Source organism: Cervus elaphus, chromosome 8 (assembly GCF_910594005.1).
Source record: "Cervus elaphus chromosome 8, mCerEla1.1, whole genome shotgun sequence".
NCBI classification, from domain to species: Eukaryota; Metazoa; Chordata; class Mammalia; order Artiodactyla; family Cervidae; genus Cervus; species Cervus elaphus.
The window spans coordinates 41,403,208-41,475,296 of NC_057822.1; the positions used below are offsets into that span (position 1 = coordinate 41,403,208).

The window sequence follows — 72,089 nt, forward strand, 5'->3', positions numbered from 1 at the left end:
GGCCGGCCTGGGCCCGGCTCTTAAAGGGGCCGCGGCGCTCCCCGGGCCCGCCGTGCACTCGGCGGCGCGGGGCGGGGGCCGTGCGGGGCGGTAACCGGAGCCCGGAGACTGCTCCCCCTCCCTCGGTCTCTCCCTGGCTCTGTCCCTCCCGCACACGCACTGAGCTCTAGGGAATTGTAACGGGACCTCAGAGCTCCCCACCGGGGGATTGAAACCGGATCTCATAAAGCACACTCCGGGGAATAGCTGAGAGACTGCAGAGCTACCACCTTAAAGCCGAGGGATTGGAGCCAGATTCGAGGAGAGCCCGGGAGCAGGTGCTTCTGGCCCCGCCCACCGAAAACACCTCCAGGCGTGGAGGTTCGCAGATAACTGAGCTGCCCGGCTGGCCAAAGGACCTGTCAAGAATTTAGTCCTGAGCACAGCATCGCATCTGCCCTCTAAAGCTCTTTGATGGAAAAAGTGAAGGGATTCTTGGAGAAAACGTAGCAGTGGAATCTTCCTTTTAGGGAAAACACTCAATATGCCCTCAAAAGGCCACATCCCAGACCCAGATATGATGGTGGATGTTCACATTTATCCTTCTGAAATGCGCTTCCAGTTGAACTAATGACTACAGATAAATAATTTTCAACACTTTTAAGCTCATGATTTGGTAGGTTGTGTTTCCATCACCAATTGAAATTGGCATATCTGGGGCGGGGGAAATTGACAGATAACATCTGTACCATTTTTAGCTGACACATAAATGAGCTCCTTTGAACGCAACAGTTACCCTTTAAGGAAAGTATTATTCTTCCCAATTTATCATAAAGAATGGTACCCAGGAAGATTAAGGAAATGAGATGACCACGGAGTTAGTTATGCTGAGAGAAACTCTGTTCTTCCAACGCCCAATCCCTCGTCTCCCCCACACTTTTCTTCACAATCCAGCTCATCCAACAAGTTCCTCAGGACTACATCATATTTTTCCTAAAAAAGAGATTTGTTCCACTGCCTACCAGGTGGCGTTAAGGTAGTGCTATCAGTTTTATTAAGCATGAAAATCTTTTCTAAAGTTGTGGTATAGTTTCTTTTTGTTACTGTTCAGTCATCAAGTCTTGACGGACTCATTGTGACCCTATGGACTGCAGCATGCCAGGCTTCCTTGTTCTTCACTATCTCTCAGCGTTTACTCAAATGCATGTCCATTGAGTCAATGGTGTCATCCAACTATCTCATCCTCTGTCATCCCCTTCTCCTCCTGCCCTCAACCTTTCCCAGCATCAGGGTCATTTCCAATGAGTTGGCTCTTCTCATCAGGTGACCAAAGTATTGAAGGTTCATCTTCAGCATCAGTCCTTCCAATGAATATTCAGGTTTGATTTCCTTCAGGGTTGACTGGTTTGATCTCCTTGCTGTCCAAGGGACTCTCAAGAGTCTTCCCCAGCACAATTCAAACGCATTAATTCTTCACTGCTCAGCCTTCTTTATGGTCCAATTCTCACATCCATACATGACTACTGAAAAACCATAGCTTTGACTGTACAGATCTTTGTGGGCAAAGTGATGTCTCTGCTTTTTAATGCACTATCTAGGTTTGTCATAGATTTTCTTCCAAGAAGCAAGCGTCTTTTAATTTCATGGTTGCAGTTTTAAATTTTTTAATTCATTCATACATGCAATATTTGTGTGTGTGTGCACATGCATGTGTGTGTGCATGCATGGTCTTCTATGTATAGGGCCTTATATAAAGTCAGTGGTGTATATTTGAATGTCATGATCAAAGAGGATCATGAGGACTAAGAAGTTGATTTTAAGAAGATGTATCTGTATGGCTGAGTCCCTTTGCTGTTCACCTGAAGCTATCACAACATTATTAACTGACTATACCCCAATACAAAGTAAAAAGTTTAAAAAGAATTACACATGCATACACATACACACAAACAAAAGAAGATGTATATTAGTATTAATTTGGTTGCAAATCCAATACAAACTAATTTAAATAAACTAAAGAGAGGATCTATTTCCTTATAAAATCAGAAAAGCCAATGAGCATTCCTTTGAGGCAAGACCGAATCCAGAAACTCAGTGTCCTCATGGCCATCTCTCTCCATCTGTTGGCTCTATGTTCCTCTGTACTGTCTCCATTCTCAGACAGTCTGTCCCTCAGGAGGCAAAGACGGCCAGTCCCAGTGTTTCAAGTTTATACAGTCTGAAAGGCAGCCATCCCAGACATCACTGAGCCTTTTGCTGGTGAGGACTTACATATCCAAGCTTAAGTCACATACCTTCCCTCTGGCAAGACGAATGCAGCATTGAATGACCAGGCCTGATTCACCTGCCAGTAAATCATATGGAATAAGAACAGGAGAATGGTGAACCACAATAGATAAGACAAAAATAAAAATTTTAGCCATAACAAAATGTAAGATTGTTTCCCACCCTCAAAGTTCCCATAGATAGTAGAGGCAACAAGATCTACAGATGCGAAGTTAAATAGAAATTACAAAACAATGAATGTCATAATTCTACTGAACATTATTGATTTAAAAACATGCCAGGCACTGTTCTAGGCGTAGATAGATGATTGATATTACATATGTACAGATATATGCATACATGTATATGTATACATCATATTATATATATCTACATTTTATCTCTCTTTGCAATAACCTTAGAAGGGAGATAATTTTTTATCTTCCTTCTAGATATGAGGAAACTGAGGCCAAGGAAGGTGAAGATCACAGTCTTAGAAAGTATTGGAGACCAGCTTAGAACCTAGGGTATCTGAATCCAGAGTCTTCATAGCCACGACTGTGCTGATCTTATATGGGAAATTCCAGATGAGCAGAGTGAACAAATAAATACTAATGCAGGACATTCACGTGTGACACTTTTAGTATTGCACATTGTATGGACACTTAGGATAGTGCAGGGCAAAGGTTTTTAACTGATGAAATAGTCTTGTATGTTACCATTCTTTACACTTCACAGTATTTTTTTTTCTTTAATTCTTCTTCACACTTGCTCCAGGTTCCTCCTCTTCTGCCCAGTGAATAGCTCCTGCTCTTCTTCGCATTACAAAGGTTCAGCTTTAGCCCTTCCTCAATACCTAGAGCCCAGATCCACTGTCCTTAGGGATTTGAGAAACTCCAAGTGGATCACAAAGAACACCCAAGTTCTCCAAATCCCACTTTTAGAAAGAGTGGAATCAGGTCTTGTGAGCGCAGTGGAAGTTGTGAAATGGGAAATGAAGGAGCAGTGGAGGAGAGCACAGATATGAACAAAGCATTGTACAATCCTGCGCACTATGGAGCAAATGTTAATGATCCAAACTAGTGTTATAGAAATATTTTAGTGTTTACATTTCAAGTTTACTAGATAGCCATATTTAATTTGTTATTCAACTTTGTCATACCATACATAGAAGTGATTTATCATATACTGAGAAGTGATAGAAGAGAACGTAGTTGCAACAGACAGAAACTCAGGCCCAGCAAATTCCTAAATCGGTATTTCATGCCCCGTGGGACCTTCTGGGCAGAAGACAATAATTTGCCTTGACTGAGTAACACTAGAGGATTCTAGGTCTGGGCTCCATTTTCTTGTTTTGCCTGTTGGATAGGTAAATATTGCCTGTGGTGTGATATTTTCCTATTTGTTATCCAACAGCTTAGCAAGCCTTGGAGTAGCCTGTGAAAACGTGTTATGCAGAGAACAGTAATACTGACTGATATTATTAAACTGTTCTGTGTTATGGAAAGTATAACTAAAATGTCACGTACCGTTGGGTATATATTGAAGAAAGAATGGTAATTTTTAATATATAGTTGACCAGTCATCCATTCCGTGTGTGGAGAGGTCTGACAGAATGTGGTCCACTGCAGAAGGAAATGGCAAACCACTTCAGTATTCTTGCCTTGAGAATCCCATGAACAGTATGAAAAGGCAAAATGATATGATACAGAAAGAGGAACTCCCCAGGTTGGTAGGTGCCCAATATGCTACTGGAGATCAGTGGAGAAATAACTCCAGAAAGAATGAAGGGATGGAGCCAGCAAAAACAATACCCAGTTGTGATTGTGACTGGTGTAGATGTGACTAGTGATAGAAACAAGGTCCGATGCTGTAAAGAGCAATATTGCATAGGAACCTGGAATGTTAGGTCCATGAATCAAGGCAAATTGGAAGTGGTCAAAGAGGAGATGGCAAGAGTGAACTTTGACATTCTAGGAATCAGCGAACTAAAATGGACTGGAATGGGTGAATTTAACTCAGATGACCGTTAGTTATATCTACTACTGTGGGCAGGGATCCCTTAGAAGAAATGGAGTAGCCATAATGGTCAACAAAAGAATCCGAAATGCAGTACTTGGATGCAATCTCAAAAATGACAGAATGATCTCTATTCGTTTCCAAGGCAAACCATTCAATATCACAGTAATCCAAGCCTATGCCCCCAAACAGTAATGCTGAAGAAGCTGAACTTGAATGGGTCGATGAAGACCTGCAAAACCTTTTACAACTAACAGCCAAAAAAGATGTCCTTTTCATTATAGGGAACTGGAATTCAAAAGTAGGAAGTCAAGAAACACCTGGAGTAAAAGGCAAATTTGGCCCTGGAGTACGGAATTAAGCAGGGCAAAGGCTAATAGAGTTTTGCCAAGAGAACACACTGGTCATAGCAAACACCCTCTTCCAGAAACACAAGAGAAGACTCTACACATGGACATCACCAGATGGTCAACACCGAAATCAGATTCATTATATTCTTTGCAGCAAAAGATGGAGAAGCTCTATACAGTCAGCAAAAACAAGACCGGGAGCTGACTTTGGCTCAGATCATGAACTCCTTATGGCCAAATTCAGACTTAAGTTGAAGAAAGTAGGGAAAATCACCAGACCATTCAGATATGACATAAATCAAATCCCTTAAGATTATACAGTGGAAGTGAGAAATAGCTTTAAGGGACTAGATCTGACAGACAGAGTGCCTGATGAACTGTGGATGGAGGTTCATGACATTGTACAGGAGACAGGGATCAGGAACATCCCCATGGAAAAGAAATGCAAAAAAGCAAAATGGCTATCTGAGGAGGCCTTACAAATAACTGAGAAAAGAAGAGACGTGAAAAGCAAAGGAGAAAAGCGAAGATATTCCCATTTGAATGCAGAGTTCCAAAGAATAGCAAGGAGAGATAAGAAAGCCTTCCTCAGCAATCAATGCAAAGAAATAGAGGAAAACAGTAGAATGGGAAAGACTAGAGATGTCTTCAAAAAAATCAGAGACACCAAGGGAACATTTCATGCAAAGATGGGCTCGATAAAGAACAGAAATGGTATGGTCCTAACAGAAGCAGAAGATATTGAGAAGAGGTGGCAAGAATACACAGAAGAACTATATAAAAAAGATCTTCACAACCCAGATGATCTTGATGGTGTGATCACTCACCTAGAGTCAGATATTCTTGAATGTGAAGTCAAGTGGGCCTTAGAAAGCATCACTATGAACAAAGCTAGTGGAAGTGATGGAATTCCAGTTGAGCTATTTCAAATCCTGAAACATAATGCTGTGAAAGTGCTGCACTCAATATGCCAACAAATTTGGAAAACTCAGCACTGGCCACAGGACTGGAAAAGGTCAGTTTTCATTCCAATCCCAAAGAAAGGCTATCCCAAAGAATGCTCAAACTACCGCACAATTGCACCCATCTCACACGCTAGTAAAGTAATGCTCAAAATTCTCCAAGCCAGGCTTCAGCAATATGTGAACTGTGAACTTCCAGATGTTCAAGCTGGTTTTAGAAAAGGCAGAGGAACCAGAGATCAAATTGCCAACATCTGCTAGATCATCGAAAATGCAAGAGAGTTCCAGAAAAATATCTATTTCTGCTTTATTGACTGTGCCAAAGCCTTTGACTGTGTGGATCACAATAAACTGTGGAAAATTCTGAAAGAGATGGGAATACCAGACCACCTGACCTGCCTCTTGAGAAACCTGTATGCAGGTCAGGAAGCAACAGTTAGAACTGGACATGAAACAGACTGGTTCCAAATAGGGAAAGGAGTACGTCAAGGCTGTATATTGTCACCCTGCTTATTTAACTTATATGCAGAGTACATCAGGAGAAACACTAGGCTGGAAGAAGCACAAGATGGAATCAAGATTGCTGGGAGAAATGTCAATAACCTCAGATATGCAGATGACACCACCCTTATGGCAGAAAGTGAAGAGGAACTAAAAAGCCTCTTGATGAAAGTGAAAGAGGAGAGTGAAAATGTTGGCTTAAAGCTCAACATTCAGAAAACTAAGATCATGGCATCTGGTCCCATCACTTCATGGGAAATAGATGGGGAAACAGTGTCAGACTTCATTTTGGGGGGCTCCAAAATCCTTGCAGATGATGATTGCAGCCATGAAATTAAAAGACACTTGCTCCTTGGAAGGAAAGTTATGACCAACCTAGATGGCATATTTAAAAGCAGAGACATTACTTTGTCAAAAAAGGTTCATCTGGTCAAGGCTATGGTTTTTCCAGTGTTCATGTATGGATGTGAGAGCTAGACTGTGAAGAAAGCTGAGTGCAAAAGAATTGATGCTTTTGAACTGTGGTGTTGGAGAAGTGTCTCCAACCAGTCTATCCTAAAGGAGACCAGTCCTGGGTGTTCATTGGAAGGACTGATGCTGAAGCTGAAACTCCAATACTTTGGCCACCTCATGCGAAGAGTTGACTCATTGGAAAAGACCCTGATGCTGCGAGGGATTGAGGCAGGAGGAGAAGGGGATGACAGAGGATGAGATGGTTGGACGGCATCACTTACTAGATGGACATGAGTTTGGGTGGACTCCGGGAGTTGCTGATGGACAGGGAGGCCTGGTGTGCTGTGATTCATGGGGTCTCAAAGAGTCAGACACGACTGAGTAACTGAACTGAACTGAGTTATCCATTCTGATGTTTTGCACTATTAAAAAATAAAATATTTTTTTCTTTCAAGGAATTATGTATAACAAGGAATATTTATTGCAAGAAATTAATTGAATGGGAGATAAGCTTTTTTTGAAGATCCTTGGAGCAGTTAATATAATAGATTATGTTCTTAGCTTCCTTGTTAAAACAGGTGCCAGAGTGATAGCATAAGAGAAAAATGGGTATGATTTTTCATTCTTTCCTTCCATGTTTAAAATCAAAGGGTTTCGTTTTTTTTCTTTAACTTGGCAAGAATAAGTTTTTCTTGAGATGTTTCTCTCTAAATGCCTTATGGCATTCATCTGTTGACTGTTCCTATAGGTCTCCTTATAACATAAATATTTTACACCCTAAAGAGAGTATTGTGGGCTATCAACTTTTGAAAGGTTCTTATTTAGGCCTCTTCTGTAAGCTAGACTTGTGAGTTTCCACAGCGTTTTACCTAGACCACCCCTCCTTATAGGGAATTCAAATCTATGAATATTAATATCCTACTTTGATTTATGTTTTCTTGGAAATGACCTGAATCATGAAATGAGTGCCTCTTTATAAAAACAAAAAAAATAAACCAACACAAAGTCAGAAAATTGTTCCACTTCTGTTTCATTTAGAGTTGATCAAGAGTTAGATGTTTTCCCTCATTATGTGATCTCCTTCTCTGAAGTGTATTGTAGTTTATTCACTAAGTTGTGTCCAACTTTGTGGCCCCAGCATGGGCTGCAGCCTACCAGGTTCCTCTGTGCATGGGATTTCCCAGGCAAGATACTGGAGTGGGTTGCCATTCTCTTCTCCAGCAGACCTTCCCTACCCAGGAAATGAACACATATCTCCTGCAGGTGATTCCTTACCACTAAGGCACCAGGGACAACCCTGAAGTACATTAAGGTCCATGAATGCTGACCCCTAAGAAGAGATGCTACTTAAAGCATCAAGATTCCTGGGAGAAATATCAATAACCTCAGATATGCAAATGATACCACCCTTATGGCAGAAAGCAAAGAGGAACTGAAGAGACTCTTGATGAAAGTGAAAGAGGAGAGTGAAAAAGTTGGGTTAAAGCTCAACATTCAGAAAACTAATATCATGGCATCCGGTCCCATCACTTCATGGCAAATAGATGGGGAACAATGGAAACAGTGACAGACTTTATTTTCTTGGGCTCCAAAATCACTGCAGATGGTGACTGCAGCCATGAAATTAAAAGACACTTGCTCCTTGGAAGAAAAGCTATGACCAACCTAGACAGCATGTTAAAAAACAGAGACATTACTTTGCTGACAAAGGCCCATCTAGACAAAGCTACGGTTTTTCCAGTAGCCATGTATGGATGTGAGAGTTGGCCTATAAAGAAAGCTGAGCCCTAAAGAACTGATGCTTTTGAACTGTGGTGTTGGAGAGGACTCTTGAGAGTCCCTTGGACAGCAAGGAGATCAAACCAGTCAATCCTAAAGGAAATCAGTCCTGAGTGTTCATTGGAAGGACTGATGCTGAAGCTGAAACTCCAATAGTTTGGCCACCTGATGTGAAGAAGTGACTCACTGGAAAAGACTGAAGGCAGGAGGAGAAGGGGCTGACAGAGGATGAGATGGTTGGATGGCATCACCAACTCTATGGACATGAGTTTGAGCAGGCTCCTGCAGTTGGTGATAGACAGGGAAGCCTGGCATGCTGCAGTCCATGCATTTGCGAAGAGTCTGACAAGACTGAGCGACTGAACTGAACTGAGCTGAACTGAACTGAACGAGGGTATCACACCCATAGCAAAAATAATAATATTTGTGTCATAAATCACAGTTTACATATTATTTAACTTCATCAAAAAATAATCCTGGGACATAATAGTCTCGTTCCTGAGAATCATAGAATTACAGAGCTGAAAGGAGCCTTGGAGATTATTTGTACAATCTCCTCATTTTATAGATAAGGAAACTAAGGACTAGAAAAATCAGGTGACCAACCAAATTCAGGACCCAGGTTCTCTGGTTCATAATCCATTGCTTGTACTGCCCTGCCTGCCTGGTAATGAAAGGTAGTACAGTAAATATGACCAACATTGGCTTAAGGCTTAGAATTTTCTTTGGCCCAGAAGGTGATGGGAAGGAACTCTTTTATTTTTTTTCAATCTGTTCCTAAATTTCCATTTAAAATTAAGATTCTGAACCTTGTTCTTGCCTCAATTGTAAATCTCAAAAAGAGTTGCTGAGTGTCAAGATGACTCTTACAGAAAATAGAAAACCATCAAAGGATTTTAAACAGGGCAGTGACATGGTCAGATTTGTGCCTGGAAGAATATAGGGGTCCTAGGAGACAAACAGAAGCCTTGCTTAGTTCATTCATTCCATCATTCATTTCTTTGTGCAGTAGTATTTACTCAACACCTATAATTTGCTGAGCACAAAGTGATCGCAAAGCTTAGGCTCTAATGAGGAAGACATGATACATGACTAGCCAAATGAACAAAATATTTGCAGATTGTGATAAGGTGTAAAGGAGGGCATATACAACAAGCTCTGTGACGAGGAAAAATGAGGTAAGAGAGAACCTTTTTAGATTGGATAGACAAGAGAAAAAAGGAGTTTGTGAAGAACCTGGAAAAAAGAAACAGCAAATGCAAATATTCCTGAGATAAAACAGGGACTGGTGTGTTACAGGGATTAAGTGAAAGCTAGTTTGCTTAGAGAATTAATGAGCCAAGAGAGAGGCAAGAAAGGAGATTGAAGAGATTGTCTGCAATAGTGACCCAGGTGATAAAGATGATGAGGAAGGGCAGATTTGAGAGATCTTTTAGGTTGTGTGACAGATCAAAGCTGGCAAGATTGTAGGAAGAGTTCAGAAAGAGTCAGGTTTCTAGTTAACAGATGACATTATTTAAAGCTAGAGAATCCTGAAAAGGTTAAGGGAGCACTGGGGATTGTGGGAAAAGAAGGGCAAGTTCAGTTTGGGACATTCTGAGTTTGATGTGCCTGCAAGGGAACCAGTTAGAAGTGTTTAGTTCAGTTCATTTAGTCGCTTAGTCAAGTCCAACTCTTTGCAACCCCATGGGCTGCAGCACATCTGACTTCCCTGTCCATTGCCACCTCCCAGAGCCTGCTCAGACTCATGTCCGTTGAGTCGGTGATGCCATCCAACCATCTCATCCTCTGTCAGCCCCTTCTCCTGCTGCCTTCAGTTTTTCCTTTCAGGGCGTTTTCTAATGAGTCAGTTCTTACCATCAGGTGGCCAAAGTATTGGAGCTTCAACTTCAGCATCAGTCCTTCCAGTGAACACCCAGGACTGATCTCCTTTAGGATTGACCGGTTTGATCTCCTTGCAATCCAAGGGACTCTCAAGAGCCTTCTCCAACACCACAGTTCAAAAGCATCAATTCTTCTGTGCTCAGCTTTCTTTATAGTCCAACTCTCACATCCATACATGACTACTGGAAAAACTGCAGCTTTGCCTAGATGGGCCTTTGTCAGCAAAGTAACGTCTCTGCTTTTTAATATGTTGTCTAGGTTTGCCATAGCTTTTCTTCCAAGGAGCAAGCGTCTTTTAATTTCATGGCTGCAGTCACCATCTGCAGTGATTTTGGAGCCCAAGAAAATAAAGTCTGTCACTGTTTCCATTGTTCCCCATCTATTTGCCATGAAGTTATGGGACCAGTTTGAAACTCAGGAGAGAATCTAGGGACTGTGCTTAGTCACTCTCAGTCGTATCCGACTCTTTGCGACCCCATAGACTGCAGCCCGTCAGGCTCCTCTGTCCATGGGGATTCTCCAGGCAAGAATGCTGGAGTGGGTTGCCATGCCCTCCTCCAGGGGATCTTTCCAACCCAGGGATTGAACCCAGGTCTCTTGCATTGCATGTGGATTCTTTACCGTCTGAGCCACCAGGGAAGCCCATCTAGGGACTAGATAGTCAGATTTAGGGACCATAGTTTTGGAAGTGAATACATCAGGATAGAGATTATCCCAAAAAGGGAAAAATGAGTTTAAAAGGAAAAAACAAGAGGACTTAGACTAGAACCCTGGAGAATGCCAATATTGAAGAGAGTGATGCAGAGAAGTTACACTGTGTATAATGATGCATTATTAATTATAAGTTGCTATTTTACTATCTATATAAAGTATTATCACTGTTAAAGATATGATAAGAAAGGGTGCTGCTGCCCTAGTAAAGACATAATGGTGGAGAACAGGAAATTGAATGTTAAAAATGGAAGGCAAACTAGTTTGACTGGAACAGATAGGCTTCATCGGAGCACAACATAGAATATAAGGTTATAAAGATATGAAAGAAGGAAATGATTGAGGGAAATAATTGAGGGAGAGCTATGAGATATAGACTAGGGAGTCTGGATCTGTTTCATCAAAGAAATATCTTCTTAGTGCTTGAGCAAATGTGTAATATTCATAAAATAGCATTTCATTGTTATTATTCTGACGTCTTCCTGTATAAAGAATTACAGTAGTATGTAACTGAAAGTTGGGGAGAATCCAAAAGAAGCATGCTGGATTAAATTGCATAAAACTATATTGAAGTGAAAGATCATATATGCACACAGTGTGGAATATCCCTACCTGTACATGTGCTTATCCGAAGTAACGGACTTTATGATTACTAATGTTCCGCCCTACTGCTCTGCCGTGCCTGGGAAGCAGAGGGTGCCACATGACTCAGAGTCTCGTCAGGCAAACTAAAAACAGACCTTATCTCAAACAGAGGGAATTGAATACAAGTTAATTGCTCTGTTGATAGAAGGGCTGAAAAACCAAACAGGAAATGCAAGGCAACTTAGAGATTCCCCACAGCAGGAAGCAGCTTCTTTCTCTTGGACTGGCTGGATGCAGAGAGGAGGTAGCAGTCTTTGCAGAATCCAGAAGTTGGGCAGCCTGGCAGGAGCTAAAACCTTAGCAGGGACTACCTGGAAGAATCTGGGAGCTCAGAGAAAGGGACCGTCCCTGGGCAACCAGGAACTATAAGGATTTGCATTGTGAAAACAGGGTCAGAAGACAGACAGATGGATTTGGGAGAAAGAGAGAGAAATACCCATACCCCAGGATCACTTTCTCCTGTCTTTCATGCTTCTACTAGTGTCTCCCACTTGCTGAACAAGCTGGAAGCATTTTAACAAGAAGGGTGGGGAAATATTTGGGAGCAAACATAATGACTGGCCCAGAAGGTCTTTCCTGGCAGGATTCTATAGTAATTCATAAATAGAGGTTTTAAGTCTCACAAATATTTTAGATTTAAGAAATATGCTAATAATAATTTCAGTTCAATTTGGTATATTTATGAAACAGCATTTTCCCTAAACTAGGTTAAAAATCATGGTTTTTTTCAAGAGAAAGTGCTTCTACATTTTAACAGTGAAATGTATAGGTTTTCCCTTGATTGCTGAGTAACTATTAATTTCCATCATTTAGGAAATAAAAAAATTCCTACTCTTGCTCAGTCATCAGACTCAAATTAATAGTTTTGTTTAGTTTTGATTACACAGGACTATAAGCAGCAAATCCAAAAATCCTGTTAATATTGAATACTGAAGATGTCTGACTATACAGTGCTATCTGATAATATTTCATTTATTTTACATGCTTTTTTTAAACACTAATCCATGGATTCATGATGGAAGCTTTGAAGACTATTTGGGTTTAAACTTGTGATTCCTTTGTAAAAAATTATTTGAGATATCCATTAATACTTCACCATGTGTTTACATGAATAATAAGTGAGTTTTATTTCAATACTATCAGGAAAACTTGATTTAATTTTTTTTTCCTTTAAGAATGTGCAGTCTTGTTAGGACATATTAGTACTCTTGTTAGGACATGTTAGTTACAATTTTTTGCAATTATCTTCAAACTCCTTTTTATATAACTGGAATATAAATATAATAAAGAATACAAATAAGTTATACATGGACTTCAATGTATCTCACAAGACACAAAAGGAATACATTTCACAGCAAGTAAAAAGAGCTATCAATTTGCCAAGTGAACTTAAGTGTTAGCTGGTCAGTCGTGTCCAACTCCTTGCGACTCCATGGACTGTAACCACCAGACTCCTCTGTCCATGAAGTTCTCCAGGCAAGGATACTGGAGTGGCTTACCATTTCCTACTCCAAGGAATCTTTCCAACCCAAGGATCGATCTGTGTCTCTTCTGTCTCCTACATTGGCACGAGGGATTTTTACCACTACCACATACCTGGGAAGCTCCATCAATTTGCCAAATTCATAATAAGATTTTGGCACTTGATACCACCAAATGGTGGTATAAATGATGAGTAGCATATGCTGGTCATGATCTTTACCAAACTTAGTGAGCTTTTTCTAGCTGTTCAGTTCAGTTCAGTTCATTTGCTCAGTTGTGTCTGACTCTTTGAGACCCCATAAACCGCAGCACGCCAGGCCTCCCTGTCTATCACCAACTCCCGGAGTTTACTCAAACCCATGTCCATTGAGTCGGTGATGCCATCCAACCATCTCATCCTCTGTCATCCCCTTCTCCTCTTGCCCTCAATCTTTCCCAGTATCAGGGTGTTTTCAAACGAGTCAGCTCTTCGCATCGGGTGGTCAAAGAATTAGAGTTTCAGCGTCAACATCAGTCCTTCCAACGAACACCCAGGACTGATCTTTTAGATGGAGTGCTTGGATCTCCTTGCAGTCCAAGGGACTCTCAAAAGTCTTCTCCAACACCGCATTTCAAAAGCATCAATTCTTCAACGGTCAGCTTTCTTTACAGTCCAACTCTCACATCCATACATGACTACTGGAAAAACCGAAGCTTTGACTAGACGGACCTTTGTTGACAAAGTGATGTCTCTGCTTTTTAATGTGCTGTCTCGGATGGTCATAACTGTCCTTCCATGGAGTAAGCGTCTTTTAATTTCATGGCTGCAATCACCATCTGCAGTGATTTTGGAGCCCCCCAAAATAGTCAGCCACTGTTTCCACTGTTTCCCCATCTATTTGCCATGAAGTGATGGGACCGGATGCCATGATCTTAGTTTTCTGAATGTTGAGTTTTAAGCCAACTTTTTCACTCTCTTCTTTCACTTTCATCAAGAGGCTCTTTAGTTCCTCTTCACTTTCTGCCATAAGGGTGGTGTCATCTGCATATCTGAGGTTATTGATATTTCTCCTGGCAATCTTGATTCCAGCTTGTGCTTCTTCCAGCCCAGCGTTTCTCATGATGTACTCTGCATATAAGTTAAATAAGCAGGGTGACAATATACAGCCTTGACGTACTCCTTTTCCTATTTGGAATCAGTCTGTTGTTCCATGTCCAGTTCTAACTGTTGCTTCCTGACCTGCATACAGGTTTCTCAAGAGGCAGGTCAGGTGGTCTGGTATTCCCATCTCTTTCAGAGTTTTCCACAGTTTATTGTGATCCACACAGTCAAAGGCTTTAGCATAGTCAATAAAGCAGAAATAGATGTTTTTCTGGAACTCTCTTGCTCTTTTGATGATCCAGCTCATGTTGGCAATTTGATCTCTGGTTCCTCTGCCTTTTCTAAAACCAGCTTGAACATCTGGAAGTTCACGGTTCACATATTGCTGAAGCCTGGCTTGGAGAATTTTAAGCATTATTTTACTAGCGTGTGAGATGGGTGCAATTGTGCAGTAGTTTGAGCATTCCTTGGGATTACCTTTCTTTGGGATTGGAATGAAAACTGACCTTTTCCAGTCCTGTGGCCACTGCTGAGTTTTCCAAATTTGTTGGCATATTGAGTGCAGCGCTTTCACAGCATTATCTTTTTTTTTTTTTAATTTTTTAATTTTTTATTAGTTGGAGGCTAATTACTTCACAACATTTCAGTGGGTTTTGTCATACATTGATATGAATCAGCCATAGATTTACACGTATTCCCCATCCAGATCCCCCCTCCCACCTCCCTCTCCACCCGATTCCTCTGGGTCTTCCCAGTGCACCAGGTCCGAGCACTTGTCACATGCATCCCACCTGGGCTGGTGATCTGTTTCACCATAGATAGTATACATGCTGTTCTTTTGAAATATCCCACCCTCACATTCTCCCACAGAGTTCAAAAGTCTGTTTTGTATTTCTGTGTCTCTTTTTCTGTTTTGCATATAGGGTTATCGTTACCATCTTTCTAAATTCCATATATATGTGTTAGTACAGCATTATCTTTTAGGATTTGAAATAGCTCAACTGGAATTCCATCATCTCCACTAGCATTGTTAGTAGTCATGCTTTCTAAGGCCCACTTGACTTCACATTCCAGGATATCTGGCTCTAAGTGAGTGATCATACCATCGTGATTATCTGGATCATGAAGATCTTTTTTGTATAGTTCTTCTGTGTATTCTTGCCACCTCTTCTTAATATCTTCTGCTTCTGTTAGGTCCATACCATTTCTGTCCTTTATTGTGCCCATCTTTGCATGAAATGTTCCCTTGGTATCTCTAATTTTCTTGAAGAGATCTCTAGTCTTTTCCATTCTATTGTTTTCCTCTATTTCTTTGCACTGATCACTGAGGAAGGCTTTCTTATCTCTCCTTGCTATTCTTTGGAACTCTGCATTCAAATGGGTATAACTTTGTTTTTCTCCTTTGCTTTTCTCTTCTCTTCTTTTCTCAGCTATTTGCAAGGACTCCTCAGACAGCCATTTTGCCTTTTTCCATTTCTTTTTCTTGGGATGATCTTGATCCCTGTCTCCTGTACAGTGTTACGAACCTCTATCCATAGTTCATCAGGCAGTCTGTCTATCAGATATAGTCCCTTAAATCTATTTCTCACTTCCACTGTATAATCATAAGAGATTTGATTTAGGTCATACCTGAATGGTGTAGTGGTTTTCCCCACTTTCTTCAATTTAAGTCTCAATGTGGCAATAAGGAGTTCATGATCTGAGCCACAGCCAGTTCCTGGTCTTGTTTTTGCTGACTGTATAGAGCTTCTCCATCTTTGAGTTCCCTTATTGTATCTCCTGTATAAGTCCTTTGAAGGACTAGTATAGCTACTGATTTCACCGATAGTGGCCCTTAATTCAAGGACAACCATCCATAGACTAAATGATGGTCCATGACATAACCTGATAGTAAGAGCTATATCTGGTAAAGTAATTGTAAGTTGGTAAGGATACCAGGGGTAAAGTAATTGGTGATTAGCAAAACTAATGAAACTGGTTCCTTTCTAGTCTGTAGGCTGGAGAATAAAGAGAATTGGCTGCTTATAAGTCAAAGAGCTGAAAGCCCAATTCAATTCTTGAGGCACCAGCGGTCCATGAAAATGACAAGGCACCTTTGGAACTGACTCAGCTTTTCATTGACCTCTGCCCAACTACAGGTATTGTCACAGTGGTTGTTACTGTCCAAATTATTTTTCATTATATTATCCTGAATAAGGCCAGTCTTTAGTCCAAACCAAAGAACTATCTGTAGCAAGGAACACAAATATTAATAAATTAAAGAATAAATAAGTTTATAAACAATAAGTTAGTGAACACTGAGTCATGGACTCAAGGATCTTAAAATTTATGATTGCCAGCATGAAGCCAGGGCATACTAGCAGTGAACTGCTTTATAAATGGGAGTAACATGGCAGTCCATGGATACTTCAATAAATTTTCTTGAAGAAAAAAAATGAACACTGGTTTGCAGGGGTTTGTAAGGATACTCTGGGTGGGAATATCCAACCTAAGAACAGAGTCAAAGTGTGTGGCTTTTCTGTATTCCAGAATAGAGAGATGAGATGAATGTTTCCTTCTGAAGTCTCAAATAAGTAACTGCATCTAAAGGTTGTAAATATGGCCAACGGACCCAGAGACAAGGAAACTGCATTCATGAAAAACACTATGTTAGGAGGAATTTGTCGGAAGAGCATCGAACCTTCGTATAGTAATAGTGTAGGCTGTGATGCATCACACAGATCTCCCTTTAGGACTCCGAGCACTCATTCTCCTGGCGTTGGAACTGTTGACAGCTGAGACTGTCAGCTAAATTTCTGTCCAAAAACTTCCCGTCAGTGGAGTAGAGCCTTCCTGCCCGAGATCACGTCTCATAGTGGTGTAGCCCACATGCCACATTCACTGAGTGATCTATGATGGGGAGAAGGAGTGGGAGTAGCATGTGAAGGTCCAGATCCTCTGCTTTAAAACTAGTCAACTCTGAATGGTCATCCCACTTATAGTGGGTCAACCCACTTTGTTGAAAATGCATCCCTATGCAATTTGTTTCTCTGCACAATCGTATTTCCTTCACTACACAATCCTATTTCCTCCTATTTCCACACAAGAATTTATTTTGAGCATCCTCTCCAGTAAATTTCTACATATGGATCTCCATCTAACAGTGTTTTCTCCAGATAACACAACCTAAGACACAACGTAATAAAAGAGCTCGTTAAGAATTTAGAGACACATGATTTTCATGTAAATGAGGACCCAGGTAATGACTGATATACCAATTTAAAGATTAAAATGAATGGATAAGTAAAGAGAGTATGTATTGTAAAAAATCAAAAAGGCAGACTAGCAGAAGATGGAGCAAAAGAGACTTGTTCAGTTGCTCAGTCATGTCCAACTCTTTGGGACCTCATGGACTGCAGCACACCAGGCTTGCCTGTCCCTCACATCTCCCAGAACTTGCTCAAGATCATGTCCATTGAATCAGTGATTCCATCCAACCATCTCAACCTTAGTTGATAATAATTCAGTAAGGGTGGTTCACAGCTGGACTGAATTGAGGGGTGATTTAGGAAGTGAGGGTGGACTGCTTATAAAATGAATCCCTAAGATCACCCCATCCCTCCTACCATGTGAGAACACAAGAAATGACAATCTATAAACCAGGAAGTAGATTCTCACTAGACACTGAATCTACTGGCACCTTGGTCTTGTACTTCCCAGGCTTCAGAACCACGAGAAATGAAATAAATTTCTGTTGTTTATAAGTCACCTAGTCAATGATATTCTAACACCTGGACAGATCAAGATACAGTGGTAAACAAGAAATATAACAGCTCTCTTCTCCTAGGGGTTACATTTTATGGAAAGAAAACTAAGATCAGCACAATTTGGCCAAGAGGGGAATTAGTACAAATTTTCATAGTTCGTTTTGTGAAAATTTCAATAACTCTTATAACTCTTTCTTCTGTGAGGCTGTGTCACTCCTGACAATGGAATGGCTGATAAGTGTTTTGGATCCTCATCAATTTCATGTGTGCCTTAGAGAAATATTCAAAGGATATTTTAAGAAATGAAAGATGACTGATTGGAGCATTGTTTATTTCATTTCTTAGTCAATCACTTCAGTTCAGTTGCTCAGTTGTGTCCGACCCTTTGTGACCCCATGGACTGCATGCAGCACGCCAGGCCTCCCTGTCCATCATCAACTCCCAGAGTTTACTCAAACTCATGTCCATTGAGTCAGTGATGCCATCCAACCGTCTCATCCTCTTTATCTATACTTGTCATCAAATTTGAGAATTAAGAGTGGTAATCCACAGAATCATTTTGTTTTTTTTACCCAGTTCTCAAACTCTGAGAACTTACACAGTTTTGCTTCTAAGGTAATGATTCTAAGACCCTCTAAAAAAAAAATGTGCTCACCTAACTAAATTTTTGAGCCACTGTTTAGTTTATAGTTAAGTTGAACAATGAATCAATTCTCCTCTTCTAAGATTCCCCCCTAGTCTTGATATTCTGTCTCTCCTTTTCTGGAGAGAAAAATCTACTTATACCATTTCCTAGCTAATCAGGATGCATCTGGATAGATGGTTAACTTTTCAAAATTACTGAATCTTGGTATTTTTAGTTTTAATGTTTGCATCAATCAGGGTTCTATGAAGAATCAGATAGCCCACTTGAACTGGTTAAGTGATGAGACTTAAATAAAAGAAAAACTTGCAGGCATGGGCAGCTTTAGGCAAACCAAAAGTGGAAGGTGCAACAATTCAGAGTTGGTAAAATGGGGAGATGGTACCATCCCTATGCAGAGTAATATGAAAAAGAACATCAAATATGAACAGTAGCCTACATAGAGATGTAATAGGAAGGAGGCTGAAGGTACAGTCTCCTACAGATGCATTTCATTGGTCAAATCTATTGGCAGACAGAAGGCAAGGGTGGCCAGTAAAATTCTTGGAGCCAAGAGTAGGGTAGAAAAGAGTGGAGTGTTTCACTATGAATAACTCATCTTTAGGATGTGCAATGGTATGGACTGTGGACTTACCCTTTTGATATTTTACCCATTCTAGAGTTGGCCCATCCATCAAGTTTGCTTGAGGCACCAAGGCCTCAAAAACTGCTGTGGCTTGATCTCTTAAAACATGACTTTCATTTGATAAGAAAGCCAGTTATTACCACTGAAGCAGATAGGCCTTTTCTAAATAATTTAAAAATTACTGTGGATGTTCAAAATGTTTTATCTGTTCTCTTGATGTCAGTTTTTGCTGTGCAGAATAACCAAACTTTCATGTAAAACATCTATTGGTATCATCACTTGAATAAGAACACTGAACTGAAAGGGACTCTTTTTATACTCCACTTAACATTTGCATTGTTACTTTTCCTAAGCATTGCTATCATATATAGCAATGTGTGTGTGTATTATTATTATACATGATACATATTTAAAAGATTAAAGTCAAGTGCTAGACTCATATCAGATAGAATATATAAACTGTTTCAGACTTATGAACAATGTATGAATGACATAAATGTTGACTAAAAAGATGCACAACTTGAGAGTTGCAAGTTAAGTTTTATTTGGGGCAAAAATGAGGACTGCAGCCCAGAAGACAGCACCTCAGATAGCTCTGAGAGACTGCTCCAAAGAGGTACTGGACGGAGGTCAATATATAAGCTTTTGGTGAAGAAGGAGTTCAGGGCAATCAAGTGCTTACTTTACAGGAGGTTTTCTGCTAGTCACCAGAGAGAAGCTGATATTATCATGAAGGGATGTAGTGCTTTTCTAGGTATGTGGTTCAGTTGCTCAGTCATGTCCAACTCATGTGACCCGGTGGACTATAGCACACCAGGCTTCCCTGTCCTTGGCTATCTCCCAGAGTTTGCTCATACTCATGCCCATTGAGTTGATGCTGTTATCCAACCATCTCATCCTCTGTCACCTCCTTCTCCTCCTGCTCTCAGTCTTTCCCAGCATCAGGGTCTTTTCCAATGAGTGTTCCTCACATCAGGTGGCCAAAGTATTTCTAGGTAGAAAGAGAATCAAAGATTGAGATCATGATCGGTTCCTGAAAATATCTCAGTATCTTCAAGACCTGTTCCACCAGGTTGCCTAGAGCACAGAGTGCCTCACTCCACCTTGAACTCCCTCGGGGGTGTTGAAGGTCAACAGCTACAGCTGCAAATGGTTCAATCTCTGCAGAGGCAGATGGCAAGTGCCCTTGGCAAACACAGATTTGTAGTTGACATAAACTTATGAGCAGATAGCTAGAGATTTGACTTCTCAAGCTTGTGTCCTTGGGTTCAATGTGGTAGTGGGTAATGGTGGAGAAAATATGTGGAAAATCAAGACCTGTTTTCAGATTTCTTTTCCTAAGATCTTTTAAACAGTTGTAACAAACTTATCAATATATTACCCATTTTTAAATGTACCACTTTTCAAGATTGCTCAAGAGGACGAGTCACTGCTTCTTCCTATGTTTTGTTTAGAATGGAAGTGCCCAGAGTTTTAAATATCACCTCATGTTCTCCTTATGACCACCAAGAAAATGTCTTTCATCTCTGTACAGGTGATATCAGGGAGCTTTGAGCAAAACAATCAGCATAAAATAATGCACCAAAGGTCTAGATGCCTCATCTATTTCCAAGTGGGGGACACTTTTGAGAACTGTTCACATAAAACTTTTGGGCTGATATTAGAAATAAGAGTAAGAACATCCAACTTTAGAAAGGAGGGAATTTTGAAGATACATAAGAAAGATCATTAGAGCACCTCAAAACTCAGTTAAACAAAGCAAATCAAAGGATGAGGCCAGAGACAGTAAGTACAAAACCAGAGTCTGGAAGGGCTGGCTAATGGGCTTCCAGATTAAGTTCCAGTCAAAAATTAGAGAATAGCTGTCTTCAGAGCCTGGCGTTTACCATGTTTAAAGTTGTGACAAAGATAATGACATTAACATATCTAAGGGAAGAAAGTGTTCACAGAAAATTCTCATTGGGGGGCAGTATGCGGCAAAAGAGGAGGGACCAAGAACAAGGCCTGTAAATCCCAACCAATGACCAAGAAAGAGGTGCCCTCACCAGATTCTAGTCATCTCCTTGACTGGTGCTCTCCTCACAAGGAGAAGAATATATCTCAAGCACTCTTAGCTGAAGAACCCTTCATTAAGAAAATCTAATTCCCATTTGTCTGTACTTAATATTCACCAAGCAATCCTGACTGTAGGTTGCATTTCCATCTGTTTGCCTCAGGGAGGAAATGTGAGATTCAAACACCACTTCATGAATGTTTAGTGTACGTGGCACCTTGAAGCCTGGGGCTTCAGTTAAAGACACTGTGTACAGGCTGCTGGACCGTACGCCTGGGTCCCAAGCTGGACTCGGCCACCTCCTACCTGTGGGACCTCAGGCAACCTGCTCAACCTTGATATGTCTTGTTTCCTTGTATTAAGGAGAATACATGATCTAACTCATAAGTGGAATCTAATTTTTTTTATAAACATACAAATGATGAACCCGGATTCGGGACGACCGAAGAAAGTTGCACCTTCGCCTCCTCCTAGACGAAAGCCGAAAGCTTTCCGGGTTCATCCGACACCAGCCGCCTCCACCATGCCGCCTAAGTTTGACCCCAACGAGATCAAAGTCGTGTACCTGAGGTGCACGGGTGGGGAAGTCGGTGCCACGTCTGCCCTGGCCCCCAAGATCGGCCCCTTGGGCCTGTCTCCAAAAAAGGTCGGTGATGACATAGCCAAGGCAACTGGTGATTGGAAGGGTCTGAGGATTACAGTGAAACTGACCATTCAGAACAGACAAGCCCAGACTGAGGTGGTACCTTCTGCTTCTGCCCTGATCATCAAAGCCCTCAAGGAACCACCAAGGGACAGAAAGAAGCAGAAAAACATTAAGCACAGTGGAAACATCACTTTTGATGAGATCATCAACATTGCCCGGCAGATGCGGCACCGGTCTCTAGCTAGAGAACTTTCTGGAACCATTAAAGAGATCCTGGGGACCGCCCAGTCTGTGGGCTGCAATGTTGATGGCCGCCACCCTCATGACACCATAGATGATATCAACAGTGGTGCAGTGGAGTGCCCCGCTAGTTAAGAACTGCAAAGGAAAAAGAAAAATAAAGGATCATTTGACAACCAAAAAAAAAAAAAAAAAACATACAAATGAACTTATTTTACAACACAGAAACAGGCTTTCGTAATCTAAAGGGAAATGGGGTGGGGAGGGGTAAATAGGGAACTTGGGATTACACACACACACCCACTACGATATACAAGATAGATAACCAACAAGGACCTACAGTGTAGCCCAGGGAACTCGACTCGACCCAATCTTCTCTGATAACCTATATGAGAAAAAAAAAAATCTAAAAAAGAATGAATATATTTATATGTATAACTGAATCACTTGGCTATACACCTGAAACTAACACAACATTGCAAATCAACTATACATCCAATAAAATTTTAAAAAAATAATTGAATGTATACACCTTTTAGGGCTTCCCAGGTGGTGCAATTAAAAAAAGAACCCACTTGCCAGTGCAGGAGACTTAAGAGACATGGGTTTGACCCCTGAGTCAGGAAGATCCCCTGGAGGAGGGCATGGTAGCCCACTCCAGTATCCTTGCCTGGAGAATCCCATGGACAGAGGAGCCTGGCAGCCTACAGTCCCATAGGGTCGCAAAGAGCCAGGCATGACCAAAGTGTCTTAGCACATGTACCTTTTAGGAGTGCTGTGAGAATTGATATGAGATTTAAAACAAAAAAATTTATAGCAGTGCTTTTTGTCATATTTGTCAATTTTTGTGAATTCAGTTGGCTTGAGTCAATTGCCCAAGACTTCACTATTTGAGGGCACTGAAAAGGCTTTCTATGTAGACACACAGGCTAAGAATCTGTGCCTATCTCATGATGGAATTCTTGGAAATCACCTCTGGACAATACTGCCTTTCTGTTGGGGATGAGGCTGGGGGAAGGGGGATGGTGCAGGATGGGGTGGGAGTTGTTTACCTAAGGCAAATTCCTACAGCTTTTATGACCAAAAGAAAACACTGATCCATAATATTCAGTTTGGGGGAAGTCAGGTCATTTCATCTGGCTCTGTGGCAGCTTTCCAGCCCCTTTCCTGGCCTTTTTCCCCCTTGACCTTCATCCAGGTGGGAAAAATCCAGACTCCAATGGGACAGAGCTGCAAGTCCTGAGATAAAGTACACTGTGCACAGGTAAGGTTTTATTGCTCAGATTTTCTTTGCTCAGGCTCCAGGGCCAAAGTCCAGCTTTTGAGGAAGTCCACTCTCAGAGGCGTGTCTGTCACCTGGTCTAACCTGCCCAGAGGCAGGAAAGAGTCCATAAGGGTTGTCAACCCTGAGGTGGGAGCAGGGAAGCCAAAACCTAGGATAGAATGTCAAATTCTGGTTCAGAAAGTAAAAGTGGAGCTGGCTAGGATTGAGGGTTAGATTTCTGGTCAACACAGCAAGAGGCACCCAATTTGAGCAGGACCAAGAAACAGAGGCTGAGAGTTACTCCTAGTACAAGGTCACCCAGCTCCAGAGTTGTGACAAGATACTCTGCTGTGTTGTGCTCTGAGTCCAAACAAATGCATGCAACAACTTTGAGAAAGATCAAGGCACTGTGTCCACAAATGTACCTCCACATCCACAAGCCTTCTAAACGAGCTCCTCTAAACTGGAGCTGTCAATCTTCTTTCTCCAAACTTTCCACTGGAAGTTGCAGATCTACCAATAAGGATTTTATTTAGGATGTTAAGCATAACTTAAGCATAACTTAGAAGTTAAGCATAACTTCTTCCACAACTCTCTGTTTATCCCCCTGAACCCTGACTTTGGAGAACAGGATCACTTTTCTTGAAAAAGTCTCCAACCAAATCATTTTGTATCCAGACTGAGCTCTCTGTTGCTTTTCCCAGAGAATGATCTTGCCATTGTGCAACTAACTCTTCTGTCTGAACACCAGCCGTCTGCTTCTTCCTCCCTCTCTATATTTCTGCAGCTGTTGTATACTCACCTGAAACACCATAACCAGTCAGGGACCTGGCAGGAGACAGATGGTACAGTCATAGGGTTAACTGAAAACAGTTAATGTAAGGACAGCCAGCAGATGTGGGCAGAGTGAAAAGACCCAACAAGGGATACTGTTAGAGATTAGTAAGCAAGAAGTCTACTGGTACAAGCCCTGAAGCAGCAAGAGGAGGAGGGCACCAGATCCTAGAGAGCCACAGCCATGGCAAACAGCTGTAAGACAGCATCCGTGGCCACAGGAAAAGTAGCCTAGCAACTTCCGAACCTACTAGGTTCTAGAGATGCTCAATGTGCTAGATAGCAGGGAGAATGAATAGCCCATCTTCTGTCTTCTATTCTCTAATCTTTTGTAGAACCTCTTACTAATATTTGTCAAATTCAACTAGGTAGTAGAGAATCTAGAAAGTAAGAGAATAATTCACATAAACATATTCCTTTAATGTTCTTTTAAACTATTTATAGAGTCTTAGGAATCCCTTTCAGTGGGGGGTTGGCTATATAGATATTCTTTTAAAATTTTTATATTTTTTATAGATTACAAATACTGTATGTATTACTAGTTAATCAAAAGGAAAATGAAAGGAAAATATATTTACCTTGATTATAAAAGCAATAAATACTCAAGTAGAAAAATCTAAAAATATAGAATAGTATTTATAGGTAAGAAAATAAGAGTAACCCATAATTCTGTTACCCAAAGCTAACTACTATTAACATATTATTGGTAGAGTTGTGGGTTCTACTTGTTATATTTAACAAGATATCATCAACATTCCCCTATGTCACCAAATAGCATCTGAAAACATTATTTTTTTAGTGGCTGCATAGATTGCTGTCTTATGGATTCACCATGATGTGTTTACCTATTCCATGAATGTTAGCATTTAGATTATGTCTAATTTTTCACTATTATACATAATATTGAAATGACTAACCTCATATGTCAATCTAATTATTTTCATAGGAGAAAACCTTAAGAGTAGAATTGCTGAATATCACATTTCATAAACATTTCAGAACGCTTTATGCATATTGCCAAATTATACTCTACCAGCAGTATATAGGAGTGCCCGTCTCCCTAAGCCCTCAACTCCTGAAAGAGTCAGTCTCACGTTTCACTTTGCTTGTACAGTCAGGTAGAATAATGGTAATGAAATATACAATAGCAGAGATGGCAATAGTATGGCAATTTTGCCATATTATTATTATTATTCAATAATTATATTGAATATCCTTCAATATAATTAATGTTATTATTCAATAATATGGTAGCAAGTCAGAGGAAGAATTGCTGATTTTAGAAGAGAGAGTAGAGAGACGGTTCTGAGCAGGTTTCATTTCTCATCTCTGGGACCAGGCAAATCTTCTAGCACAAAGAAAGTGCTCATTAAGGTTCTTGAATGAAGGAATCCAATATTCCCAGCTTGCACACTGCTTGGTAAGGCTGATCCAAAGGGAGAGAAAAGCAGAAATCCACCCTGGCTTGTCCTGCAAGCAAAACCATCTCTCCTAGAGCTGTGAGCACTGAATGAGCATAAGACAGTCTCGGGCAGCAGTGCCGATTGTAGATATTCGCACAGGACCGTTCTTGAACCGCTGCACCCTGCTTTTATTTCCCTCGCTCTCCAGCCTCTCCTTCTTCAGTTCTTGGTGTCTGCATTTGAACCTCCACCCTGTTACCATCATCAGTTCAGACAGCCCCACTGGGCTTGTGTTGTAATTAAACACTCAGAGTGGCTAGCCAAAACCACTTGAGCTTGGATCCCAGCTCTATCACTAACTAGTGGTGTGACCTTAGGCCAGCTATTTAAATTCCTTGGACTTCAATTTCCTTATTCAGATGAATAAGTCTGAATATGTACATGGGGCTGCTTAGTAGCTCAAAACAACACAAATTTATTTTCTTTCAGTCTGAAGGTCAGAAGTCTGAAATGGTTTTCACATGGCTAAGATCAAGGTATTGGCAGAGCTCCATTCCTTCTGGAGATGCTAGGGGGAAATCCCTTGCCAGCCATTTGCAGCTTCTGGAGGCTTCCCACATTCCTTGGCTCACAACTTCCATATTCACATCCCCTTCTCTGATTCTGAGCGTCCTGCCTCCCTCTCATAAGGACACTATGATTTTATTGGACTTACTCAAATAATCCAGCATAATCTTCCCATTTCAAGATCCTTGACTTAATCCCATCTGCAAAGTCTGTTTTGCCACAGAAGGTAACATATTCACAGGTTCTAGGGATTATGGCATGAGCATCTTTAGGGAGCTCTTATTTTTCCTGTCTCACCCTATCAGATGGTTGTTGTGAAATCACTGAAGACAATCAGTAAATATGTTATCTATGACTACTACTTACCACGGCACCCAACACGTAAGAACTAGGCAAAAAAATGGTGCTGTAATTCTTACTAACCATTTTCCCTTCTCCTTTCCTATTCTTTATGCTGGAGACTTCCTTGGTTTTTTTCATTTTACCTAAATCCTCTTTCCTCTTTTCTTGGGAGAAATTTCACAGAAGTGAAGGCCTGATATGGGGGAATTAACAAGTTCTGTTTTGAATGTGTTCAGTTTGAAGTGTTACAGGGCAAATGGATAGAAATGTTTACTAGGCAACTGAGAAATTGGCTCAGGGGAGGTTTGGGAGATGGAAATAGGTTTTGGAATCACATGTATGGTTGAATTCACAGAATTTGACGTAACTCATGAAAGAAGCTACATCAAAAAGAAGAGAGAGAGACTGAAGATGGATCCTGAAGATAATCAACATTTCAAGAGAAGGAGGAGAGAAATGATTCCCCAAGAAATCTATGAAGAAATGAATGGAGAAGTAAGAAAAGTTCATGAAGAGGGAGGTGCTTCTAAGACTACTGTTGGAGAGGATTCCAATAAGGAGAAGTGTGCTAGCAAGCTCTAACAGAGACCAGAAAGGTGAGGACTGAACTTGGCAAGTAAGTTAGTAGTGGCCTACTTAAGCAGAGTATCAGGTAGGCAGTAGATATATAAATCAGATTTTAGTTGTCATACATGTTTGTTGCACATTTCAATGAATTGCAGAAGTGAATGGTTGGTGAAAAATGGATAAAAGTGTGGCTTCATAAAATATGTCTATTAAAGAAAAAGAGTCACTAGCAACTTAAATGGTCATGGGCAAGGAAATATTTGTTTCAAGAAGACTTACCCTTATTTATAGATCTTGAGGAAGCAGCCAGTAGAAAAACAGATATTCTTGATATAAGCTTGGGGTGCTAATTCATGGAGCAGGTTTTTTAAAAAATATTTATTTATTTATTTGATTCCATTAGGTCTTAGTTGTGGCATGTGCAATCTTTAGTTGTGGCTTGCGAGATTTTCTAGCTGCAGCACTAGAACTCTTAGTTGAGGCATGTGGGATCTAGTTCCCTGACCAGGGATCAAACTTGCCCCCTGCACTGAGAGCATGGAGTGTAGCCACTCAAGCACCAGGAAAATCCCTCATGGAGCAAATTCTTAACGGGAGTTGGGTAATTTTGGATTAAACAAACAGAGGATAGATAGGGACAGATAAATTGATGAATATAAAAGGGGAGGATTTTAGGGCAGCTCCTGCTGGATTGCCTCTACATTTCTTCTCTGAGACTGGAGATAAGGTTGTCTCTTCAGAATGAGGAGGCCAGCAGGAAGGGTGGGTAGCTTGATTTTGAAAATGCTGCTGTTGTGAATAAAAATGTGAGTCAACTAGGATCAACTGAAGATTGCTAAGCACACCTAGGGACTCAGTGAAGTTCAACATTTATAGGGTGGGAGGAATCGGGAGAGGAGCATTGACATATATACTCTATCACATGTAAAATAGCTGGTGGGAAGCTGCTGTAGGCACAGGGAGCTCAGCTTGTGCTCTGAGATGGCCTAGAGAGGTGGGATGGGGGGCGGTGGTTGGAAAGAAGATGTATGTATACATACAGCTGACTCACTTCATTGTACAGCAGAAACTAACACAAGATTGTAAAGCAATTATACTCCAGTAAAAAGAGATAAGCCTATACATTTCCAATTGAGTCCATCAACATGGTTACACGGTTCTCTCCTAATAGCAGTCTGAGGATTAGCAAGGTGAGTGGTAGAAAGAGTTGAAGGGGACCAGATAATCTTAGTAAGGGTATAGTTAAAATGGTTAACAAGAGGATTCAGTTACATCTTGATCAACATTTATTTCTCCCCCTTATACCATTCCTGAATTTCCTGTTGGTAGGCCTCAACTCATTACTTTGCTGACAAAGTTCTATATAGTCAAAGCTATGGTTTTTCCAGTAGTCATGTATGGATATGAGAGTTGAACCATAAAGAAAGTTGAGCACTAAAGAACTGATGCTTTTGAACTGTGGTGCTGGAGAAGACTCTTGAGAGTCCCTTGGACTGCCAGGAGATCAAACCACTCAATCCTAAAATAAATCAGTCCTGAATGCTCATTGGAAGGACTGATGCTGAAACTCTAATATTTTGGCCACCTGATGCAAAGAACTGACTCATTAGAAAAGACCATGATGCTGGGAAAGATTGAAGGTAGGAGGCAAAGTGGATGACAAAGGATGAGATGGTTGGATGGCATCACTGACTGGATGGACATGAGTTTGAGCAAGCTCTGGGAGTTGGTGATGGACAGGGAAGCAAGGCATGATGCAGTCCATGGGGTCACAAAGAGTCGGACACAACTGAGTGACTGAACTGATTTGAACTGAGTCTTCAATTTAACTTGACACCTAATCACTCATCTGCACCCCAGATCTCTATTTCATTTACAGCTATTTCCCCTTGAGGATCTTAGTTTCTAAGATTCTCCTCTAACCATGATTCATTCATTTGCATCCTTCCTACTCTTTTTCTCCATCAAAATATTCACTTTGCTGTCACCTTGATCTTTAATCTCTCAACCTCTCTTCTTTGAATTAATATACTTTCTTGGCCAGCTTATACTCTAATTTTTGCTCATTTCTAGACTCATATTTATGTGACCGCCGAGGAGAAATTGGCATCCTTTTCCTTCCCCACATCTCCCTCATACAGAAAACACACAGTTGAGAGATGAATGTCTGGATTGCCGCTGTTTGGGGAGGTTCATACTATTTGAAAAAAATTCTGATCCTATAAGACTAGTTAAATTCTGAGGCAATTCCCAGAGTTTGAATATGCTTCTGAGTGGGCTCAGCTTGGGCCTTGGGGTGAGCAGGTGGAAATGAAATCCCGGTTCTGATTAAGAGCACACACCCACTCATTCCCAGCCTTAGACTTCCTGAAGGTTGACTTCTGCTTGACTAATTTTTAATTCATGACTCTTCTCCATTGGGAGAACCAAACTGTCTGCCAGCAGCTGAAAAGCAAGGTGTTATTTCACTGGGACTGAGTAGTAAGTCAACTCAAGGGAGTACAATTTATAGTGCATTGCAGAGTATAAGAACACAATGGGTACTAATCTGAAAAGAGAGAACTTGGCAAATTATTGACAGCCGTTTGCAAAACTCATTCAACCTAACCCAACTTATCATTCTCATATACTTAATTTTACATGATAGAAAATGTTAGTCCTATGTTGATAGTTATTTGGATTATTAAGATAAGAAAAGCATGGGCTTTCATAATTTATACGGAGAAGGAGGATGTTACAGAAAGCTGAACAAGTGTGATTATAGATTACACATATTGCTTCTTTGCATGACCATGAACAAGTTACTATGTCTTTCTAGCTCTCTGTTTATTTATCTGTAAAATCATCTGTGAAATGGAAATGCATATACCTACTGCATATGATTCTGGTTATGATTAAATAAGACAGGGTTCTAAAGTGCCTAAAGATGGCGTCTGGTAGTACTTATGGTGGAGTGTCTGGTGCTGGCTTATGGATACAATAAACATTCCCTTCAAAATCCAGGTGGTTCTGGATTATAATGTGTCAACAAAGATCAGACATGGCAGCATCCTCTATGCAGTCCTTTGCAGACCTCTCAGAGATCCTTCACTGTAGTTTGTGATTTTGCTTTGCTGGCTAGGTTCTCATAACTTAAAGACTCTCCTGAGAGCTCTGATTATTCTACCCATGCTAGTACCTCAGGGAAGTAGTTTGTGACTGTTTCTTGAGCAGCTGCAGGCTTCCAGCCCCTCTTTGCCCTGGCTTGGGGTGGCTCTGTTTTCTGGCCAGAAATGGTACAGTACCAAAATATATCTATGGAAGTTGCCCCTAAAATTATACAGCATAGGTTTGGAAATAATCTCACTGAAATATTGACTCTTCACTATCTAAAAGACAAAACAAAACAGAAATTATTTTAATTCTATTTCTCTACAATGATCCAAACTTCCTTACTGATTTTTAAAGGCAGATTTTATATCCTAGCAAAATAAGATTTTTATATAAGTTCTAAAAAAACCTCAAAATCTAATAATTATTTTTAAAAACTGGACTTTATTGTGTTTTATGAACCTCTTCAATTAATCTGATAAACTTAAATTTACTGCTATTACCATTACTAGTCTGTCTTATTATCCCATCTGTTCCTCCCTTTATGATTTACAGGATGGATCACCTGTTGAGGTTAACAATTAGTTTTTCATCTATTTCTCCACAAATTACTCCATTGCATACATATGCCAAAGCTATAATTCAAGAAAGATAGTTAATGACATGGTCACTCAATGTATTTTTTAGATTGATTTTGTTTAAGAGTATAAATTAGTTATTTTTAGGAATGTTTGATCTTGTTCAATCAATCTCTCTATTGGACAATCTAGAAAAATGAGGTCTCAGAAGTTGGGCCAGGGAGGGGTTAGAACTGGGTAGGCAATGTGTTGGACATGACTAAGTGACTGAGCTGAACTGAACTGAGGCATAGGATGAAGGGGACCTGAAGGTTGATTTCTAGGCTGAGGTGAGAAGCAAGTCAGAAAACTAAGGCCTCATGGGTGGAGAGCAAGATGATAAGAGCTGATGTTTATTGACCTCTTATATCTCAGCCCTTGTTCTGTATCTTTACTTATATTATTTACTTTATCTTTAATCCATAACCATAGAAAGTACCCATTATTATTAAATCCCTGTATCAGCAAGTGTCCCAACAGAATATACAAAGCATGAGAAGGTATGATCCTGAAGACAATTTAGTGAAGAGAATATACACAGGTATATGGACATCCCAATAGGGATGGCACGGTACCAGGAGCTAGCAAAGTGTGAGCTGCTTTGACCTGAAGGAGAACAGGGAGGACCAGCACTACCAGAGATGGTGATTGCTAGCACCATGGAGGCAGTACCAAGTCCAAAGCTGATCTCAGAGGCCTGTGGCCACTGTCAGAGTTGTAAATGATGAGAGGTAAGAGAGGATTAAGAAATAACCCAACCTCTCTCTCTTCTGCATAATGATATCCTACTGGCTAGGCCCAGGTGAATTGCACTGATGATATCTATAGGGGTTGGACTCCCAGGGCGGAGAAGAAAGAACTATGGGCTTTGTTGCTGAGTGAGAGCTAAGTGGAAGTAACCAACACTCTCCTCCATTTTATAGATGAGGAAATTGAGGCTCAAAGAGGTGAAGCCGTTTCCCAGTCACATAGCTCAGAAATGGTGAGGCTAGGATTCACCACATTCTCACCCAGTTAATTTGAAACCAGCCTCTGGAAGATTCTTCAGAGAAGTAAGTTATAGGGTAGGCACAAGTCAAAATCCTCTGAATGAATGGCAGAAAGGGGGCAGGACTGAGGTAGGGGAAGCCTGTGGCTGAAGTTATAGCTGAATTCTAAAAGAAGAGCAGTTACCTTCAGATGAACTTATTGAGAAATAATTCTTTTATAGAAAGAATTCTCTTCATTTGCAGGGAAATGCATTTGCACAGAAATTTTATAAAAGTTCTTGTGGTGATGTGGCCTGATGCCAAATATCTAGATGAAAAATAAAATTAACTGGATCTCAATATCCAAATTTTTGACAGAAAACTATTTGAATATTTCAGTGAATTCACCAGCCAATTCTTATAAGAACTAAAATTTGGATCAATCTTTGTAGTTTCAACAAAAATTTCATATACTCATCTAATTCATATAGCAACCTTGCTCACTGAACATTACTATGCCAACTTTATAGATGAAGAAATTGAGTCTCAGAGAAAACAAATGACTTGTCTGACACCCAAGAGCTAGTCTGTAACAGATCCAGGTCTTAAAACTTCCATCTTCTGTCTGTAAGCCCCATGTTCTTTCTAATTCACCAATCAACTTCCTCAGCAAAGAGATACTATAGGTCTTTAACAAACTGAAAACACAGAAAACTGAAACAAAACAGTATTGCTATTGCTCTTTGCCAGGGATTAAAATCAAAACTCTAGTTTGCTTTTAACTTGGTATTTCCACATTTCCCAGCATTCTGAGTGCATGCGCAGTCGTTCAGTCATGTCTGACTCTTTGAGAACTCAGGGACTGTTGTCCACCAGATTCCTCTGTACTTGGAATTTTTCAGGCAAGAATACTGGAGTGTGTTGCCATTTCCTGCTCCAGAGGATCTTTCCCACCCAGGGTCAAATCCACATCTCTTGTGTCTCCTGCATTGGCAAGCAGATTATTTACCACTAAGCCACCTGGAAAGTTCCCAGCATTCAACATCAAGCAAAATAAGACAAGGAGGAACCAGAAACCCCTGTAGAGTACAAAGTACAAGGTGGACCCAGCCCCTATTTCATGCTTGCAGACATCATACTCAGCCCCGTCTGAGCAATAACTCTGGATGGTGTTATACCTGAGCCTGGTCTCTTTTTTACCAGGGAAGTTGCCTAAAGTCAAAGTTAAGTGTAGAGTACAGAAGGAATATATGGATCCTGTCTCTCAGAGCTAACATGAAGACTGGCACACAGTAGGCTTTCAATATATATCATAATAATAAGTGAAAAACTATCTTAGTTACGTATCAACCACCAAACCAACATTTTACCAAGACATCATCATTCACAAAGCAAATCAAGGACTTCACAGTCTGTTTATTTACTCCTGGGGCCAATGAGATATGTATGTAGAAGCCGTTTGGAAGTGAGAAGTATCCTCTGAAAGTAAGATGATGTCACCACTGCCACTGTTACCAACACTGCTACTTCCATTGTATTTGTCCCCTTCATCCTCATCAATATTTTTGATCACCAGTGTCACTGCACAAAACTACATGCTCAAGTCAAATTCATAAAAATAGCTTATTGTAGTAAATATTCTTTGCTTTCCAGAATTATCCTCTATACTTCTGTGCTCTAGGGACAGCATCAATTTTATTGCCCTCTGGCTTCCTGTTGGGTCTGGCCAATGGGAGGGCCAGCAGGAGACTGTGAGGCAAGAGAGAGGGGTCAGGGTAATATTTCTTCAGTTATTTTCTCAGAATCTTTCTCTTGGGGCACTCTAATTTGGCTTGGTCTCCATAACAAAGAGCACAACACAATCTCTACCTGCACCTCTAGCAAACTTGCATCAGGTGGTCCTCTCCTGCCTATATAGATTTTTCCTGCTTGAGTAAATATCCCCACAGCTCTCAATTTAGGCCTAGGCTGGTGCTGGCTTCCCACTCTTTGCCATTTCCAGTATGCTTCACTATTTCTTGCCAACTCCCCTGAATCATGCCTATACCTTTGTAAACAGCATCTTAACCAAACTCTTTTTATCGACCCCTGCTAAGTCCTGTCATCTGTTTTCCTGCTAGAATCTTGACTGATACAGACAACTCAGCTTTTCAGTGTTGAATGATAAACATGTAGTGATCTGAGAAGATGCTTTTTCTCCCTACGCATCAGTGCCCTTCTTTTCCCTTTTCCCAAATATTCTAGCCACTTTTAACCCTAACTGTAAAATGAGACTATGGCTCATCTCCTCCTATGGCACAGACTGCAGCCTCTGTCTCAAGGTCTGGCAGCTGCAGAAGAATCCAGTGATGGGGCACCCAAGTCAGCAGCTTTCCCTGAAATGAGAGAAAACAATACAAGCGAGAAAATTACTTACTCTGTGTCACCACCAAGGAAATAGAAAACACTGGAAGGGGATGAGGGCAGAGAGAGAGAGCCCAGGGGTGGAAAAGAAGGAGGGAAAAAATAAGTAAAAGGAGGAGAAAAAAGTGGAGAAGGCAGCAAGGGCATCCGTAGATATTAAAATACAAGCCATTAAAAAGCAAAGGAAATCTGAAATCTAAAGCTGGATCATTACAGAAAGCACTTGAGATCCGAGTCCTCTGGAGTTGCCTGTATAGACGGTGGTGAACTGACAAGCCAAGAAAAGGAGGATATGGTAGAGCTGGGCCATTATAGGAGCACAGGGTCAAGCAAGAAAATGCATTCTATTCGCTCAAGGCAGACACCAGATGTTTGATTCCTAATAGGTGATTAGACCCACTACTTGATTCATTTATATAAATTTTCCGCTTTCCAAACAGATATTAACATCATGTAGACATAAATGGTAGCTGGATATTTTTGTAAAATGAGCTGAAAATCATTAAGAGGAAATAGCTGGGGGTCTTTGCCTCTCAACTGCTACATCCTGTTCTATTTCTTCTGATGGAATGTAAGGAAGACTTCGATTTGCTTCTGAGACCCCTAGGTGATCTGTATTTAAAAGCACTTTCACCTGGAGCCGCACAGTAGGGAATGCACTTCAGAGGCTGATAGCATGATTTAATTATGCGGCTGTTTCCCTGTATTCCTGTGCTCCCTGAATGGCATGTTAATACCCCGCCAGGTGGATGCGCAGGGTGGAGTGGTTTCCCACAAGCATCCTTGTTGTATTTAGTCAGATCATGCAAAAGGGAAGATAGATGAGAAAGCATTGAACACACCAAAAATTAAATCATGATGATTAAAGATTAAGGAATTAACAAGTAAAAAAGTCTAGAGATCTGCTGTACTCTGGAGACTTCTGTTTATCAGCATTCCAATCTGGTGTTTAGGCCTTCACATACATGTGAGCAAATGAAAAGTTTCAAGTAACATTAAGCATAGCTTGAGAGAAGGGAATCTGAGTATACACATTTCATATTTTCCCCTTTTAGACATTTATCTTTAGGGTGATGTATTTTTATTGCTTATTTCTCAGTTTTCTAATATCTAGCTTATTATGGCACATGTGTCTTATTGGCTCGAACGGTGCCAATTAAAAAAATCCACACTGAAGGATGGATCTCTATTTTTTTCATATAGCTGTTCAGGTTTTTCTTCTTTTTAGAGCCAAAATGAAGTGTAAACATTTTAAGAGCATTTAATTCCAGCACATATATATTCATCATTCGAAATTGGAATGGATTTCCATTTTGTGCTATTAAAATAAATGCACTATTCTCAGACATTTAAGGGTCTATGACTGCTTGATTTCTCTTCTATATCATCTTTAGTTCATCAACCAAACCATAGTTTCTCCTTCGTTTTAGGGTATAATTCATTTTGTTGTGTGTATACTGTTATAAATATGAAATCAGATGCCAGTGACACTCATTTGTCTATCCTTAAGCTTCTCAGTGAGTGTCTGGGGTGAAAGTAAAAGTCTAATGGGAATCTGTTTTTATAATAACCTTTTTGGTGGTTATCTTTAATCCTTTTAATTCAAGATCCTGGAGCTATTTAATTCTTACATGTAATATCATTGTAATAACAGTAACAAATGTATGCAAAATACTACAATACAGTGCAAATAGTACTATAGTAATGATGCAAATACCAGTTAACACTTACTGAAGGCCATGACCTAGACTACTAATTATTCTCAATTTTCTTTCATAAAATCTCCTGGTTTTCAATTGGTAGTTGCCCCCACATAAAGATAATATTTGCCAGAACTCCTCTTGAATCAGTGGGTGACCTTGGGAAAGCCACTCAGGGCAGAACAACACAATGGAAAGTCCCTGAATGCCCCACAGGGTGGAATGCCACTTGACCCGTAGTCTGATACCTGTGCACTTCTTGGACCCGGAAGAAAAACAAACTTTTGTCTTTTAAAATCACCCCTGTGCCATGCTAAGTCACTTCAGTCATATCTGACTCTGCGGACCCTGGGCTGCAGTCTGCCAGGCCTCTCTGTCCATGGGATTCTCCAGGCAAGAATATTGGAATGGGTTGCATGCCTTTCTCCAGGGGATCTTGCCGACCCAGGGATTGAACCGGTGTCTTTTACATCTCCTGCAAAGTCAGGCAGGTTCTTTACCACTAGTGCCACCTGGGAAGTCCAATACTGGTGCTACTTGGGGGTATGTCAATGATTTGCGGCTGAGCCTACTCCTGAATAGTACGTGTGGTCCCCAGCACAGACACTGAGTTATGCTTTAGCTCTTTTAATGTGGTAACATCCCTAAGATACAATTATTTTCCTTATGTAATGGGTGAGGATATCAAGGCTTAGAGGGGCTGAGTGATTCGCCCACCACCACGTTGTTGTGGAGTGAAACCCATTCTATCTGATACTGGAGTCTGTGCTCTTAACTACTCTGGCTCCTCAGGGTCAGAAGGCAAGCAGGGAACTGATGCCTCATTTTTTTTTTCCATTTATTTTTATTAGTTAGAGGCTAATTATTTTACAATATTGTAGTGGTTTTTGCCATACATTGACATGAATCAGCCATGGCTTTACATGTGTTCCCCATCCCGATCCCCCTTCCCGCCTCCCTCTCCATCCCATCCTCTGGGTCTTCCCAGTGCACCAGCCCTGAGCACTGGTCTCATGCATCCAGCCTGGGCTGGTGATCTGTTTCACCCTTAATAGTATACTTGTTTCAATGCTGTTCTCTCTGAACACCCCACCCTTGCCTTCTCCCACAGAGTCCAAAAGTCTGTTCTGTACATCTGTGTCTCTTTTTCTGTTTTGCATATAGAGTTATCGTTACCATCTTTTTAAATTCCATATATATGCGTTAGTATACTGTATTGGTCTTTATCTTTCTGGCTTACTTCACTCTGTATAATGGGCTCCAGTTTCATCCATCTCATTAGAACTGATTCAAATGAAATCTTTTTAATGGCTGAGTAATATTCCATTGTGTATATGTACCATAGCTTCCTTATCCATTCATCTGCTGATGGGTGATGCCTCATTTTTATAGAAAATAAAGTCAAGGCTTAGAGAGTGAGTATCATCCTCGAAGGCCTCTCAGCAAGTTAGTAGCAGAGCTAGGACTGAAAACTAGGTCTTTTGATGTACTGTACTGCACCAGCTTTTGTAGGGCTAATGTAGGCCTAAGAAATGTAAACATAATGATGACCGTTCTCCTGGCATGCTCCGGCTTGTCACTAATTGCACCAGCTGCCTTGCTTCACCTTTGATCAACCTTCACCTTCTGGCCACATTTGTAGTAACTAAGTCCCAGTTTTCCCCTCCACTGTATGCCTGGGGCTTGCCCAGCGGTCCAGCATCTCTCTCAAGGACTTGTGGTTCCCATGGTTGAATCCTGTATTCTCTCTTTTGTTGGGCATCCCTCCCTACTTTTCATGCCTGGTACTGGACCACACTGTTCTCTCATCTCCTTCCTGACTCCAAGACTTCAACTAAGGGCCACGATGTTCTGCTCCTGACATAGACAAGACCATGCTCTGGGGGAAGATAAAAAAGAGAACTAACAGTACCAGCTAGGACAGCATTACTGTTCTTACACAATTTTATTTACTAGCTCTCCAGCACATTAATAGGATAATGATAGGGTGAGCATATTATTTACTGCCTGAATCAGAACACTTCTCCTTTTGAGAGAATACTAGGAAACTAGGATCTTTGCTCACTTGTGGTGATGCTATGACACATAACATTGGTTACATATTTGCCACATGCCAGGCATTATTCTCAGTGCTGTATATGCATTTTTCCATTTAATCCTCACAACAACCTCATGAAGAAGGCACTTTTATTAGTCCCAGAAGGCAAGTGAGGAAACGTAAGTAACCTGAGGAAGCCCCTTGCCTAAGGTCGCCCAGGTAGCTAATGAGAGAGGAAGAGTTTGGGCTCAGGCAGCCCGGACCGAGTCTTTATTCTTAGCCACACCCCTCCACAGGAGCCCTCAGATAATTCTCATAGCGGTTCTAGGGGACAGAGTCTGCTCTTTACATTTCTCCCGCTCTATTTTGAAAAAAAAAAAAAAGTGAGGTTTATGTGAAAGTCATAAAATAATAGTACAGTGAACACTTGTATACCGTTACCTCCATTCACCAACTGTTAAAATTCTGCCACATCTGCTTTCTTTCCCTCCCTCCGTGTACATGCATGTGGGTGTCTAATTTTTCCTTTTGGAAACAAATGAAAGCAAGCTGCAAACATCATTCCACTTTACCCACAAATACTTAAGCATGTATCTCCGAAGAGGAAGGATCATCTCCTAAATAGCCTCAACATGATTATTGTACTCCAGAAACTTAATAGTAGTACAATCATGTTACCTAATAGGCAGACCATGTATACTTAAATTTCCTCAATCATCCTAATAAGGTTCTTTATGGCTGTACTTTTTATCATGGATCTAATCAAAGATCATGCATTGCATGTAGTTGTCATTTAGAAAGTCTCCTCGATAGATCTAATATACAGACAAACAAGAAAGAAAAGACAGGGTGGGCATCAGACACATGATGCCCTGATCCTGACCCCTGGCTCACCTAAAGATGAGATGTCACCTACGGTGGCTGTGGACATTCTCTGTGCAAAGACAGCTTCTTGCTTCATGTGTCCATCATCTCAGGCTCTCTGCCTTGGGGCTTTGTCTCGCCCAGCCTGTGAGTAGAGCATCTTAGAAGAGCTGAGTACTTCATCATCTCCTCGAAGATAACTCTTGATCAATGAGGTTCACCCTATGATCTAGCAATTCTACTTTTGGGTATATTTCCAGAGGAAACAAAAACAGGTTATTGAATAAGGCATGCCCATGTTTATTGCAGCATGACTTACAATAACCAAGACATAGAAACAACTTAAGGTCCATCGATGAGTGAAAGGGTGAAGAAGATGCAGTATATTTATACCATGGAAGATTATTCAGCCACGAAAAAGAAGGAAACCCTGCCATTTGTGACAATATGGATTGATCTTCCAGACCTATGGCAAAGTGAGACAAGTCAAGCAGAGAAAGAGAAATACTGTATGACATCATTTATATGTGGAATCTTAAAAAGCTAAACTCCTAAAAACAGAGAGTAAAATGGTGGTTACCAGAGGTTGGGAGTGGGAGAATAGGAGAGATGTTGTCTATGGACACAGACTTGCAATCAATAGACAAATGGAGAACAAATGCAGTGTACAGTGAATATAAACAACAATATGGTATTATAATCAGTAAACTTGCTAATAATCTGGGTCTAATTTCCATCACAAAATAGAAATGATAATTATGTGCCGACTAGATAGAGTGCTGACTATTCTATAATGGCAATCATACTACCATATACAAATGTATCACATGTATATATTAATAATATGCAGAGTACATCATGAAAAACGCTGGGCTGGATGAAGCACAAGCTGGAATCAAGATTGCCGGGAGAAATATCAATAACCCCAGACATGCAATTGACACCACCTTCATGGTACAAAGTGAAGAATAACTAAAGAGCCTCTCGATGAAAGTGAAAGAGGAGAGTGAAAAAGTTGGCTTGAAGCTCAAATTTCAGAAAACTAAGATCATGGCATCCAGTCCCATCACTTCATGGCAAACAGAAGGGGAAACAGTGGCTGACTTTATTTTTGGGGGCTCCAAAATCACTGCAGATGGTGATTGCAGACATGAAATTAAAAGACACTTACTCCTTGGAAGAAAAGTTATGACCAACCTAGATAGCATATTAAAAAGCAGAGACATTACTTTGTCAACAAAGGTCTGTCTAGTCAAGGCTATGGTTTTTCCAGTGGTCATGTATGGATGTGAGAGTTGGACTATAAAGAAAGCTGAGCGCTGAAGAATTGATGTTTTTGAAGTGTGGTATTGGAGAAGACTCTTGAGAGTCCCTTGAACTGCAAGGAGATCCAACCAGTCCATCCTAAAGGAGATCAGTCCTGAGTGTTCATTGGAAGGACTGATGTTGAAGCTGAAACTCCAATACTCTGGCCACCTGATGTGAAAAGCTGACTCATTTGAAAAGACCCTGATGCTGGGAAAGATTGAGAGCAGGAGGAGAAGTGGATGACGGAGGATGAGATGGTTGGATGGCATCACCAACACAATGGACATAGGTTTGGGTGGGCTCCGGGAGTTGGTGATGGACAGGGAGGCCTGGCGTGCTGTAGTTCATGGGGTTGCAAAGAGTGGGACATGACTGAGTGACTGACCTGACCTGACCTGAACTGAACAAATCTTTGCTGCCCTTTGGAGATTGTAGAGGGAGGTGATGTCTTTCCCCTTGGCATCTCAAGCAGACCTTCTGAGTGTATTTTCCTATAGAAATAAAGAAACTTCTACATTACTAAGGTATAATTCTGATACACCAAGGGTCAAACAGGATTTTCTGAACTGATGCAGCATCTGAGCACCTGTGACATGAAGAGCAAACTTTCAAACAACTCCAGAAAATTCTCAGAGCAAGCCCTGTCTATAAGGTTGACCCATGACCCTAAGGAACAGACATTTCTCTAGCTAGGTCACAGCAGGTGACATTCAGACTTGTGCACTTAAAGACAGTGATGGGGAAAGAAAATTCATGAAGGCACCTGGTCAACCCACCTCACAGACAACATCATAGCTGAAGTCTTCCTCTTTCTTTAATTCTGTGCTGTTTACATTGCAGTGTTTCAAGTATTTATTTTTTCTTTATAAACAATTTTTTAATATTTTCCTCCAATAAGTATGCATTAAGTACTTGTATAGGTACTTGTATTTTGGCCACCTGATGTGAAGAGCTAACTCACTTGAAAAGACCCTGATGTTGGGAAAGATTGAAGGCAGGAGGAGAAGGGGACGACAGAGGATGAGATGGTTGGATGGCATCACCGACTCAATGGACATGAGTTTGGGTAAACTCCAGGAGTTGGTGATGGACAGGGAGGCCTGGTGTGCTGCGGTTCATGGGGTTGCGAAGAGTTGGACATGACTGAGCAACTGAACTGAACTGAACTGAATAAGTATATCAAATCAACATGGAAGTCAAATTTGCACAATGTTACATATGAAATGTATTTCAATTTTAAGAGGTTTTAATGAAGTTCATAAGTTCATGCACCAATGACCCAGCTTCCTCTTCCTTTGGTGGGACAGCTCAGGCTGATTCTTCATGCAATGTCATGGACACAAAGCCCTAGATCCCCCACCCTCAGCAATAACCTTTCCATTTGCACAGTTTGAGGGGCTTTTTCTCCTTTCCTGTCCCTATCTTCACTTGTGCTCCTTGGGATTAACTTCCAAATAAACTACCTGCGCCCAAGTGCTTACTTGAGGGTCTTTTGTGGGGAACCCAAAAGTTGCTCATGATCACACAGCTAACTTGTGGCAAAGTCAAGATTTGGACCCAGGCAGCCTAGCTGCAGAACTGATGCTCTTAATTCCTGAACCAAACATCATTTTATGCATGAAGAAACTTCCCAAGTGGGGATAAATGACTTATCTCACATCTAACAGTCAGTAAATGAGGGCTGAAATGGAAATGCAAACTCATATTTGACTTATTCTCAAACTGTTAACAATAACACTAGTACAAATTCAGTGGAGCCTCAAAAATATAGGACTTGACCCTAAGGATGGCAGAGACTAGATGTTTTCCCTCTTCAACTATTGAATTATAAAATTATTTTTTTTCTTTATTAAAGTAATGATTTTGTTTATTATAATCTATAAATCAACAAATAGTCATCAAACCATGATCGAGTGCCAAGGCTGTGCTGGTTACAGGGGTAGTCCTTAATCCCTACCCTCAAGGAGATTATAGTTTAGTGACTGTCATTTATTACTGTGGTTATGCAACAACATTAATTACAATCTTTCCCTCTCTCTTTCTCTCTCTCTCACACACATATATACACGTAAACAGTACCGCTGACTCTTGGTAGAGAGAGTTTGTCATTCCCTTTTCTTTTCCCCTCAGGTCCCCATAAATACTCTTGTTACGGTTCTTCTCACACTTCATTGTAGTTGCCTGTTTATGGATCTGTGTCTCCCACTAGACTCTGAGTTCTGCAAGGGCAAAGATTCTGTTTTATCCTCAGCACCAAGCTCTGGCCTTAGCAGAAAGCTAATAATTTATCAATTTCTTCCATATGGCCAGGGACTGTGAGAAACACATTAAGTGCGTTGCCTCATTTAATCTGCAGAACAATCCTAGGAGACAGCATCTATTATTGTGTTCATTTTACATATTCTTTAATAGAGGCTTAAGGAGGGGCTAAAGAACCTCCCTCTGGGCGTGCAGCTAGTAAATGGCAGAGCTGGGATTCAATCCTGATATTCAGCATGACCCTTTGCACCTTTCTACACTGGATGGTCCCATAGCTAAGCTCTTCTAAAGCCAGAGATCACTGAAAATGGTTCTGATCACTTTAAAATTGTGCAAATAATGGCCGCTGCCAAGCCTCTCAATATGGGCTGCACCCCCCAGCAGATGAGACAGCTGCCTTGTCTCAATTAACCTTTACTGAGATCGAGTTGGTTGACATTAGCTCCCTAAGCACCTCTTCAATCACTCATTCATTCATTCATGCATTCATGGGTTTTCATTTCAAATCGCTCCTTTGTGAACCAAGTTGGGAAATTCTCATTTTCACACATCACCTATTTTGATGGATTCTGCTCGGTTATTTTCTATTTTCATGATTGACCAGCAGCCGTTTATACATTTTTCCAACCATCATCTCCTTTGCAGCAGTGGGCCTTCGACCTGTGATTGCTTTCAAGGAGGTATATTGCCAGTAGTTGTTTTTCTGCCTGTGGTTCCCTGGTAGCTTCAGTTTTCAAATGAAATTGAAATGAAATTGAACAAGATAAATCTTTGTCACTTTTGAATCTGTGAAATCTTGTATATATATGTGTGTGCATGTATATATATCTCTGTATAGTATTTAATATATAGTAGTATTAGGCATATATATATAATTTACACATATTTAGATTATATATATTAATATATATTTATCATGTATATTTTGTGTATACATGTATCTTTATATATATATCAAATCTAGATTATACATATGTAATTTAGATACATGGTCTCACTTTGGAAGATAAGGTGCCAAAATTTCAGCACCTTCATTAGTACTGATGAGGAGGTTGCTGTCTATTGACTTGAGGGGTGGAAGTGCCAGCCACAGATATTCCCTGTGGCCAAGATGATTATTGCACATAAAGTTTTATTGGAACACAACCATGTCCATTCATTTGTGTATCGTCTATGGCTGCTTTTGTGCTACATTGGCAGAACTGAGTAGTTACAAGAGACCATGTGATCTGCAAAACCTAAGTAATATACTATCTAGTTCATTGCAGAAAAAGTTTGGAATAGAGAAAAATGTGTGGTTATAAGATCTCTGTTTGAACTCTGTCTCTGCCACTTAATAACTGAGAGCATTGGACAAATCATAATCCTTCTGAATTCTGGTTTTCTGATCTATAAAATTAAGTTAATAATGAATAAGGAAATATAGTGAAATGATTTTTAATCAATAATCTTTTAACTGAATGTTAACTGTTGTGGGGAGAGAAGCGTGGACAGCTATGTCAGTCAGCTTTGGCTGCATAACAAACTATCCTAAGAATCAGTGACTAAATATAAAAATAATTTATTTTTTTCACAAGTTTTCATCTCTGTTGGGTATTGACTAATCATGACTGGGCTCAACTGAATAGATTTTCTGATCTCTCCTGGACTCAGTCACACAATTTGTGGCTGACTGAAGGGTGGTTTTGCTGTTCTTGTTTCCCATTCCCTTCCTGAGACTGATGAATTAACCTAGGCAAAAACTGGTCAACCATGTATAAAAGAATGTCTTCCCGTAATGATGGCAGAGGCACAAACAGCAAGCCCAGTGATGTAAGCGTTTCTGAGGACACTCATTCATCATAACTGCTAGTATCACATTGGCCAGAGAAATTGCACATGGCCAAGGTCAGGGGCAAGGAATTGTGCCCTAGCCACAGCAGAGGCCACTGCAAAGTCACAGGGCAGAGGGTACAGATTTAGGGAGTAGCGAAACCTTGAGGTCATCAAGGCAATGCACTGATACTAAAACTATTGTTTGAAGAAATGAGCATTCTCAAACTGTAACAGTGAGTGCAGCTTGGGACAACTTCTTCGGATAGCAATTTGGCGACACATAAGAAAACCATTCTATATGTGTGTAGCTTTTGGCTCAGTTATCACATTTCTAAGAATTTACCCCTGGTGACTCAATCATGGATGTATCAAAGATTTATCATTAAGAATGCTTATTACAACATGGTTGATAAGGGTTAAAAACCTAGGGTAGACACAAATGTTCAAAAATGGAGGCATGGCAAATAAATTATGGCCCATCCATGTTAGGAAACAATATGGAGCTACTGAAGATGAGGGTAAAGATAAACAATATTAACAAAAATATGCATGATATACTGCTTAGTGAAAAAGGTTATAAAACGGCTTCAATAACATATTCATGCTTTGTTTAAAAATGTATACATATGCATAGATAAGAGAATGCATATATACTTAAACATTAACTGTGGTTATATCTGAAAAATAAGATTAGTAATGAATTTTTATTTTCTTATTAGTAATTTTTGAATAGTCTTAATTTTCCACATCTTGTATTACTTTTGTAATAGAAAATTACTTTACACAAAATAGAATTAAGTAACTTACCTTTTTTAAAAATGTGGGAAAATAGTAAGGTAGCAGCAATCATCATATATGCCATGGATTGCTGATTCTTGCTTTCAATCTTTTTCTTTGTCCTCCTGGAGGCATTGTAAGATAATGTGCACTTCACTTATTGATTGAAAATACATTTTATTTCAAATGAGTAACATGTTGGACAGGAATCATTTGTGGCTATGTAGCCATGCATTAATTGTGCTGCCCTTGTTTAAGTTATTTATTGTGACTTGGAAATATGATTATTCTCTGTTTGTCTCTGCCTAAACATTTTTTATGTATACAATTGTCTTGTCACTTTGCAAGTTATGTTTTAACTTTGAAACACCTAACAGAAGGCAGATTATAAGAGCATTATCAGTGTTTGTTACATATAAGTATTGGAAAATAATATAATTGCCAATGTTTGATATATTGGAGGAATTAGAAAATTAGATTCAGGCTACATATATGACTCACTTACATCCTTTCTCCTTAGTCTTGGCCTACTCTCATATTTCATGCTGTTGTGAAGGTTTATACTGTGGATAAGTTTCTCTTTCCATAGCTATCCTTGGTTCATACAAATAAATCCACAAAGCGTTAATACTATTCTCAAATGAAGACCATTCAGGAATGTTTATGGATGTAATATGGCACTAGATTAGGTATTAAGACTACCTAGAAGAATAAGGCAATGTCACTTGCCTTAGACACATAGGCTACCTATTTCAGAACAAAATAATAATAATAATAATAATAATAACCAAAAGTAATAATAAATATGATCATTACAGGTATCATATGCTTGGCCAAAAAAATGGGGTAGCAAAAACCATTTAAAAACAAGCAGCAAAGGCACAAATAACTTAATAAGGGTAAGGGTCTGGGTTTTGGGAGAACACAGGGGAAGTGGGGGAGATTTCTTTTGAGTTCCTTCTGGCCATTGAAAGCTCAGTCTTAAAGAATTGGGGTGCATCAAGTGGGAGATGGGGCTTCCTAGCCCCCTCCCCCATGCAGGAAGGGTCTAGAGATGACCTCTCACCCCCTCGTAGTCCAGAGGAGGAGACTAAGACCAGAGGGGATAAGACACACCAAGGCTGCCCATATATTCAAGTTCTGTCCCCAGAAAATATATCCCACTAACATTCATACATTCATTTTCTTAAATAGCTTTTGTGCACACTGAAAATGACAAAAATGTGCTTGAAGTTTATGTGATAATCACAAGCTGCTTAATAGAAAACAGGGGGATGGATAAATAAGTGCTGGTATCACAATAGAAAACAATGCTATGTAGGATGAAAATGAACAAACTGGATCCACAGTTACTGATACAGATGAGTCTTACATAAATAACACTTAACAAAAAAGCAAGTTACAAAAGTGTACCTATAGTACATTTAATGGCTCAGATGGTAAAGAATCTGCCTGCAATGCAGGAGACCCTGGTTTGATCCCTGGGTTGGGAAGATCCCCTGGAAAAGGAAATGGCAACCTATTACAGTATTCTTGCCAGGGAAAACTCTTGGATAGAGGAGCCTGGTGGGCTATAGTTCATGGAGTTGCAAAGAGTCAGACACTACTAAGCAACTAACATCACAACAGAAAAGAGTGCTATATATGATGAAAATGAACAAACTGAATCCAGAGTTATCAACGAGGAAGAGTAAGAGTCTTCCATAAATAATATTTAGCAAAAAAGCAAGTTACAAAAGTGTACCTATAGTACATTTAAAATATTTCATTTCTATAGCACTTTAAAATAATGTGAAAATGAAAGTAAATATTGCATATATTGGGTTTTCCTGGTGGCTCAGACAGTAAAGAATCCACCTGCAATGTGGGAGATGTGGGTTCGATCCCTGGGTTGGGAAGATCCCCTGGAGGAGGGTATGGCAACCCACTTCAGTATTCATGCCTGGAGAATCACCACGGACAGAGAAGCCTGTTGGGCTACAGCCCATGGGGTTGCAAAGAGTCAGACACGACTGAGTCAGACTGAGTCAGACTGAGTGACCGAGCACACATATATTGCATATAGAGCCCCCACACACATATATTATCTATTCACTAGTTACTCACTATCTATCTATACATTAGGAGGGCATTAGGAGCTATAAATTTCAATTTCAATGAAGGAGTTGTTGTTGAGTGAGAAAAGGGTGAGTGCATTTGGGATAAGTTCAAGTGCACTGACAATTTTTTGTAGTTGGATGGTGAGTGAGATGGAATTTATTATATTATTCTGATAACTTTATGTGTCTCAAATAAGTGGTACTCAAATAAAAGTATAAATGCTCTAGACAGCTCTGGCAGATGTCCCTAGATCTAAGTGTGATCCATAAGAAGAAAATACTTTCATTGATGATAGATAAAATGTTGACAAATAGATTGACAAGGATTTGCAGCAGTGCGTTAGGGTAAGCTGCTTTAAGGTAAGAACTTAAACACAGTTTTTAAGAATATAAACTCAGTGTGACTATATTGACCAAAGATGGTTTGTCCATCTAGCCCATTTATGCTGTCACCAAAGTTTGTATGGACAGTCCTGAATTTCAAGAAACTCCTAACTGAATATTGGGGAAAGTTTCCATGCCTGAGAATTTAGTGCTGTTAATCTTCTGCCACATTTGTGCTAGGTCCATTAGACCATTTCAGGTCTTGTCTGTTTTTATTACTTGTTATATTTCTAGTAAAGTTAAAGCTCTTAACACTGCCTGGGCGCCTATGGAGTTGATGAATTCCTCCACTGCTGATGGTGTCTCATGCTGATCTTCTAATGGGTGCATTGAAATATAATCTGCTGGGTTATTTTCTTTCCCTGGCCCATGCACAATTTTATAATCATAACCATGTAGATATTGTAAACCCCATCACTCAGAGCACATTGTCACTGTGAATTGTGAACTGCCAAATATTGTCATGAATGCCTGATGATCTGTTACCACAGTAAATGCTGAGCCATAAATGAATAAGTGAGTCTATGAAAACTGGGAGCATTGGGCGGGCCTCTGTCAAATGCCTAAGGTAGACGTGGACCCTCTTAAACTTGGTCTTGCATAGAAGAAAGTCAGAGCACTTTCATCTAGGTTGGAATATAAACTATATTTTCATTGATTTAAGAAAGCCTTCATAAATCTGGTGGCAGAGCCTTTTTTTTTTTTTAACTGCTAGGTAATGGTCTGTAAGTTTGGATATTGAAAAGCATGCAAGAGTTATTACCTTCATTTCCATTTGTCAAGTGGCGAGGAATACACAAAATTATTTTACAATGCTTGATGTTATAAATGCCTCCCAGCCAACACAGCAGTACAAAAGCCAGCTTTCTGACTGGGTCCCAAATTCTAATTTCTTGAGGAACTGAGAAGTGTTTGGTTTTGGTATCTCAGCTTCTCCATCTATAAAATGGAGATAGTGATATCAAGTTTCTATGTCCTGGGGTGTTGTAAGGATTAATTCATGTTCAGAAGGAACTTTGAAAATGGAAATCATTCTATGGAAGCAAGGAAAACAAGTTACAGGATATCTACATTTTGATTTTTCTCTTTGATACAGTAAAGTTCAATTATCAGTTTATTTTATTCCATGTTCTTGTGTTCTGTTTTTTTTTCATATGAAAAGAAAAAGAACACTAAACTTACTCTACCAAATGTTTCATACAGCTTAGGGATTAGAGAAGCTCTTATGTCTCCTAATGAGTGCTAAAGATAATGGAATACTTGCCATTTCCAAAAAAATTCACTTTATTATGCTACTCTTTGATGTGTTTAAAGAACATCGATGACTTTTCTACTCCTTCAAAGATAAATGTTTTTCAGCAAAACACATAAAGGACACTTAGGATTTGAACACAAATGACTTGGTGCACAAAAGATTTACTCAGCATGTAAATTCAATATGTATCTTTTTGGCTCTGATTCTTTTTATCTGATGTCCCGGTCTTAATTACCAGGTTTCTGTCTTGTTTTGTTATAGCTGGCATCCCAGCCATAGATATGGTTCTGCATTCTCACACCCGTGACCTTTTGTCGCACGTGGCAAGGCAGTCGTTTATTCAAACCACAATGCTGTGTCCTTTCAGAATGTCTATCCATTAACTGAATGAAGAAATAAGAACAGTTCAGTGAGCATCTAGTATATTACAGAGGCTGTACTAAGTATTTCAAGCATTTCTTCTTATTTAACTGCCACTCCAGTCCAATGTTGCATGCTCCTTTCTTAGATGAGGAAAGAGGTCCGGAGAGGTGAATAACTTTCCTGAAGCCCTGCAGAGCTAGGAAGTAGCAGAAGCAAGTTTCAAACCCAAGCCTGTTTAGTGATCTCTTGCTCCTTCTTTTCCTTTTGTTCAGTTTGCAAATAAATCACTACATCAGTCTGAAGTACACCCACAATTCTGTGATGCCTCTCTCTTCAAAAGATGGAGATGAGTCTCTCGATAGAATTCAGCAGCAGTGCTGTGAGACTCCCAAGACACATCAAAGCATTGCAGCTTTCTTCTTGCTTTTTCCCTTGGTTCAGGCACTCTGGGGGAAGCCAGACAGCAAAAGGGAGGACCATAAGCCCTGTGGAGAGGGCCACGTGACCCGAGTACTCATGCCAACATCTAGCACCAACTTACTTGTCATGTAAGCAAGGCACCTTGGGTGTGGATCCCCCAGCCCATTGAGGTTCTCAGGAGACCGTAGCTCTGTCCTACACCTGGACTGCAACCTCATGAAAGGTCCTGAGCCTCAATCAGCCAGTGAGGCTGCTCTCAAATTCCTGCCCCACAGAACCTGTGTGAGACTCTAGATGTTAATTGTTGTCTTAAGCTGCTAAGATTTGGAGCATTTTGCAACACAGCCATATATCAACTAATAGAACAGATAGCAGAATTGGCATGTGAAGTCACCCAACAGTTTAAAATTTAGGTCAAAATCATAAGGAAAGTTTTAAACAGTTACTGCTTTAGATATTTAAAATCAATTATACAAGTTCAATTGCTCATATGGGAGCAGTTCATTTTAAAATAACTGGAAAATTGATCACAACTTCAAGTTGAGTCAACAATGTGATTTTTTTTAAATCAATATTTGGGTGGTCTTGGGCTGAATCATGGAAATAGAGTCAGTCCTCCCCTGCTGGTTCTTTTTTGGAAAAATCAAACCATAGCTGGAAACCCAGTGAAGCATCATTTTAAAATCTGGGGTTCTTTGATCTGGAGAAAGACCAAAGCAGATAGTTTTTCTGTTTTTAACTCTGTGAAGGGTTACAGCACAGAAGTGCTAGAGGATTTGCTCTGTTTTGTTCCATGAGACAGACCTAGAGTCTGTTATAGAAAACTGTCCTCACATTCAGCAAAGGTTTAGAAGTGACTATCAACCCCTGCATGAGAGGTTAGACTACTAAACCCAAGAACTCTATAACTATAATTCTGTGTGTGTGTGTTAGTCGTTCAGTCGTGTCCAACTCTTTGCAACCTCATTGACTGTAGCTCACCAGGCTCTTCTGTCCATGGAATTTTCCAGGTAAGAGTACTGGAGTGGGTAGCTATTCCCTTCTGCAGTAGATCTTTCTGACCCAGGAATTGAACCTGGGTCTCCTGCATTGCAGGCAGATTCTTTACAATCTGAGCCACAGGGGAGCCCATAATTCAGTGTATTAGAACTCAATTTTGATGCTGGTGGTAACTGGTAGGAGTCAACGTTGCAGCCTGAACTGTTCATGTAATTCTTCATTCATATCTTCAGTGCAATACCAGAAGGACTCACTGCTTTTCATAAAATGCACATGTAATGTGACTGAGGGTTTATCCTCCTACCCTCGCCTGGAGGGGTGGGGATTATCAGTCTTCTGGGAGATGTCTGTTATTTGGGGAGACTTGCCAAAGAAATAAGTTGTTGTATTTCTGAATGCCATCTCAACTGTAGTTCCTTTGAGAAAATATATACTGTGCTTGTTGAAAGTCTTAAGAAGTTTTATTTTCCACTTTAAGTTCCTTCATATAAAATTATGCAAAAATTCAAAATGTGTTCAAGTCATACATATTATTTTTAGTATAATCTTTTTTCCTCATTTTTTGATTTTCCTCCCCCCTTCCTATTCTTGCTACACTAAACCTCCTCACCCCAAGTGTTACTTGTATTACATTCCAGTATATGTGTATATACATATATATATCCTTCCATATGTCTCTCCACATTCATACACATCTAAACACTTAAGTACTAAATATATCTGCATAGACAGAGGGGCATTTTTGGTGTTAGTTTATGAATGTGGAATCATATTACACATAATTTCCTGCTTCTTGCTTGTAATAGTTCTCATTTCCACTTGCAATGCACAAGACAAACCTTTTGCCCAAGGTGTTATGGTACTTATTTTTTGTCGAATCAATGCATGCTTTCTCATTGTAGCTTCGGTTCATTTTCCCCTCACTTCTTCTGAACTTTTTTTTTTAATGTTTGTTGATATTTGGATTTTACGGTTCTGCAAATTGCCTATTTATATCTCTGGTTCATTTGCTATTGGGTCTTTTCCTTGTCAATAATATAAGGAGTTTGGTACATTATACAAGTCCCTTTTGTGAGAGTGAGTAGATAAGCAGGGCTTATATAAGCTGTAATAAGAATGAAGAATGAATCATGAAACTCTTACTTTTTACTCATAATTCCTCATAAATCCTTCTCTTACACCAATTATGACATATGGACAGAATGATGTGGCCATGATCATTTTTCTATTATTAGTAGAGCTTTAATAAAAATTATGCAAAAGTAAAAATTATGTATTTTCCTCCTATATCCTAGTAGATTATCTTGTATACCACCTGGGGGTATATACACACTTAATTTCAAGAGAAATGACTATTTCACAATTAGCATCACTCTGATCTTATTCCTTGCAAGATAATAACACTCTGTAAGATCTAACCTCTTAGTGAAAGATCATCTGGGTCATATGAATAGCACAATTCTACAATAATTTCTCTCTGATCTCTCTGCTGTGTGAAAAAATGTTTTTTTCTGATCCACATATTTCTTCATGATTAGAGTAAAAGGAAATTAGAGAGTGAGCCAGGCGAGGGACTGTTTAAGGTCATCTGCCTCACATTCAACACAGCAAGACAGCAGTAAGTCGAAAAATTGCATAGATGAGTCAGAAAGCAAGATTAGGTAGGTGTAAGGTTTAACCTATAAACTTGTTGGAAATGGGCCACAAATTTGGGGCTGAGCTTTCTTGTAGCCAAATGGAAACAGAAATGCAGTTGCCTGTAAACTTCACAGTGACCACAAGTTAAATACCAATCATTTGCTTAGGCAATAGCTCAAGTAGCCCTATGATTTGACCAGAGATTAATTTTTTTTCCATAAGGCTTTTCATGTCACAGGGGATTTATGGTTGTTCCTTACTTTTTCTTACCTAACTAACATGAGGGGGATGACCTGGGCCATTTCCTTGGTTCCTTCTAGCTTTTTTTGTGTCCTGATATTTTGCTTTATTATTATAAAGCTTTTGTTTTGTAAGTTCCCAAATATTATCTGATAAGACATGTACTGTGGGCATATTCTTCTGATCCTATTACTTAGTTTTGTAGAATCTGGCAGAGTATAAAGTACAAAGTGAGAAGACCTTGCCTTAAAGATTAATGGAGGTCTTTGTAAAGATTCTTTGTGTTTTAAATCCAGGCTCTGGAATCAGTAAAGTGTTTTTCATATCAAAATACTACTTCTTTAATCATCATCATCTTTGGATATAATCACCTCTCTCGTGATATAATGAGCCATTTTACTCACAGTTGATGTAGGAATTTGCTGACTTGACAGCGTTAGGTGGAATAGCTCCAATAGTGGTTTATTTTTATTAATAAGTTTTACTTTTAAAGCCATTTTAGGTTTACAGAAAATTAAGGCGATAGTACAAAGTTCCCATATACTTCCTCTCTCTCTCACTCAGTTTCCCCCATTACTCAAATTAGTGTAGCAAATTTATTACAGTTGATGAGCCACTATTGATTATTAACCAAAGTCCATAGCTTACATTAAGGTTTACTCTTTGTATTGGGTATTGTCTTTCTATGGGTTTTGTCAAATGCATAATGTCATCCATCTATCATTACAGTATCAAACAGGATAGCTTCATAGCCCTGACTTTAAGGAGAGTAGCTCCAATAGTATCTTATCACCTTTTAATATTGTGTGTAATATTATCTCATTCATGCTCAAAGACACAAATTATATGATGCACAAGACACAAGTACTCACCAAATATGGCCAAATATTTTAATTTAGCATATGGCCAGTATTTCTTTCCTAGTTTAGGATATGTACTTTTGTGGGACTTCACTGTCATTTTCCACAGACATTTATAAAACTTGGGAATTCATCTGGATGCTCAATTCTATTATCAATTTATTATTCCAAAGGAACACATGGTAGCTTAGCACAACATTCTGATGTTACAACAAGATGTCAAATTAAACATTCAAGACATGGCACTTAACCAGTCTTTTCCTAGGGAGCGTTGCACTATTTCTAAATATTTAATGAATTCAATGGAGTGAGTTAGTCCTTCAAGTTTTAAAGAGTTGTGGATTTACACTCAGTAGAAAGAACTTCTGCCCCAGAAACACAGAAGCATGGAATTCTTACATTATTTCACCATTGGTCCCTTAAATTTATTGCCTATATATGAAAAGGATCCAATGCCCAGATACCCAGACACCAGATATGCTTTTTATTTCATGCTGTCATGCTGTTTCCTGAGCTGCCAGGCAGGTTGAGTGTCTGTGACCATCAGTTACATAAATGATCACTGTTAGTCAGTGAACATACATCCTTAGTGAACAAACCCATAATAAGAGCTTCCCTGGTGGCTCAGCTGGTAGAGAATCCACCTGCGGTGCTGGAGACCTGGGTTTGATCCCTGGGTTGGGAAGATCCCCTGGAGAAGGGAAAGGCTACCCACTCCAGTATTCTGGCCTGGAGAATTCCATGGAGTGTATAGTCCATGGGGTCGCAAAAGAGTCGGATGCAACTGAGCAACTTTCACAGAGAGAGAAATTTATATTTATTACATAAACACAGATTTGTTGATTTCCTACTATGTGCTAGGTATTGGCTAGGTGTAAGAACAAAGAGACTGGTGATGAGACAGATAATAAGCAATTATAAGACAAGGTAAAGGTACATGGACATAGCATTTTAGAACTTGAGGGTAGAGAACTCATTCATTTTATAGCTAAGTTGAGGCTAAATTTGGGTCAATATCAAATGAGTAATAGAGCCAAAAATAGAATTGTTAGTTAAGCACTTCCCACACCAGGCCACTCCCTCCTTTGTTTCTGCTTAGGTAGTATTGCATTGTTCTGATAAATTTAAGACACCTTTACTATTTTAATGTGTGCCAATTCTATTCCTTGGGATGATTAGGGGAGAAGGAAGATGCCTACAGAATTCTAGTGAAGTTTAATTTGTCTTAGATGAAACAAGCTAAAATTGTTAGCTGAAAGACATACATAACGAGCTATGAAAACCCAAGAGTGTTGTTGCTTATTCCCCCAAGTTTGTTACAGACTGGAATTTCATCACTGGAGTTAAAAGCATTGGGGACATGTTGAATTACTTTTCTGATTGTATCTTTACAATTTTTCAACAGCCAAGTTTATTTTAGACATTAATCTTTGAGGCTGTCTCAGGAAAATACAAAAATAAAATGTTTCTCAAATAACAAGATCTTGTAACAAGTTCTGAGGGTCACCTTTGTTCAAATCTGGCTCAGAAAATACAGATGGACCCCTGAGCAATTGAACTGTGTCAGGTAAAATTGACCAGATAATATATGTATATCCTTCCTTCTATCTCTTGATCTGAGTGATTCACACCAATGCAAATTCTGCCCTACCTCTATTATTCAGTTTAAGAAGAGAAAGGATAAAAGATATATTAGCGCATGGTACTGGATCAGTCACTGTCCTGATTTTATCTCCGCCGTTTCAATTCTTTTAAATTAGATTCTTCATTTTTCTTAAGGTTTCATGTTTCTTCATTTTTATCATGCAGCATCAATAATTTCTCTACATTTGCAGCTAAGTCAGGCTGTAGAATATATCAACTGTAGTTTTTAATGGTACACATGAAATTGTTCTATAATATCCCAAAGGCAGAAGACTGGTTCTATTAAATTACAAATAAATGTACAATAGAATATTCAGGGATCCTAGAATTAGAATAAATGGTACATTATCTAACATATGGAACAAAATGTTTTGTCAATGGCTAAAACTTGTTTTTATTGTCTAAATATCATGAAAGAGCTTTAAGTTGTATTTAAAGTGAGCTAATAGAGTGGAACACGCATTTGTAAGGACATGTGTGTGTATTAGTTGCTCGGTCGTGTCCGACTCTTTGCAACCCCGTGGACTCTAGTCCACCAGGCTTTTCTGTTCACGGGATTTTTCAGGGAAGAATACTGGAGTGGGCTGCCATTCCTTTCTCCAGAGGATCTTCCCGACCCAGGGATAGAACCCGGGTCTCCTGCATTGCAGGAGGCTGCTTTACCATCTGAGCCACCAGGGAAGCCCATATTATATTATATACATAAGGACATATTATATTATAATTGCTTCCCAGGTGGCAACTAATGGTAAAGAACCTGTCTGCCAATGCAGAGACATAAGAGATGCAGATTCGATCCCTGAGTCAGAAAGATTCCCTGGAGGAGGGCCTGGTAACCCTCGCCAGTATCCTTACCTGGAGAATCCCATGGACAGAGGAGCCTGGCAGGCTACAGTTCATAGGGTCGCAAAGAATCAGACACAATTGAAACCACTTAGCATATTATATTATATACTAGCCATGTTCTGGGATTTCCAGGTGGCTGAGTGGCTGAGTGGTATTATTGAGTGTTATTGCAGGAAACACCAGAGACCTGGGTTCTATCCCTGGGTCAGGAAGATCCCCTTGAGGAGGAAATGGCAATCCACTCCAGTATTCTTGCCTGGAAAAATCCCATGGACAGAGGACCCTGGTGGGCCACAGTCCATGGGGTCCAAAGAGTCATTTACAACTGAGCGACTGGGCACACAAGCGCCCAGCCATGTTATAGGAAGCTTCTCCTCTTTGCAAGTGTCCTACTTCTGAGGATTTGCCTTGACGATGGTCCATCTGAACCAGTGAAATAATGAGTTGCAAAGACCTCAAAGTGACGCCTCTTTGTCCTTTGCAGTTTACAGCGGTGCTCTCATATATCATTTTGATCCTGTTTATGGCCACACAAGGAATATGACTCGCAGCACCTTATGTATTGCACATATGGTCCTTCATCCCCAGGCTGCTAAACAGGAAGAAAACTAACACTATTAAACACCTACTATAAGACTCATTGCCAAGAGCTCCTCTTCAGACTCTTTTTACATCTTTTTGTTACCAGGAAATACAAATGTTCTGAACATGAAGCATTTCCCATTTTAATCAATACCAACCCATCAGATTGAGAAGTCATGAGAAACATAACAGGAAGAAAATGAAATAAACCTCCAGATATGTTGCAAAAGAAGTAAACTAACCTGAATCGCTGAGATAGTTTCAACTTTTCTCAGCAGAGTCTGGAAATACCATTGCCTACAGCCCTCCTTCTCTCATGGTTATATTCATACAGCACAACAGTCTATTTGCATACTTGAGCAGATAAGTGAACTATAATCCTTGTAGCAAACACTGTCACTTGGGAGGGCTTACCCAGATGCTCGCCCTGGGGTCACCAACTAACAGTTCCTTCCTAGGAGGCTTCCTATCTCCCTGCCTCAGGTGGTCTATTGGTCCTGAGAACAGGTGGAACCAGTGCATGGGGTAGACTGGAAAGGCTGGGGAGTTAATGTTCCCAGGAGTGAGCCTCAACCAAGGAGGGTTGGGCGGTGGCGGATGTATTCAGTTGGGTCTTCGGAGAAGCAGATACTAAGAAGATTTAAAAGGCATGTGGAGGAAATATTATGAAAGCAAACAGGGAGGAGGCATGGAAGGCTAGGAGAGCTGTGAGACAAGGATGCAAGTTTGACCCTGAAGGAGGCTGAGGACAAGCAAGTTGGGCGGAGGGATCTTGCGTAGTGAGAAGCTGCAGGAAGCCCTCAAGCCAGTTACCAAGAAAGTAGTCCCACGTGCCTCGGCAATATGTCGGCCTTATCCCCCCCACAACCAGTCGCTGGTGGGCAGCCCCGAGCAGTGTGGCCTCAGGACAAATGAGGGCGGGGATTTCAGAGCACTGGCCACTGGACCGTCAGCCAGTGAGCTCCCTGGACAGCTGGTTTGCCAGGCATGTTCACCAGGCTGCAACAGTGGATAAAAATCCAGCTATTGTCCAGGGTCCCCAAAGTATTACCAATACAACTACCACGTGATCTAGGAATCCCACTTCTAGCAATCCAGGGGGCACTTCTGAGGTGATTTCCACACAGTTCCTCAATGGGTGCCAGTAGGGATGAGCCCCAGTTGCCCACTGCAATTCCCCACTTTCATTGGCTCTCTTTCCTGGCCTCACTTCACTCTCTCACCATGCTTCCTGGGTTCCTTCCCGAATAAACCACTTGCACCCAGATCATTGTCCCAAGGTTGGCTTTTGGAGAAACCCCCAGTAAGACAATGCTTTTCATTCATTCTTTAAAAAAAAAAAAAAAAAGTACCATTGATATGTAAAAGGTGTCCCTGTTTAATGTACAGCTCCTAGTTTGGCTAAGTATACAACCATGAAACCATTTTTACCATCCAGGTTATAGACATATCTATTAATTCTCAAGGTTTCCTCCTGTCCCTACCTGAATATAATTATCACGTCCTTTTACATGGCAAGAACATAATGTAAAGATCTATCCTCTTAACAAATATTAAGTATACACTGTATGTTGTTGGACTTCCCTGCTGGCTCAGAGAGTGAAGAATCTGCTTGCAATTCGGGAGACCTGGGTTTGATCCTTGGATTGGGAAGATCCCGTGGAGGAGGAATTGGCAACCCACTCCAGTATTCTTGCCTGGAGAATTCTATGGACAGAGGAGCATGGAGGGCTACAGTCCATGGAGTCACAAAGGGTCAGACACAACCGAGCGACTAACACTATTACTATGACTATAGAGTTGTTAGTTCTAGGTATCATGTTATGCAGCAGATATCCAGACTTATTTATTTAACACAACTGAACCTTTGTACCCTTTGATCATCGCCATTTCCTCATTCCTCTGCCTTTGGCAGTCTCCATTCTATTCCTTGCTTCTATGAGTGTGACTATTTTTTTTATTTTTTATTTTACTTTTTGGCCACCCCACATGGCTTGTGTGACTCCATTTCCCTGACCAGAAATCATATGCTTGCCCTTGGCCATGAAAGTGCAGAGTCCTAACCACTTGGACCCCCAGGGAATTCCCAATGATGTTTAGATTCCACACATAAATGAGATTATTTAGTATGTATCCTTTTGTGACTGGTGTATTCCACTTAGCATGGTGTCCACCAGTTCCATCCATGATATTGCAGATAGTAGGTTTTCCCTCTTTATAAAGGCTGAATAATATTCCATTGTACATATATACTATGATTTTTTTACTGATTTCTCAACAGACACTTGGATAATTTCCATATCATGACTGTTATGAATAATACTACAATGAACATGGCAGTGGAAATTTTTTTTTGAGATCCATGTTTTATTTCCTTTGGATTCATACCCACATTTTTTCATTTAAAATGAGGGACTCTCCACCCACCAGAGAATTATGATAACCATGCTAGAGGAAGCATGAGCGTAAGCCAGGCTGCAGACATCCAGCTAATCTGGTGAATAAAGTTCAAAGGAGGCCATATTGATGACCATTCTTGATATATCTCCATATATACACATATACTACATTTTTGGTATCCATTCATTTGTAGATGGGACATTTAGGTTGGTTCTTCTTGTTGTTTTGCTGCTCAGTCATGTTGCCAGGCTCCTCTGTCCATGGAATTTTGCAGGCAGAAATACTGGGGTGGGTTGCTATTTCCTGTTCCGGAGGATCTTCCCAGCCCGGAGGATCAAACCTTTATCTCCTGCACCGGCAGGGGGATTCTTTGCTGTTGAGCCACAGGGGAAGCCTTAGGTTGTTTCTATTTTTGGCTATTTTGAATAGCACTGCAATAAACGTGTGATGCAGGTATAACTTATAGGTTCTGATTTTAGTTCCTTAGGATAAATACCCAGAATTGGGATTGTTAGATCATATGCTTGTTTTATTTTTAATATTTTTAGGAAACTTCACACTGTCATAGCTGTGCCAATTTACATCTCCACCAGCAGAGTCACAGGATTCCCTTTTCTCCACATCCTCACCAACACTTATCTTTCGTTTTTTAGGAAAAGCCAGCCTGACAGATGTGAGGTGATACCTATTGTGGTTTTCATTTTTGTTTCCCTGATGATGAGTGATACTGAACACCTTTTCATATGTCAGTTGGCCATCTATATGTTGGAGAAATGTCTATTCAGGTCCTTTGTCCATTCTTTAACTGGGTTGGTTTTTTTGCTATTGAGTTGTATGAATCCCTTATGTATTCTGAATATTAACCCCTTATCAGATATATGATTTGCAGTTACTTTCTCCCATCCCCTAAGGCAATACTTTTCAATGACCTTTAGTTACTGAGAACATTTACTCTGTTTATCTTGAAGCGGGTCCTTTTGCTGTGGCTCATTTGGGGAGCCATTTTTATGCTCAAAATGGGATTATTGAACCATTAAGAGGGTTGATCATTACCTACTGGTGGGCCCCAAAGGCATCACTGACTCCTACCCTTCACCTGAATCCTACCACCTCCGTGATTTCAATTCCTGATCTCTACCTAAAGAGGCTTGATTGGGACTGAAAATGTTTCTTTGAAATCTTTTCTTAAAATTGTTTTTTCTAATCTAAAGTCTTGAGAATGTGGTTTGTTGTTGTTCAGTCGCTAAGTCTTATCTGACTCTTGGCAACCTCATGGACTGCAGCACTAGCTCAGAGGAGCCTGGCGTGCTGCAGTCCACGGGATCATAAAGAGTCTGTTAGGGTCAAAACATTAAACTAAAATATGCAGGAAATGTTTTATCTTTAAGAGCTTCATATGGCTTAAGTGTGTTTTGCTTGATGATTGAAAATGGATCAGAGTGGCAAAAATAGAAACATCTGACTACCATCACCAGGCCCATCCCCTAAGCCCAGGAGATAACCTACATTCCTACTTTGGCAGAATAGAATGGATTTGAGTTCAAGTCCTGCTTTATTGAACCCTATATTAGAAAAGTCATCAGTCAAATGGTCAGGACAGAGTCTAGTCCCTGACTTCTTGCTTTAGGTCTCACGATAGGTTTGCCCTAAAGTTGCTATGACAACAGAGATGAGTGTCCTGCATGTGAACTGACCTATCGGGGAGGTCACAGGGAGGCCACCCCAGCACATCTCAGCTCCCTGTTCTGTTACATCAAGTGAGTGAAACAGAACCAGCCTGTGTTTTGTGCACTCCATTCTTGCACACTGCCCTCCTGACCTCTTCCCACGACTGCTATTCATGCTACAACTGAGTATCATTCCTAAAGAATGTCCCATCCCCTTTCTGAGACTCGCATTAGGGCACAGTCATGGTGGCCCTCTCGGGAAGGGCCCAATCCTAATTTTCCTTTATTTATGTATTTTTAAATTTTAGCCCCAAATTGCAGTGCAGGAGGGAAACAGTTATGGTAGTGCCAACGTTTTATTATACTAATAAATAAATGACAATATCCATTACCATTATTTTCATAGGCATAAATATATTTCAACACCCAAAATTAGGAAGAATATTATTTTAAAGTAAAGGAAAATTGTTTCCAAGGAAAGGTATTTTGTAAATTTATACTATCATTGTAATTCAATAAAGCAGGACTCTAATTCAAATCCACTCAGGATTCAAACTCTGCCTCTGAACTCCAGAGGCTGCAGTTTTAATCCCAATGTTTTACTGCAGTGGTTCCCAGAGCATCATCTAGGAGCCAGTATCACTGGGGAACTTGTTGAAAACGCAGATTCTTGGGCCCTATCCCAGCTACTGAATCAGAAATGGGAGGCAGGAGTCCAGCAATCTGTGTTTTAACAAACTTGCCAGGAGATTCTGGTGTGCGCTAAAACTCGAGAACCTGTGCTATATGCCATTCCAAGACACGCAGCACTAATATACTATTATTTATTTTCCATTTATTTTATACTTCTTTGAAAAAAATACTGTATATTCCCTAAGGACAAGACAGAATTGGGTTCTTCAACTTTTATTCTCCACAGCATAGGTCACATTGTGGACCTCCATAAAACATTTACTTAATTGAAAAAGGAAATGCTCCTCTTTGTCTTGGATGACTTAAATTCAATTGTCTAGAAAGATGAGATGCTGAATAAGAGAACTTTTTGAAATTCTTCACATCTCTGGCACCCTAATATCATTCCAGTCTTTCATTGTGTGGATTTGTGATAATCAGGAGTTACATGAATATAAAACTAATATAGCATTTTGCTTGCATGTGTGATAATCATTAAAACACAGCATGAATCACAGCAACATATGGCATTTAAAAATAAGCTTTTCAATTACGCCAGGAGATGTAGAGCTCACTTTGTTATCACAGACTGCGTAATATTGGTAAGTAAAGATTTGAAGGAAGTGACTTTCTTTAAAATGCATTAGGAAGATTCCTTTTTCCTGCACACAGCGTTAGCACTGTATCTATCTCACTGGTGCAGAGCAGGAAGACAATTCTCTCAACTACTTTTATTATTTTAATTAATTGTTTTATTTTAATTGGAGGATAATTACAATATTGTGATGGTTTTTGCCATACATCGACAAGAATCAGCCAGGGGTACACATGTGTCCCCCCATTCTGAAACCCACCCACACATCCCTCCCCATCCCATCCCTCTGAGCACCCGGAGCACCAGCTTTGGGTGCCCTGCTTCATACATCGAACTTGCACTGGGTCATCTGTTTTACTCAACTACTTTTAAAGCCCTCTAGAAGTACACAGTATCACTGCTATGAGTGATATTACAGAACAGAAACCTTGCAAACCCACAACTAAATTACATTTTATGTTATCGACTCTAGATATTACATGTGATTGAGCACACATAATATGCTTTGGGAAATATCAAGACTTATAATTATAAAAAGAATATGAAGTGGCATGGATATTCTGCAGTTTCTTATCAAGTCTTTAATTGAAGACTTCCTTCATTTCACTCTCTCAAGAATGGCATTATATGCCCATCACTGAAAGGGAGAGATAAACAAATTTGATGCTCATTTTAAATCTTTTTGCCAGTAACAACATCCTTCCCCAATCAGCCTAAGTTCTTACACAGAATTTGTTAGATTACTAAGATTTAATAATATCTATTTACAGAGAACCCAAAGGGTACTTTACTATTAATAATGCACTCCCAAATGTCCTTATTATTATTTGCTAAATGTAATTGGCAGCATACACTCAAAATGTTCTTCCCAGTATGATTTCTCTAATAATTCTTTTTTTTTTTTTTTTGCATAGGCTATGTCTGCATGGAGCATTGTGCTAAGAAGATTATTTTTATTGAAATTTCTGGTCATTTCAGAAAATAAATAAAATGAACATTTTTGTCAGATAAATTTGCTTTATTTTCACATCTTCAACTTATAGATTCAAATTACAGAATTAACTTGGTTAATCCTGAGGTATAGGATCCATTCATTTGGTTTAAATAAAAGGGAAGATTTTTGTTATAAGGTCTCTGAGTTGCTTCCCAAGGAAGCAGGCAGGCTCAGGAGTGGAAAACTGGAATGAAGAATTGAGGCAGCCTCCTCTGTCCTCACACACGTGGGCTCTTGTCTTTGCTTATACTAATTAATGGCTTCCTCATCCTCCCTTGTCTTCACCGAGTGGCTGACTGAGATTCCCCTAAGGCATCTCACTAAACATGTGGCCTCCAAGGCAGCCACCAATCCACATGGCATGTATGTGTCAATTAGAAATAGACTTCCTTCTTCAATAACTGTAATTCCATCAGTCAGAGAGTTATCATAATACAATGATTTTGTAGTAATAAGACTCTTTACCACTGAAAAAAATTGTCAAATGAACATACAACATTTGCAATGTGAATGGTGCCCCCCTTCCTTTAGACGTGATGCCCAAGTAGAAGGCATAACCAGCTCCACCATGCAGTGCCCTGGCTCTAGATCTGGTTTATATCTCTTCAGTTCAGACCTACATTTGGAAAGGAAGATTAACCAGGAGAGAGCCGTGTGACAGACTCACTCTTCTGTATGCAAATAGGAAGGGATGGGTTCAGGCACATCATGACTGCCAGATGGGGTGATCAGCCATCCATCACAGTTTGCCTGGGACTGAGAGGTTTTCAGGGCAGGGGCAAAAGATAAAACTGAGAAAGTTATGGACAAACCCAGATAAACCGGTCACTCTGCAGTGATGGCTAACTCTTCACGACAGGTACAGTCCTCACCAACGAGTATAAGGGAGAAGACTTCCAAAGAGGATACAGTGAACATCATAGGCATTACTGTTTGCCATTGAATTACTGAAGCGACTTTGTTATTTTGAAACTGTGGAGGCTCAACTCTGCAATACATTTATTCCATTCGGCTCTATCGTAAAATGATCCAATCTTTATCTGGATATACTGGGTTATACATAACTCTGCTATTTCTTTACTGTTCAAATTCTATTCCAACAAAGGAATTATTATTCTATATTAAATTTGTTTTTTTTTTTTTTGGTCTTGACAATTTGCATAAGTTAATGTTATTATTGCTTTTTCTTAGGAAGTTTCTGAAGTGTTCTATTAAAAAAATTATTTCAAAGACAAAATATGTATTTGTTAACTGGATTGTGTCCAGTTGTTATAGTTCTCAGTGAAGATAATTACATATGATATTTAGATAAATAATAAAACATTTAGTTTCTCAAATTAATGTTTCTATCCAGTCTGATATTTAACACATAGAAGAAAAAGAAGTGAAGCAGAATTGGGTTTCTTCTCTGTTGAAGGGCAAGGAAGGGCAAGAGTTATCCTTGGAGCCCTACTTTTCAACAAAAAAAACAACTTAATTTAGGCTTATAATTTATATCTTTTACCTAAAATCAAACCAAAGAGAAGCAACAATAAAACCCCTTACTTTCAATTAAAATTGCCATCAAATTGTGTTTCAATCTATAACCTACTTCAAGTCCTATCAGAAGAGGACTTATCAGAAATCTTAAACACCTACTGAGGAGTGTAATTGACCTGATATTAAATTTTAGAAAAGGAAAATACATTTGATAATTAAAACAAGAGTCTTAAACGTACTTCAGTTCCTGCTGAGGGACCAGGCAAGTCGTTGAGGGGGGAGGAAAGCAGAGACTGAGAAAGGAGACAGGAGAAAGTATTTGGAACAAAGTGAGAAGGTCACACTCCATGGTAAAGAGGAAGAGATGGTGAGAGGCAGGTAAGGATAGGAATAGAAAAGAGAATAAAGATACCCCCAGGAGATTCTGAAAAGAGCTAGTTTTCAAATTACTAGAAGCTCAGTAAAATGGCCTGTGAAACAAGACAGTTGGAGTCAAAGCCCACTCTCATCCTGTATGAGCTCTGTGACCACATTTCTTCTCATTTCAGCTGCAATTATTCCATCCATAAAATAAATGGAAATGCTTATTCCATGGAGCTGTTGTGAGGATTGCATCTACTATGTTTGAAGGTCTTGGAACATAATCGTTGCTCAATATATGGGTTCCTTTATTCCTGTCGTGTCTTATTCTTTACTTTGAGAGTATTACCATTATCTTTGAAATGTTAGTTGTTAGATTACATGCTGCTTTTAAATTTTAATATAGTTCAAGTAACTATTTATAGAAGCTACCATAGAAGATGCCATGCTAGGTACTAGAGATAGGAAGATAAAATACTATCCCAACTTGAAGGTCTCAGCTTCCCAGGTGGCACTAGTGGTAAAGAACATGCCTGCCAACACAGGAGACAAAAGAGATGTGGGTTTGATCCCTGGCTTGGGAAGATCCCCTGGAGGAGGGCATGGCAATCCACTCCAGTATTCTTGCCAGGAGATTCCCATGGACAGAGGAGCCTGGTGGGCTACAGTCCATAGGGTCACAAAGATTGGACATGACTGAAGTGACTTAGCATGCTTGCAAGATCTCAAAGTCCTAGTACAATGGTAGAACTGAAAAGATAGAGGTATGTTTTAGGCAGGTGTGGTTAACAAGGCTATAGTGGCTGTGAGAGAGCTTCTTCAAGTTCTAAGATGAGCCTTCAGTTCAGTTCAGTTCAGCTGCTCAGTAGTGTCCGACTCTTTGTGACCTCCTGGACTGCAGCACGCCAGGCCTCCCTGTCCATCACCAACTCCCAGAGCCTACTCAAGCTCATGTCCATTGAGTCGGTGATGCCATCCAGCCATCTTATCCTCTGTCATCCCCTTCTCCTCCTGCCTTCAATCTTTCCCAGCATCAGGGTCTTTTCAAATGAGTCAGTTCTTCCAATCAGGTAGCCAAAGTATTGGAGTTTCAGCTTCAGCATCAGTCCTTCCAATGAATATTCAGGACTGATTTCCTTTAGGATGGGCTGGTTGGATCTCCTTGCAGTCCAAGGGACTCTCAAGAGTCTTTTCAACACCACAGTTCAAAAGCATCAATTCTTCGGTGCTCAGTTTTCTTTACAGTCCAACTCTCACACCCATACATAACTACTGGAAAAACCATAGCTTTGACTAGACAGACCTTTGTTGACAAAGTAATGTCTCTGCTTTTTAATATGCTATCTAGGTTGTTCATAACTTTTCTTCCAAATTTGAACGGGCACACAAATTACTGATGTAGCTTGTTACTATGTAAATTTTGAGTCAGTGGGTCTCAAATAAGTCCTGAGATTCTGCATTTCTAACAAACTCCAAGATGATGTCAAGGCTGCTGGTCAGCAGATCACACACTGAGCAACAAGTGCAGAAGTGGTTCCCAACCCTGCTGGCACATTAGAATCATCTGGGGAGTGTTTACAAAAATGATTGATGCTCAGTTCCCACTTCTGAAATAAACTGATTGCATTGGTCTAGGGAGAGACCCATGCAAGCTTCGGTTTTAAAGGCTCTCCAGGTGATTCTAATGTCTATCCAGTGTTGACACCTTGGTCTTAAATAATGAGCTAGACCAAGAGTCTTTGACAAGAAGGCAACTTTGCAGAAAGAAAGAAAATTATGTGGAAGAAGTGTGAATGTGTGGATCCAAATAGTACATTTAGGAGATTACTCATCATTCAATTTGAAGTTATGGTTGGAACAAAGGATAGGGGTGGAGATGACAGATGAGACTGGATGGGTAGGCCAGGGCCAAATCATGGAGGCCCACACTCAGGACTTCCCCTTTCTTCAATGGACAATGAGGATTTGGTAAATTGCTTTAACTAATGCAGTGACCACCTATCAAATGTTTCTTTGACAGGTGGTTTGCTTCATCTCTGTTAGGTACAGAAATTCTCAATCCTAGTTACATATGTCTTTTACCTTTTAAAAACCTTTTTGTCATGGTAAAATGTATATAATAGGGAGTTTATAACTGAAATTAGTTGTAATTTTAATTATTATTGTAACTATTTTAAGTGTACAATTTAGTGTGCAATAAAAGACATTCACAGTATCAGTAACCATTACTGCTATATATTTCTGAAACTTTTCTATCACCTTAAAGAGAAGCTCTCTAACTGCTAAACCTTCCTCTTCCTCCCCAGCCCCTGGTAACTTCTATTTTGTGTCTCTATGAATTTGCTTACTCTAGATGCTTCATGTAAGAAAAATCATACAGAATTTGTTCGTTTGTGTCTGGATTATTTCACTTAGCATAAGGTTTTCAAGGTTCATTCATGTTATAACATATAACAGAATGGCATTCCTTTTTACAGTTGAATAGTGTTTCACTGTGTATATACACACATCTTAATTATTTATCCATTTGTCTGTTGATAGACACTTGAGTTACTCCTTATATTTGAATATTGTGAATAATGCTGCTAAGAGCATGCAATTCTAGTTATTTATTAGAATAACATGTTAGGTATCACCTCAGGCCAGACAAATTAGATATTCTGGAAATTATGTGCAATCATGGTTGTGGCTTTAAACCTCCCACAAGTGATTCTATTGCACAGCCAGGGATGTGAACCACTGATTTATATACAGCTAATTGAATCCAAGTCCCTGGAGCAATTCCTTTAAGGGCTATTTCTCAAGACAATGTGTAGGATTTAGTGTATAGGTGATCACCTGGAGAGCTTGTTGAAAAGGCCTAGTCCCAGTTCCCAGACTGGGGAGAGTCTGATTCATGAAGTTTTGCACAGAACTTAGGAATCTTGTTTATAAACAAGATGCCTTTTAGGGGATTCTAATATAGGTGCGTGTAACTCCACCTTAAAGAATGCTGACTTCAAGATTGCTTTTAGCTTGACATAGAGAAACTGTATGTCCTTGTGACATTCTGATGACTATGCCATTCTGCTTTTTAACTACTTGAAGCCACTTGTCATAGGAGAAACTAAAGGAAAGCATAGAGATGGCTCAGAAAAATTCTTTGCTGTTACAGAGGAAAAAAAAAATCCAGGACCAATTGAAACATTAGCTCTTATGGTGCTTATTATAAAAGTAATCCGCACTATGCACTATCCGCAGAGCTAACTTAGGGATTCTGGTTCATTTGTGAGTTCTGTCCCTTGTTATGTGAATTAGTCCTGATGTTTGAAGGATTTTATAATACATGTAGATTGCATCTACCAGTCAGTTAAAAAAAATAGATGTTAAAAATAAACATCAGTGCCTTATATTTTTCTGACCCCTATTTTGTATTGTGTCACAAATGCACATAGTATAATGACATTTATCCAGTTGTACCTGGATTCATTTAACTGGCATTTATTTTATAATACTTTAGATCATAATATTTAAATATACAATATGAAAAAGGTTATACTATATAAAAAGTTAATACTTATACATTTTTTAAGAACAAAAACACTTCTTTTTTACATGCTTTGTTGTCTCAAGTCCCACTTTCAGGGGTTTTGATCAATTATCCCACACCTAGATGCCTACATAATAGAGTGCCAATGCATTTTGCACATCCTTGTGTTCACTACAATAAAAAAGCTTTCAAATTCTTTCAACCTTCTTCTCTGGTTATTGCAGAGCAAGGTTATCAGTATTTGAGGTGTCAGACATGAGGAAAATTCTCTGTCTTTACAAGCATGGTCAGAAATGTACTTCACTTAAGCGTAAAATTATGAAGGATGTAATTTTGCACTCAAACTTCGATTACAATAATTCTTTCAATTAACATGCCCTGTTTCTTGTTTGCTTGGGCCCTTAAATCTGACAGTCTTTCTTTCTGTAAGAGAACTAATAGAATTTTGCCAAAATACAGCTTGGAGAGAAATGAGGAGTTGGCAGTTTTACTACTCCTTTCTTATTTTTATTATCCTCTAAGTCGACCCCTTGTGTTTTGACAACTTTCAAAAAAATGCTCTCACAATTTTGCTGTGTCCTAAGAATGACAAGTTCATGGTGAATTTTGAGTGTTTTGTCAAAGCTGAGTCACACAAGCACATGGTTTCTTTCTGAGGACCTCCTGGAGTGGACACAGAAAAGTACTTATATGACAACTGTGTGAGTGTAAGTGATATAACCTTCTTCCTTTGGTTCCTGAAATAAGGATACCCAATATTCTGGGACTAAAACCCACAGAGGATCTGGTCCTCTTGAAGGGTCTTCTGGGAAAATCTTATCAAGATGATGATGGAATGCAAAACATCTCTTAAGAGGGAGAGATGATAAGTGAATTATGGATATCTAACCTAAAGAGAAAAGAGATTCAGTAGGGGACCTATTCATTGTCTTCCAAGGCCAGGAAGAATGCCAGATCTTGCCGTCCACATGACGCTGTTCATGCAATGAAGGCATGATTCTCTGAATCAAGAAAGCATCCTTAGTACTTGGAGTTGATTTCTATTATTTACCAATGAGCCTGGTCTCTGGGACTAAGGGGCAAAGTTACTCTTGAGCCCTTTTCCTGGAGTCCAGCCAGTAGCTTTCACCAGCTCCAACATCATTGTCCTGGCATTTGGTTTCAGACAATAGCATCCTATAAAACTATTCGAGTTTGAAATAAGAGGGAAGATTTTTACTTTTTTTTTCTTTCCAATGGGAGCTTGTTGTCGAAGCCATAAATACTGAAAAATTATTAAATTTTAAACTAATAAGACCATAGAAAACATATCTTCCCAGTGGGGGTTTCCAGCCAAAGTTTCTGTAAAGTCTCCAGCAGACTCAGTGACCTTTTGCAGGACTTCCTGAAACCCATGGGGTGTTTGATGGATATTCATATCGCCACGCTTGTCAAACTAATGTCACTCAGTAAATACAACGGGTGATACAACAAAATTAATTATTTAAATATTATTAATAGAACAAAAAGCACTGTGCATTTTTGTGAATGCCACATCTTTGTTGGAATAGGCAATTCCTTGAGTAACTGATATTAACAGGGAAGCACTTAGACTGCATGTCATTCTTTATGTTTGTCTGACCTCAAAGTCAAAGTTATGTGCAGCTGAGACTCTTGTTGGTCTTCAGTTGTCAGCCTGAAGGGTGTGTATGCTCACCAATCAACTAACCTTCCTGCAGCTCCCTTAGAACTTTCTCATGCAGGCTCCACAAGTTTCATTTTGTTAATAGTCTCCTGGAAGACATGACTCTGACTTGCTGTGGTCATCCTGTCACTCAGTCATAAGCATGAAAAGAGATAACATCTCCATGGAGTCACCTCTACCCAAAGTCAGGCTTTTAGGGTTGCTGGTCTGAAAAGCAGATCTTGTTTCCTCAGCCAAAGTCATACTAATCAAACACGTAACAAATCAACGTCTACACCAGAGGATTAATTTCCATGAAAGCTCAAACCACCCCATTGGACTGGATAATCATTTCCCAAGATCAGCATATCCTGTTCCACTGAGCAAATGTATATGGGAAAGGGCTTGATCATCAGAGGGTCGCATTGGTGACTATATCATCCAAGCACAATGATATGTGTGATGAATAGCATCAAAGAGCTATTGAGTGCTTACTATGTATTAGGTGCATCCTAAATTGGGCTCTAGTCATCACGGACTTCTATAGTCCTTATGTGCTGCACAGGATTTGAAATGCATTCATATTTCACTGTCCATGGGGTAAGTAATATTATTATCACCACCTCCATTTTACAGGTGAGTAAACAAGCCCAGAGGGTTTGAGTCATCAAACTGGTGAGAAAGAACTGGGATTTGAACACGGGCGTACCTTCTATTTTTGCCCTCTACACCCCTATGCTCCTTGTGGTGTTTCTAATACACTTTCACATTTTGCCCAATGAGCCCCTCTTCCCAGATGACTGATGTGAACTCTGAACATTGGCCCTCACACTCATTTTCTGGATTTCTAAGGTGCAAATTCCATACAGATGATATACATTTTCTTAGGCTATGTTAACCCCATGATTAGCCAATGCCAAGACCTGATCTTGCTGCTTTTAGCCTGTGCCTTCCCTGTCCATATGACTTTTGCATGAATCTGATCTTATTAATCATGTGCCAGCTTTATTAGTCTGTCTCTCAGGGTGCCAGGGATGCCCCTCTAACAGGAGGGCCCGCATTATATTTCCTAGGGGTATATTCAAAAGTGGGTCTTCCCTGGTGGCTCAGGAGTTAAGAATTTGCCTGCAATGCAGCAGACACGAGTTTGATTCCTGGGCTGGGAAGATCCTCTGGAGAAGGAAATAGCAACCCAATCCAGCATTCTTGCCTGGGAAATCCCATGAACAGAGGAGCCTGGCAGGCAACAGTCCAAGGTGTTGCAAAAGAGTTGGACACAACTTAGCAACTAAACAACAATAACATATTCAAAAGTACCAGGAGAGGGAATTCCCTGGTGGTTCAGTAGTTAGGACTTGACACTTCCCTGCTGGGGCCCTGGATTTGATCCCTACATCTGAGAACTAAGATCCTGCATGCCGCATGCATGGCCAAAAGTAAATAAATAAATATAAATTAAAAACAAAAGTACCAGGAAAATGTGCACACAGTAAAACACACCAATTAAAATTTGAAAGGCAAGAATAGGGGAGAATGTGATGAACAAATCATAATATTCAATATATTCTGCATAATACATAGTCCTAGAATCTTTGCTAATATGATTGATATATTCAGCTCTCATTTTATTTCACTTTTCCAAGCACCATGCCCAGCAATACACATCGAGTAAGAAGCAGCTATTGAACTTGGAGAACTGTCTAAAAGGTGGAAAAAGAAATGGGTGTATAAACCATGAATAAGCCAAAGAGACAGCTTGTAATTATTCCTTCACTTCTCTGAGAGAAAAATAGCAAATAATGTCAATGAAACAGGCACTTGCAGTGACAGAATTCTGTCAATATCAGTTGGTGGAGTATATTCCATTTGCTGGTCAGTGCACTTTATGATAAACAGAGGTTGTAGCTGCGCTTATGCAATGGCAAGTAAAAATCTCCTTCCAAACAGTCAGGGGCTTCCAGACATTCCAGTGTTTATTATACTGTGTTAAAAATAAGATTTAAAAATATATTTCTCACATTTTTTCTGGTTTTAGCATTGTGCAACAATCTCTGAATCTATATTCTGTGGCTTAAGTAATTTATATACATTAAGTATTCCATTTGAAGTCTGTATAGCAAGCTGAACTTTGATTATTCCTGGCATTATTTTGCAATTAGTATGGTACCAATGAAAGTAGCTATTGATTGTTGTTCAGTCGTGAAGCCCGCAGGCTTCTTTGTCCTTCACTATTTCCCGGAGTTTATTCAAATTCATACCCATTGAGTCAGTGATGCTATCTAACCATCTCATCCTCTGTTGCCCCCTTCTCCTCTTGTCTTCAATCTTTCCCAGCATCAGGGTCTCTTCCAATGAGTCATCTTTGTATCAGGTGGCCAAAATATTGGAGCTTCAGCTTTAGCATCAGTCCTTCCAGTCAATGTTCAGGGTTGATTTCTTTAGGATTGACTAGTTTGACCTCCTTGCAGTCCAGGGGACTCTCAAGAGTCTTCGCCAGCACAATTTAGGGCTCAGCCTTCT

General features: G+C 39.9%; 1 protein-coding gene across 1 annotated transcript; it reads left to right on the forward strand.

Annotated features, from left to right (window-relative positions):
* Positions 1-21,670: 21,670 nt before the first annotated feature.
* Positions 21,671-22,216, forward strand: LOC122698951 (60S ribosomal protein L12-like). Its single transcript, XM_043910626.1, has one exon. It carries the CDS (start codon positions 21,702-21,704, stop codon positions 22,197-22,199), a length of 498 nt encoding a protein of 165 aa, XP_043766561.1. The 5' UTR covers positions 21,671-21,701; the 3' UTR covers positions 22,200-22,216.
* Positions 22,217-72,089: the final 49,873 nt, after the last annotated feature.

What these genes read in the sequence shown, in the direction of transcription:
- LOC122698951 (XM_043910626.1), top strand. Translation starts at nt 21,702, where the DNA reads ATGCCGCCTAAGTTTGACCCCAACGAGATCAAAGTCGTGTACCTGAGG.